Source organism: Mustela putorius, unplaced genomic scaffold, assembly GCF_011764305.1.
Source record: "Mustela putorius furo isolate JIRA1106 unplaced genomic scaffold, ASM1176430v1.1 tig00000253_pilon_pilon_pilon, whole genome shotgun sequence".
NCBI classification, from domain to species: Eukaryota; Metazoa; Chordata; class Mammalia; order Carnivora; family Mustelidae; genus Mustela; species Mustela putorius.
In genome coordinates this window covers 4,767,333-4,834,523 of record NW_025421329.1, presented here as the reverse complement: position 1 = coordinate 4,834,523, position 67,191 = coordinate 4,767,333, and the positions used below count along the sequence as shown (strand labels likewise).

At 44.3% G+C, this 67,191-nt stretch overlaps 2 protein-coding genes across 3 annotated transcripts; both read right to left on the bottom strand.

Moving 5' to 3' along the window:
• Positions 1-21,892: 21,892 nt before the first annotated feature.
• Positions 21,893-55,835, bottom strand: KAT14 (lysine acetyltransferase 14). The gene is made up of 10 exons (XM_004754173.3): positions 55,577-55,835; positions 53,156-53,274; positions 48,653-48,774; positions 41,930-42,111; positions 39,852-40,268; positions 39,147-39,715; positions 28,865-29,001; positions 27,829-28,004; positions 26,068-26,258; positions 21,893-22,573 (listed from the first exon to the last, which is right to left on the bottom strand). The coding sequence occupies exons 1-10, from the start codon at positions 55,833-55,835 to the stop codon at positions 22,400-22,402; spliced, it is 2,346 nt and encodes a 781-aa protein (XP_004754230.1). The 3' UTR covers positions 21,893-22,399.
• Positions 55,836-56,135: 300 nt separating this feature from the next.
• LOC101670818 (protein PET117 homolog, mitochondrial) lies at positions 56,136-59,564 on the bottom strand. Of its 2 annotated transcripts, none has more exons than XM_004754172.3 (2): positions 59,353-59,564; positions 56,136-56,292 (listed from the first exon to the last, which is right to left on the bottom strand). In XM_004754172.3, exons 1-2 carry the CDS (start codon positions 59,446-59,448, stop codon positions 56,143-56,145), a joined length of 246 nt encoding a protein of 81 aa, XP_004754229.1. In that variant the 5' UTR covers positions 59,449-59,564; the 3' UTR covers positions 56,136-56,142. The 2 variants fall into 2 exon arrangements, with proteins under 2 accessions (XP_004754229.1, XP_044934378.1); XM_045078443.1 differs by lacking the exon at positions 59,353-59,564 and adding an exon at positions 57,131-57,552.
• Between the last annotated feature and the right edge of the window lie 7,627 nt (positions 59,565-67,191).

Genomic DNA, 67,191 nt, shown 5'->3' with positions numbered 1-67,191 from the left:
AGGAGGCACGCGAGAATCAGAAAGTCACCACCACTGGAGGGCCTCCCAGCTTGCAAGCCCAGCCAATGGGCCTCAACTCTTTCCCCTGGTTGTTGTTGTTGTTGTTGTTGGATTTGCTTGTTCTCAACCCTGACACTGTTCAAATGCTGTCTAGAGAGAATAACAAAGTAATGAAAGCAAACTTCGGAAATTTTCTCTGCAAGTGGTTCTTGGATATTTTGGCTCTGGCATCCAGTCAAGAAAAACATATGATCCAAGAAGCATCATCCACAGCCAGGACCTGTCAACATAGAGGTTTTCTTATTTTGCAAACAGGGATGAAGAAGATAGAGACTGGTATAGTCCCAGTCCTTAGGCTCCTCAGCCTGCAGTTCTGCCTCCAGGCACAGTAAAGTTGTCAGAAGCATCAGACAAGGGCACTGCCAGGCATACTTCCCATGGGGGCCAGCAGAAAAGCCAGCGAGTGTTCAAAAAACCAAAACAAAACAATGAAAAAACATGAAGACTGAGGTTTGAGAACCCTCTCAACCCTCCCAGATGACGTGAGAATACTACTCACTTTCTGGGTTCTTGAAACTAATTTTTTGTTTGTTTGTTTGTTGTCTGTTTTTTGTTCTGTTAGCTGATAGGAGGCTGCATTAATAGATTAGGATCCTAGGATCATTCCAAGTATACTATGGACTTGAACCTGGAGTTTTTGGGATAGATCTTATTTTCCCAGTCAATGAGAGAGCTTGCTACAAAGGAAGTATTGTTTTAATTTGAGTATAAACGGAGTCTAAGAGAACTTCTGTATTTCGTTGTATCTCTAGTCTTTTATGCCTTCATTTCTGGAACACTGGAAGCTAGATGAGAAAAATGTACTGAAATCAGAACACCTGGGTGGCTTAGTTGGTTAAGCATTTGACTCTTGATTTCAGCTCAGGTCATGATCTCAAGGTCATGGGATTGAGCCCCATATTGGGCTCCTCACTCAGCATGGAGCCTGCTTGAGATTCTCTCTCTCTCTCTCTCTGTGTCCCTCTCCCTACTCACACTCTCCCCTTCTCTAAATAAATAAATAAAATCTTAATTTAAAAATGTACTGAAAGCATTAAACAGCTGTTATGAATTGCCTTCTATCCCTTCTGTAAAAGACATATATTGCAGTCCTCACTTCTGGTACCTCAGTGACCTTGTTTGGAAATAAAGTCTTTGTAGATTTAATCAAATTAAGATAAGGTCACAGATGTTCTTATTAAAAGGGGAAACTTTAAAAATTGACATATAATGTATTATTTGTCCCAGGGGTACAGGTCTGTGAATCATCAGGCTTACACATTTCACAGCACTCATCATAGCACATACCCTCCTCAACATCCATAACCCAGACACCCTATCCCTATCTCCCAACTCACCAGCAACCCTGTTTGTTTTATGAGATTAAGAGTCTCTTATAGTTTGTCTTCTTCCCGATCCCATCTTGTTTCATTTTTTCTCTCCCTACTCCCCACAATCTTCTGCCCTGGCTCTCAAATTTTTCATATCAGAGAGATCATATGATAATTGTCTTTCTCTGATTGACTTATTTCGCTCAGCATAATACCCTCTAGTTCCATCCATGTCATTGCAAATGGCAAGATTTTGTTTCTTTTGATGGCTGCATAGTATTCCACTGTGTGTGTGCATGTGTGTGGGTGTGTGTGTATGTGTATCACATCTTTATCCATTCACTTGTTGATGGACATCTAGGTTCTTTCCATGGTTTGGCTATTGTGGACATTGCTGCTAAAAACATTCGGGTGCACATGCCCCTTCGGATCACTACATTTGTATCTTTAGGGTAAATAACCAGTAGTGTAACAGCTGGGTCACAGGGTATCTCTATTTTCAACGTTTTAAGGAACCTCCATATTGTTTTCCAGAGTGGCTGTACCAGCTTGCATTCAACAACAGTGTGAGAGAGCTCCCAAAAGGGGAAATTTGAACACACAGATTGGATATAGTTGGGTATTGCTTTTATATTTAGTTTGACAATCTCTGCCTTTTGATTGTAGTATTTGGTTCATTTATATTTAATGTAATTATTAATAGAGCTGGATTTTGATCTACCATTTTGCTACTTGTTCTTTATTTGTCTTGTCTAGTTTTTGTTCCTTGGTTTCTCTTTTCTTACACTCTTTTGTTTTAACAATATATTTTATTCAAATTGCAATTTAGAATCTCAGATTTTCTAGGCAATTACTCAAGCCAGTAAGCCTCAAAGTTAGGGTTGTGAACTCTGATTTTTGTAGTAGCATGTTTTCTTTACTATCCATGATAATGTTTATGAAGTCAGTATCAGTCTGGATTATATTCAAGTCTCAAACAAGGAAGTAAAGTCTTTAGAAGTTATTCATTTGGGAGTTGACAGTAATTTATGAGTTGTTACTGTATAGAAATATTTCCATATGACCCATATAAAGGAGAAGTTACATAGCTTATGATAAAAAACTGAGTTTAGAGAACCAGCTTAGAGAAGATTGCAGGCAAGAAAAATTCAGCAAGATCAGCAATTATCAGAGCACCTGGTTGGCTCAGTGGGTTAAGCCTCAGCCTTTGGCTCAGGTCATGATCTCAGAGTCCCCCAGTTTGGGCTCTCTGCTCAACAGGGAACCTGCTTCCCCCTCTCCCTGCCTGCCTCTCTGCCTGCTTGTGATCTCTCTCTCTCTCTCTCTGTCAAATAAATAAATAAAATCTTTAAAAAAAAAAAAAAAGAACAACAGTTATAATTTAGCCTGTTGGCACTATATTTTGGGTTTTTTTTTTTGTGCTCTTCAAAATCAGATGGCATGTCTGTGATACATCTGGTTTTGGAAATGACTAGCAAAAACCCTTGCTGATATTTCTTTGACCTACTTGACTTATATGAAATAAACAAAACTTTGCGGCTATATCTCCCTTGATTTTCCCTCTTACCTGGTAGGTAAGGCATTGGCAAAAAGCCCATAAGTGTCTAGCAATCACTAATTGATTGATATTTCTAGTTGTAGTTTCACTGGACAAAAAGTCAGAATATGCAAAGATTAATTAATGCAACTTGCTGATTGGGTAAGCATGGGAAAGAAGGAGGACAATTAACATTTACTGAATCCTGACTATGTTCCTAGCAAGGTGCTGTGAGTGTTTAAGATGAAAATAGATCAATGGACCTTCACAGGGAGGTTGGGCATATCAGATGGAGAAATGCACATGAAAGCTCCTTGAAAACTATCAATGGGGTAAATGCTGTCTTCTGTTGAGCTGCCTGGGAAAGAGCCTGGGCCGGGGAATCAGGTGCACGGGATAGACTAAGGGAGTGGGCTCAGGAGACAGAGAGGAAGATAAGTTCTGTGTCTTCATTTCCTCATTTGCATTTTGGGGATAAGTATTGGAAATTATTCATTGATTCAATAATTGTTTTTGAGCACACTATACACGAGGCACAGTTCTAGGAGGTGTGAATAATACAAACCAAAGAAACCAAGTCCCCCTCATGGGTGACATTCTTGTAGATTCCATTACTCCATTACTTCCTGGTTCTTTCCACCCCTCCTGGGAGTATACTGATTAAAGTGCCTTTTTCCAAGGCATTTGCCCTGGAGTGAGGGAGACATAGAGCCTGGACTGGCATCTTCTTCTGAGCAACTCTGAGTCCTTGCTTGATCCATGTCACCTTCATGGCTTCCCAGGGAGCCAGGAAGAGGGTAAGTATTATTTCCATTTTGCAAGAAGGGGAATGGTCATCCCATGACCACCCCACCATCATCCCTGAGACCCAGTGGCATAAAGATACTAAAAGTTATGCCTCCTGTGTTCTAGACTGCTTCCTTTAGTCTTCCTGCAACCAGCATTTGAAGTGAAGATGTAATAGATTTAATATGAAGATGGGCTCATCAAAATCCTTCTGTGACACCTCTGATTCCTGAGGATGAATTCCTGAGGACACTGCTTCCATTCAGCCTCATCGCTGCCAATGGGGCCAGTCCAAGGTTAAGTTATTAACTTGGGATATATAAAACCTCTGCTTCTTCATGGTTCTTGACATTGAGAAAACTGTTTATCAGTATAAATCCCTGGGTTTGGGAGTGTTTTGTTACACAGCAGAATTGTGGTGATAGCTGACTAATAGTGGGGACTGTTCATTAGTATAATTGGGCAGACTTGGTCAAAGACCATGACTATTTTAAAGTTCTTGATGCATTTTGCCAATTTGCTTTCCAGAAAGATTGTCACAATAGATGCTCCTGCCCTCGCAGTGCCCTTTGACTGGATTTTTCCTATAAAAACACTAAGGTCTTCTATCCTTTTCCCCCTGCATGCTCCCATCAAGTATGTTTTGCCTTCTTACCATTTTGTTTTGTTTTGTTTTTCAGTTGGCAATAGGACCCAGGAAACAGGGCAAATTCATTCATGAGTGTGTGAAGGCAGTGGACTGTTAAGTGATCTTATGAACTGTGGGCGGCTGTGTTGCCAGGAATAACATCACAGCCATTCTCTGCAAGGCTCTGGGCGATGCCCCAGTAAACCCTGCTGGCCTGCTAACACCAGCCCCAGATTTATATAATAAATTGCATCTCATTATCTTCTCTCTGGCGCCTTCCTGAGTAATCTCCAATGCAAGCTCGGTGGAAAGCACTAGAAGAAATGGCAGGCTTGCCAGAGCTCAGCCCTGAGGCCGACACTTAATAACCTACTTCAAACAGGACTGTTTTGTGACTGTGCCCCTTGTGGCGGGGAGGGAGCCTGCCGTCTCTCTCTGTGTGGGCCTTTCATTCCCAGAGGGCGTGTCTGCTCTCTCCTCCCCTGTTCCCACACAGAGAGATTACAAGTTCAAACCCACCCCACCTCCCCAAATGAAAGGCCCCCAGAGGCTCAGCTCTTGAGGACCAGGATGAAGGCCAAGGAAACCCTTGGAAGTCAAAGGGCTTTCACACACAGAGAATACCGAGAGCATGTGAACATGCCACCACATCCACAGAAACCATCCATCCCCGCACCACCCCACCCCACCAAAGCAGTTTGTTTGCATTAAAGGTACAGCCTGGCCTTGTTGGTTGAGGGTTTAGAAAACCAAGAGCAAGGGTCAGGAAATTTCTGGACAAGGCCATATAGTAAATGTTTTAGGCTTTGTGGGCCATATTTTCTCTGCTGCAACCCCTCAACTCTGTCATTGCAGATGGGAAAGGAGCCATAAACAATACACAAACCAATGGGTGTGGCTGTATGCTAATAAAACTTTATTTACAAAATCCTGTGGTGCAAAGGTCTAGTTTGCCGAGCTGTGACTCAGAACACAGTGGTGAAAAAAGAGGCAGAGCCCTGCCTTTAGACATATTTTCATGTTTTCATTTAACAAACATTGCAATAGCCTCATTATGTTCCAGACATTTGGAAGAGTTTTATAAATATTGATGCACATAACGATCACCATAATTCTATAAGGCAAGTGCTATTGGTCTCCCTGGTTGGGTACAGAGAGGTTAGGTAACTGGCCAAGGTCACACAGAGGTAAGTGAATATCAGGTTTGAATGCAGGCAGCCTGTGTTCTTCCCCTTCACCACGTGCTGTGGAGAGGCAGGCTGGCCTTCATGGAAGGAACATCCACTGGGCACCTTGCTTGGTCTTAGCCTGAAGGGAAGGGAACAGGCCAGTTGTGATTAAGGCTTAGTCCTACCCTCAAGAAGCTCCAGTCCTTCAAATTTACAAGTATGAACATAAGAAAGCATGGGATTCAGGAGGACTCCATTTCTATGACAGTTGGGAACCAGCAAAACTCACCTATGGGACAAAGGTGAGAAAAGAGGTGACCCTGGAGCTTGCCGAGTCAGAGAGGCACAAGTGACCTTCCTACGGCGCTCTTCACCTAGGTGTCTGGTATTCCTAGGTTAAAAAACAACAACAACAGAAAAAACCAACGAGCTGACTCAGTAAAATACATACATTTAAAAGTAAAATTTAAAAGAGACATGGAGGGGCCCCTGGGCGGCTCAGTTGGTTGAACAGCTGGCTCTTGATTTTGGCATAGGTCATGAGTTGGGCTCCATGCTCGGTAGGAAGTCTGCTAGAGATTTTTTCTCTCCCTCTCTGTCCTTCCCTCTCCTCGCTCACACACTCTCTCCCTCTCTCTCAAAAATCAACCAATCAATCAACTTTTTTTTAAAAAAAAGAAGATGACCTGGAAAATGATCATCCCAAGCCTAGGGACTGAAAAATACCTTCAAAAATTGGCTGGGCCCTCCCTCCTCCAAAGGAAGGCAGGCTCTGCACTCACTCTCCCCAGCTCAAAGGACCAAAGTTGCTCATGTCTCCTTGATTGCAAAGGCTGACCTCAGACCCCAGGCACTCAGCCGGAGCTTCCACGAAAGGCCACCTGGAGGCTCTGATCTCTTTATTTCCTGCCCTCAGCTTCAGTGGTACCCAAGTGGAGATGAGGTTGTGCCATCTGGAGCCCGCCACTTGCTGTACTTGCCAGTCATCCAATCATATGCACATGGGGTTCCCTGACCATCTACGGAGTCACCCATCCACATGCCCACTGGTACGTCACCTCCAAATTCTGTCCCTCCTGCAAGAAGCTCAGGGTCTTTGGAGATGATTTTCTTCTTGAGGATGACTGCTCTGTTGGGAGTTTTTGGAGAGAATGACATCCTTGAGGGCTGTCTTCACAGTCAGGGAGCCCTCCGAGGCTTGGAGAAATGGGAAGGAGGTTGAATACATGGACTCTGGTGTCTGACTGCCTAGGTTCACATCCCCTACTCTCTGGCTTCCCGAGCTTGGGCAATTTTAAGACACCTCTTTGTTTCTCACTCCTCTGACCTGCAAAAGCCAGTGAGATAAATTGCCAAAATTCCCATGAACCTCTACACTCCCCGTATCCACACCCTTCTCAGTGCGACTTCACAGCTCTTCCCTCCCGGAGGTGGAGCCCGTTTTCCCACCCCTCGAATCTGTGACTTGCTTCAGACAACAGAATGTGGCAGATCGATGTTGTGCCCATTCTGAGCTAGACCTAACAAGCCTTGGCACCCCCTTATTTCTCCCCCTCTTCATCCCCACCTGTCTTCTCCCTCAGTCCTGCCCCCATCATGTAAACAAGCCCAGGCTAGCCTGTTGGAGGATGGAGTGCCCCTCCCCCACATCAAAACTCTCCATTGCTGCAGCCACCCACTGCCCCCCAACTCCTGGAAGCGAAGCCTCCTAGCTGACCTGTGGCTGATGCATGATGGAGCCCAGGCAAAACTGGGAGGACTGCCCAACTGAAAGGCTTCACTCACACCATCACAAGCCAATGATCAGTGGTTGTTTTAAACGGCTATGTTTTGGGGTGGTTTTATGCAGAACTATTGCAGCAGTAGGAAAGCGATGTAACAGGATTCTACACCTCTCAGACCTCACAGAATTGTGGAGGGGATGAAACGATGTGGTTTGAGTTCAGTGACTGGCCCAAGGCCACAGTTCGTGAATGTCAACTGTTAGTGTCACGGTGGGGCATTGTGTCCCACGTGGAGAGCAAACCGACAATCTCTGCCAAAGTCACTGTGCTGGAAGTGGACTCCACCCGAGCATCCAACAGGCCACTTGTCACCATATGTGGCCCCACCTACAGAAGCCTGGGCTCTGCCTACAATGCCTAGGCAAGAGTTTTTACAGTTATATAACCAACAGGCACCCGTGGACTAGCTGGGAAAGGATGTGTGAGGTTTGTGGGACTCCCTGCCAGGCAGATACGGGGCACCTGCCACGAGCCAGCAGACAGGTTGCGAGAGTCTCTTCGTGCTCCGCTTCCTTGAGGACATTCTGGCCCTCCTCTGGAAAAGGCTGGGATTGCATGCAGCGGGACCAGAGCAGATGGCCCCTGGAGACTGGCCTTCCTCCCACTGCTGAACAGCTTTGTGCCTTAGTGCATCACAAAGAACTTGTGGTGCTGACTCTAATTCCAGTTTCAGAAGTGAGTCACAGCCTCGGCACCCATGCGGTGCGTTATATGCACAAGGCTGCTTTTTGCTTCCTTGTGTGTAGTAGCAAAAAACTGGAAACTGTTGGAGTAGCCCTCGTTAGGGAGGTGGGCCAAGAACCTGTGATAGTCGTACACCTGCAGAATATTATGCAGCTGTGTTTAAACCTGGGTCTTTTGACCTGGAGGGAATCTCTATGATGTATTGTTAAGCAAGAAAATCCAGTTGCATGATAATTAATGCACAGAGAATGATCCCATTTGTATAAAACAACAAAATCCCATGTATGAATACATATTAGTATAAGTTTGTGTGTGGTATGGAGAAGATATGGAAGGATATGCACCTTGAGGAGTGGGGGTGGGAGAAGCTTATTAGCTTATCCTTTCTTCTCATTTTATTTTTGCTAAATGATTCGTATGTATTCCCAGCTCCATTCCTCACTTTCTCCCTCTCTTTCTCTCTCTTACTTGAGATCTCTACACACACACAGACATACGCATCAACACACACACAGTTTCTTCCTGAACCATTAGAGAGTAAGTTACATATGTCATGGAAATTTACCCCTAAATAAGTAGTGCAATGTGTATTTGTGCTCCTAAGAATAGGACCACAGTGCAGTCATCAGCTTCAGAAATTTAACATTGATACTAAAGTATGTTCTCCGATCCCAAGAGAAGTAAAGAAATCAATAACAGAAAGATATATGGAAATCTTCCACAAGATATGGAAATTAAATGACTCACTTCTAAATAACCCATGGTCAAAGAGGAAGCCGTGGAGAAATGAGAATATATTCTGAATATAACAACATTAAAGAATAATATTTCCAGGGGCGCCTGGGTGGCTCAGTGGGTTAAAGCCTCTGCCTTTGGCTCAGGTCATGATCCCAGGGTCCTGGGATCGAGCCCCGCATCAGGCTCTCTGCTCAGCAGGGATCCTGCTTCCTCCTCTCTCTCTGCCTGCCTCTCTGCCTACTTGTGATCTCTGTCAAATAAATACATAAAATCTTAAAAAAAAAAAAAGAATAATACTTCCATCTAAGCCACAGATTCACATTTCTTTTATAGACTCTTTATAATTCACGTTCTTTACCATGTGAATTTCTTTTTTTTTTTTTTTTCGAGAGAAAGAGAGAAAGATTGCATGTGTGTGAAGAGGGGAAGGACAAAGGGAGGGGGAGAGAGGGGATATTAAGCAGGTTCCATGCCCAGTGCAGAGCCCAACATGGCATTCCATCTCATGACCCTGAGATCGTGACCTGAGCTGAAACCAAGAATTGGATGCTTTAACTCAATGAGTCACTCAGGTGCCCCTGTCGTGTGGCTTTATACACCCACCCACTGGAATGGGTGGAGGTTACTTCCCTTCCCTGCCAATATTGGGCTGGGACATGTAACCTATTTCAGCCAACGGAAAAGGGCCAGAGTGAGAATGTACTGGTTCTTGACCAAGGCGTTGTGTTTCTCCAGTGCCTTCTTCGTCTTCCATTACCATGAGAAGAGCTTGCCTCTGGTACTTGACGCAGTGTTGCCTTGGGAACCAGAAGGAACACAGGTGGGGCAAACCCAAGCCTAACCCAGCTGCATACGCAGATCTGGAGTGGCCCAGCAAACCCCTAGCAACCCACAGATAAACACTTACAGGGGCACCTGGGTGGCTCAGTCCATTAAGCATCTGCCTTCAATTCAGTTCATGATCCCAGAGTCCTGGGATTGAGTCCTGGGATTGAGTCCTGGGATTGAGTCCTGCATTCGGCTCTCTGCTCAGCAGGGAGTCTGTCTATCCCTCCCCCTTCGCTGCTCCCCACTGTTTCTGCTGTGTTTTTCTGTCAAATAAATAAATTGAATATTTAGAGCAAACGAAAGAAAGACTTACTGCTGTAGACCACTGAGGTTTTTGCATTTGTTTGTTATATAGCAATGACTGATGGATATAAATGACTAGTGGTTATAAAACAATTTAGGGATTGTTATGAGACCTTTATTTATATTGTCATTGTACATGCATCAGTCCTTTTTCACAGACGAGGAAACTGAGCTTAAGTTACTTGCATAATGTCACCTACCTAGGTAATAAGCTAATAAGTTGTGTGACCATGGGACATATTGCCTCTAGACTTCTGCTAGAATAATAATAATTGGTGGTGGTGGTTGTTTGAGCCACCTTGAGTTGGGGTTCTCTTCCTTGCGGTCCAAAGCATCCCGCCTGATTACCTGTAGAGTCTTCCCCCACCCGCCCCTCCCTCCCTCCTGACATTATCTTCAACAGCCCCAGGAAATCCCTGACGACCTTGGGGAGAGCACTTTGCTTTCCCCAAACATTAGTTTACACCTTCCCACGTGCAGACTTTTGAAGCCTAAAAGCCAATGAGGCTGGTTTCCAGTCTAAAGACGGGCAGAGAGGGTGAAGAGCAGGGGTGTTGTCTCGGGAGGTGCAGAGGATGTGAGGGGAGGTACACAGATTTCCATCCTTGGCTAGACCCTCTAGCCTGGGGTTTTCCACCTTGGCTATCCATTAGAATATACCAGACCTGGGGAGCTTTTACCAATCCCTATGCCCTGGCCATGTCCCAGACATGCTACATCAAGGGCTCTGTGAATGGGATCCAGGCCCTGGGGTTTGTGGGGCAAGGCTGGGGTACATGTAGTACCATCCCCACTTTAATTGGGGATTCCTCCGCTCCCCTGAGGGCAACCAGCATTACTGGGTGCCCACCAGCTACAGGCAGCATGCCAGATACTCCACATGGTATCACAGGTGTTCGCCACAACTAAGGACATGTTGAAATAGAGATACTGATAACAAATAGAGAAACAGACAGAGAAACTGAGGCACAGTGGGCAAGTGGCAGGTGCAGGAGTCAACCCCAAACAGTTTGGAAGCCAAACTCTTTTTTTTTTAAATAATGTGCTTATTTTTTTCTTTCTTTTTTTTTTTAAAGTAGGCTCCCCACCCAATGTGAAGCTTGAACTCAGGACCCTGAGATCAAGAGTCTCATGCTGCACCGACTGAGCCCGCCAGATGCCCCGGAGACCAAGCTTTTTACAGCCACACCATGTACCTCTGTGATTCAGAGGACCTGAGAATTAGGACAGAAGACAGAAATTTCCACAAGGTTCAAAATAGGGTGGGCAAAAAGAGCAGCCCACTGTGGCGGACCGGGAGGAGCCCAGAGAAGGAAGCCGGGGTCCAGAAATGGCCAGGATTTCAAAGCCTATTGGGAGCAGAGGGACAGGAGAATCCGGCTAAGCAGCCCAGTTTTTCCTGACAGTCTTTGCTCCCAGCTGAGAATTTGGAAAAAAAGTCCCAAGGCCTGGCCATGCATTGTTTTGGTCCCTCCCTGCTCCTGCCCTCCCTCCTCTCAGCACCTCCCTCTTTAATATGAAAGAACTTTTCAAGGGACCCTCCCCAGAAATTCCTCAGATGGGACCAGCCCGGTTAGACTCAGAAAAATCACTACTTCAACTGCAGAAAGAATGGACATAAATAAATAAGGAGAAGCACCAAGATTCCTCTATTGCCTCAAAATTGACAGAGGCCACCACGAGTTTATAAAAGAAGTGCTACTAGGAAACAAACAATGGAAAATGTTCAAGCACACTAATAATTTAAGTGATAAATTATTGCCTATTTGAAATTAGCCAACAATGTTTTGAGTGATAATACCCAAACCTGGTATCTTGGGGACAAGAGTGACATCTTAGTACGTTAAGAACCGTATTGATGAGGAGAAAGTGACAATAAAATGTTCACATCCTTTGACCTAAGAATTCCACTTCTGCAAATCTATACGGAAGTTAAATACAATCCATGGCAAAAATCCTTAAGCACAGATATGTCCCTGCAGTGTTATTGGCAAAAGCAGACATCTTAATGAGGATCAACAGTATCCCTAGGAAAATAGAGCCACTGAAAATTGGTCATGAAAAGCATTTAGCAATTGGAAAAAATGATGAGGTTATAAACATTAAGTGACACTCTCAGGGCACGAAACTTCATCTGTATCATGATGACCTTGTGCTCAAAAAAGAAATAGACCTCCCCAAAATGAAGGCAATTGTAGAACGCAAAACTGTGTTTTCCTTTCTTTCTTTTTTAAAAAGCTTTATTCATTTATTTGACAGAGAGATAGAGAGTAAAAGTAGGCAGAGCAGCAGGCAGAGGGAGAAGCAGGCTCTCCACTGAGCAGGGAGCCCAATGTGGGGCTCGATCCCAGGATCATGACCTGAGCTGAAAGAAGACACTTAACTGACTGAGCCACACAGATGCCCTTGTTTTTTCCTTTCTTTCAAATATGTTCTCTATTGTGTTTATAATAATTTACATACAAAACTATCCAGTTAAAAAAAAAAAAGAAGTCTAACCACGTGGTGGCAGCATGGAAGGTAGATGGGAGTAGTGAGACATGCAGAAGGCTCACACAGCAACTTGGGCAAGAGATGCCTAGAGAAGGTGACAGAAAGTGGGGAGGGGGGAGGAGGGTAGGTCAGAGTGGAGAGACCTCTAGAAAGCTGGATGGCAGAATTTTGCCCTGATGGACCAGGAGGAAATAGGATCCGGTAACCTGAGGCTCAAGGTTTTAGTTTGAACAATGCACTGAGTAGCAGTGCATTTCCCTCCTTGGTGGGGGGGGGGGGCGGGTGGATACAACAAGGGTAGCAGACTGCGAGCAAAGGGACCTGGGGTTTCTTCTTACTTCTGCTCCCCCCTTCTTTCTCCTCTCCTTTTAAAAAAAAGTAACAGTTTTATTGTGCTGTAATTTACATACGGTAACACTGACCCATTATAAACGTAGGAGTCAGTGATTTTGCAGCCTACTTACTAAGTTGTGTGACCACCACCGGAATCCCATTCTAGGCCATTTTCCAAAAGAAATATTGTACTCATTTACAGCTACTTCCCATTCCTACCTCCACACTGAATAGCCCCTAACTTTTCTGTCTCTAGAGATTTGCCTTTTCTGGATATTTCATGTAAAAGGAATCATGCAATAATTATTCTTTTGTGTGTGGCTTCTTTCAGTGAATGTGATGTTTTGAAATGCTTTCACGCAGGCTGTTTCATCCATGTCGGAACATTTGTCAGTGCTTTGCTCCTTTTTATTGTTGGGTATTTTCCATTGCCTGTGCATGCCGTATTTGTACACCGTATTTGTTTATCCATTTCTGGACAAATGGACACTGGAGCTGTTTCCATTTGGGGGTTATTTTGAATAATGCTGCAATTAATATTCATGTACAAGTCTTTGTGTGAGCATGTTTTCATTTCTCCGGAGAAGATTGCTGAGTCATATGGCAATTCCACGTTTAACATTTTGAAAAACTGCCAAACTGTCTTCCAACGTGACTGCACCATTTTATATTCTCACCAGCAGTGTATGAGGGCTCTAATTTCTGCACAGCCTTGCCAACACGGATTATGTCTCTTTGATTAAAGCCACACTAGTATCATTTGAATTTCCCTAATAAGTAATGGTGCTGAGCATCTTTTCATGTGCTTATTGGCCATTTGTATATAGTCTTCAGAGAACTGCCTCTTTAAATCATTTGCCCATTTTATTATTTTTTTTTTAAAGATTTTATTTATTTATTTGGCAGACAGAGATCCCAAGTAGGCAGAGAGGCAGGCAGGGCGGGGTGGGGGGGGGGAGCAGATACCCCACTGAGCAGAGAGACTGATGTGGGGCTCAATCTCAGGGCCCTGGGATCATGAGCTGAGCCAAAGGCAGAGGCTTTAACCCACTGAGCCATCCAGGTGCCCCCCCATTTTAATTTTTTTTTTTTTTAAGAATTTATTTGTGAGAGAGAGAGAGAGAGAGAACTCCAGAGGGGGAAAGGGGCAGAGGGAGACTCCCTGCTGAGTGGGGAGCCCAACGTTGATCCCAGGACCCTGGGATCAGGACCTGAACTGAAGGCAGACACTTTACCAACCGAGGCACGAAGGCGCCCCCATTTGCCCATTTTTAAATTGGATTGTCTTTTTTCAAATGGATTTGAGTTTTTTAGAGTAGTTCTAGTTTCACACTGATTTAACCAGAAAGTACAGAGATTTCCCATATAAGTCTGCCCCCATCTACACACAGACTCCCCCCATTATCAACGTCCTGTATCACAGTGCTTTGTCTATTACAGGATGACCTATACTGACACATCATTTTCATCCAAAGTCTATAGTTTGCATTAGGGTTAAGTTTCCATGTTGTGCATTCCATGCGTTTGGACAAAATATATAATGAATTTTATCTTTATACTACCATTAATACTATTTTCTCTATCCTAAAAATCCTCTGCGCTTTGTTTATTAATTCCTCCTTCCCCCACTAACCCCCAAGAGCCACTGATCCATTTACTGTCTCCACAGTTTTATCTTTTCCAGAATTTCATATAGTTGGAATTGTACAGTATCTACTCTTTTCAGATTGGCTTATTTCATTTATTAATATGTCTTTATGTTCCCTCCATGTCTTTTCATGCTTGATGACTCATGTCTTTTTAGTGCTGAAAAAAATTCCATTATCTGGATGGACCACAGTATTTTCTCCATTTACCTACTGAAGGACATCATGGTTACTACCAAGGTTTGGCAGTTATGAATAAATGTTAGTGTGGATACAAATTTTCACTTCACTTGGGTAAATATGAAGGAGTATGATGCTGGATTATATGGTTAAGACTATGTCTACTTTTCGGGTACCTAGGTGGCTCAGTCGGTTAGGCATCTGTCTTCAGCTCAGGTCATGATCTCTGGGACTCTAGGATTGAGCCTGCTTCCTGCTCAGTGGGGAGTCTGCTTCTCCCTCTCCCTCTGCCACTCCTGCTCCTTGTGCATTGTCTCTCCAACATATAAATAAAATCTTAAAAATTAAAAAAAAGACTATGTCTAGTTTTGTAATCTAGAAGCTGCCAAACTGTCTTCCAAAGTGGCTGTAACCGTTTTGCACACTCACCAGTAGCGAGAGCTCCTGTTGTTCCACATCCTCACCAAAATTGCGTGTTGTTAGTATTCTGGATTTGAGTCTTTTCAATAGCTGTGTATTTGTATTTCATTGTTGCTTTAATTTGCATTTCCTTGATGTCATGATGTGGAGCATCTTTTCATGTTTATCTGTTCTTCGTGTATCTTATTTGGTACAGTGTCCGATCTTTCACCAATTTTATTATTTTTTTTAAAAGATTTTATTTATTTGAGAGAGAGTGCACATTCACATGAATGGGGGGAGGGGCAGGAGAGGAGAAGTAGGCTCCCCCTGAGCAGGGAGCCTGACGAGGTGGGGCTCTATCCCACGACCCTGGGATCATGACCTAAGCCAAAGGCAGACCCTTAACCAACTGAGCCACCCAGATGCCCCAATTTTAAATCAGATTGTTCATTTTCTTATTGTTGAGTTTTAGGTGTTCCCTGTATATCTTGGATAACAGTCCTTTATCAGATGTGTGCTTTGCTAAGATTTCCTCTCAGTCTGTTGCTTTTCTTTCAGTCTCTTGACACTGTCTTTCATAGGGTGGAAGTTTTAATTTTAATAAAGTCCAGCTTATCAAATCTTTCTTTCATGGATAGTGCCTTTGGTACTGTATCTCAAAAGTCATCACATACCCAAAGCCATCTAGGTTTTCTCCTATGTTATCTTCTAGGAGTCTTATAGTTTATATAAATGGAATATAAATTCCATTTGTATTACATTAAATTATAGTTTATATAAATGGAATATAAATTATATAATGGAATATCAATTCCATTATTTAACTTTGATCAAATATAGTTTTACATTTAGATCTATGATCTATTTTGAGTGAACTGAGTGAATACATTTTGAGTGTAGGATTTATATCTAGATTCAATTTTTTTGCATGTGGATATCTAGCTGTTTCATTACCATTTGTTGAAAACACTATGTTCTCTACACTGTATTGTTTTTGCTTATCTGTCAAAGATCAGCTTGTCTGGGCTCACTATTCTGTTCCATTTATCTATTTGTCTGTTCTTTCACCACTACCACATTGCCTTGACTACTGTAGCTTTACAGTGGGTCTTGAAATTGAGTAGTGTTAGTCCTCTAACTTTGCTATGATTTTTTAATTTATTTACTTGTCAGAGAGAGAGAGAGAGCACAAGCACAGGGAATGGCAGGCAGAGAGAAAAATAGGCTCCTGGCTGAGCAAGGAGCCCAATGCTGCACTCGATCCCAGGACCCTGGGATCATGACCTGAGCCAAAGGCCAGATGTTTCACGGACTGAGCCACCCAGGCATCCATAACTTTGTTCTTTTCCTTCAATATTGTGTTGGCTATTCTAAGTTTTTTGACACAAACTAAGCTTTTATTGAAGTCTTGTTCATGTTTCCCAAGTGAAAATACAGGGTGGGGAGGCACCAGAAATGGCCTCTCCCCTAGCTCTTTACATTCACTTTGTTCCCTAACACTACATTTCAATAGTGTCAAAATTCCATTTTATCATTTTGATCAAGTTGTTTCCTTTTTTTTTTTAAGATTTATTTATTTGACAGAAAGAGACAGTGATAGAGGGAACACAAGCAATGGAAGCTGGAGAGGGAGAAGCAGGCTCCCTGCTGAGCAGGGAGCCCCACCTGGGTCTCATTCCACAACACTGCATGACCTGAGTAGAAGGTAGACACCCAACGACTGAGCCACCCAGTCACCCCAAGTGGTTTCCGTTTTTAAAGACAGACTGGTTAAAAACAAACAGCTCCTAAAGACTGCAAACCACAGGCAACACAGGCTATTCCCTCTGCGGCTGCTGCCATGCCCCCAGGGCTGTCAGAAGATAATGGTGCGTGGCCCGCTACACAACAGGTTCTGAGGGTGTTCTGTTGTGATGGGAAGGCAGAGGTGGCCCTTCTCGCTGCCTCCTGTCATGGAGCACGAACCAAAGGACATCTGCACGGCACGCAGGGTACCAGGGAGGGATGAGGCGCATCTACCTGGGGCTTAGTGAAGAAAATGATCTTTATACGAGGAAGAGAAAGACAGTGATATGGCACTAAATATTGAATTTGTATACCATTTTCCCCCAAAAAGTCTTCAAATGTTTCCCAGAGGAAGTTGGTCTGGCTTCCATAACCATAATTTATTTCTTTTTTTTTTTTTTAAGTATCAGACACTAGGTTTAAAAATTTTATATGCAATTCTTGATTACTGTGTTCACTAATTCTCTTCTAGTTCTTGACAGTCACCCATGAGAGAAGTAGTTGATGAACGCAGGTGATGGGGTACCTGGGTGGCTCAGTGGGTTAAGCCTTTGCCTTCAGCTCAGGTCATGATCCCAGGGTTCTGGCATCAAGCCCGCATCAGGCTCTCTGCTCGGCAGGGAACCTGATTCACCCTCTCTCTCTGCCTGCCTGTCTGCCTACTTGTGATCTCTCTCTGTCAAATAAGTAAACAAAATCTTAAAAAAAAAAAAAGAAAGAAAGAAAGCAGGTGATATTTAACCTTCTCTTTTTTTAATTCAAAAAAAAAAAGTAAAGATTTTATTCATTGGAAAGAAAGGGAAAGTGGGAGAGAGTAGAGTGGGGTGAAGGGCAGAGGAGGAAGCAGGCTTCCCGTAGAGCAGAGAGCCCGAGGTGGGGCTCAATCCCAGGACCCAGAGATCATGACCTGAGCCCAAGGCAGACACTTAACCCACTGAGCCACTCAGGTGTCCCTTAATTCAAGAATTTCTAACAATTGAAACAATAGCCTAGCAGCCCATTATGTTTTTCTCCTGGACACACATAATGTTGATAATTGTGAAAATATGAACACAATCTGAATCCAAAAGAATATTTTTCAAGCAAAGTCTGTTAGTGCTGAAGCTCCAGGGAGGTCTGCCCACACCCAGTTCAGAGGCCACAGCAGCCGTGGATGGACAGATGGATTGACACGTAAGGCTGGAACGGAAGGCTCCTTGGGCCTCCAGCAGCCTCGCTAACCTCCCCAGCCCAGCCCTGCCCACAGCTCTGTCCTCACCTGGGCTCACATGGCCATGGGTCTGCAGCTCAGAGGACCCACAGGGGAGGGGCCGGCCCCTGCTCTCCAAGAGCCCAGGGCAAGCTGCATGAAGGAGCTGATGGTTGGGTTTCCAGGGATCTTGTGAGCCATTATTAGATGTTGAATTACATAAAATTACATGAATCACATTCAAAATCAAGGTGCTAAATTCTCAAAACTCACCACAGGCTGATTTTACTATGTGACAGTTAGCTCTGCTCTCAAGGTGGTTTCCATCCATTGTATCTGTATGACGGCAACACTATGTGCCAGTGTCGCCTACGTGCAGAACTTCCCAGGTGTGGATTCAGTGATGTCACATTGGTAGCTTCAGATCCGCCATGGTGAGAACGTCAACACCAGGGAAATCAGCAAATCAGCCCTTGACATACGGTTCCAGTCTCCCTGACCCTCGCCCCAGCTGTGGTCAAACATTTATCAGCACACGTCTGGCTGCATGACACCCGAGACAAACACCTAGAGGCTCCAGCTGCCCTGAGGGCTGAGGGCATTCCTTTGGAACCATGCCTGGACCAGTGGCCTTCATGACACTGATGCATGCTAGAACGTCACCCACAGGAAGGAACCATTTAGTGAAGCTAGCGGGGGAGGCTGAGCTGCCCTCTGCATCAGTGGGCTTGCCCAAAGCTGAATGTACCATGCATAACAACTATGGGCCCCTTCCAGCTCTTACCTGAGCAACCTTCAGTCTTCTCCTTTAGCATCAAACCCAAATCTGTTACAGTCTCTGGTTACTCTGGTAGGATTCCCCTAGCCTAGTGGAACCTGTCTGTGTTAAGTATTGCAAGCTTCGGAGAGGTAGGAGCTGCCTTTACTCATCCAGGCAGAGAGAAGGGATCTGCGCTCATGTAGACTCCAAGAAGTGAGAAAATTTTAATTTGTGATAAATAGAAAGAGTCTGTGCATGTGAGATCTGGAAAATGGAAAAAAAGAAAAAGAGAGAGCCACTACTGATGTCTCTCCTCTCCCCGCATCAAGCCCAGACACACTCAATGACACTACTTCTCACTCAGCCAAGCCTCAGTGGGTACCATCTCTACGCCAGGTAGTTCTAGGCCCTGGGAATAGTGGTGAGCCAAGCACACGCTGATCCCTCCTGGAACTCCCACCTAACCTCCCCATCCCAGGGTGGGGTCAGAGTGGGGAGAGCTGTGGCCTGATGCCAGGCTGCCTGGCTTGGAGTTCAGGTCCTCCGTTAGTGATATTCTGGGCCTTGTTGTGCCCTATTACAGCAAACCTGCCATCAACCCTCTCACAAGGGAGCGAGCTGTGGTAGGGTATTGTCGGAGTGAACTTAGCCTGTTTCCGGAGTGCAGTTCCTGCTGATGAATGCACAAGTATGAGGTAAGTGGGTACCAATGTAGTCTTAAAACCATCCCACAGCCCTCCCCAGTACTGAGATACATTTTTTTTTTTTAATCCCAATCTCCTGCTAGTAGATACTAGAAGCACATTCTTTTTTTTTTTTTTTTTTTTTTTTTTTAAAGATTTTATTTATTTATTTGACAGAGAGAAATCACAAGTAGATGGAGAGGCAGGCAGAGAGAGAGAGAGGGAAGCAGGCTCCCTGCTGAGCAGAGAGCCCAATGCGGGACTCGATCCCAGGACCCTGAGATCATGACCTGAGCCGAAGGCAGCGGCTTAACCCACTGAGCCACCCAGGCGCCCTAGAAGCACATTCTTAACCAAAAAGTGTGCCGTGCCACCCAGCCCTTGTGGAGCAGACCCAGGATGCTTCCCCCTAGTGCTTTAGTGGGGACACTGAGCCCATTCACAGGAGATGCTTTTAGAGACGGTCCCAAGGAAGTGTGGCTTTTAGGTGATGTGCATTTCGCATAAAGCACGTTAACTAAATTTTAGAAAATTTGAAATTACGATTCTGGTCTCAAACATCCTCCCGCAAAGAGCTCAACGTCCCTAGAAGACTCTGGGTAAATAGGGACATGGTTAATTCTGGTCTCACTCCCACCTGCATGGGGGCCCTGAATAGGCCACCTCCCAGGGGCAGGGAGGTCTGGCTACTGGTCAAGGACAATCCAGACTCCTCAGGAACACACAGCTGAAGATGGGGCTCCTCAGCTTTTTTAAAATGCACACCTGCTTTTGTAAAACAAAAAAACAAGCCCTCCTCCTTCCTTGGGAATTCTGAAGTTTCAAAATAAATTATAACTTTGAGATTTGATTTGAGCAGACTCTTCCACACCTCAGCCACTGCCCTAGGCACTGGGAACTGCCCTAGTGATCTGGGATCACTTCCAGAGGGTGGTTGAAGGTTTCTATGGTGTCAGCCTGGGGGAAGGCCAAAGGCAGATCAAAACCAGCAGCTGCTTGTTCTGCTGGGGTCACCAGGCCCATCTCTGGAGGCAGCCTAAGCCCGACGCCGGAGCAGGACTGCAGTAGGGCAGGGCACATCTACACGAACAGACTGACACCTGTGTGACCCCCAGTTGGGACACTGACCCAAACCAACTGCTGTGAAGGCACTTTTGAGACAACCGTAAGTGTAACCACATACTGACTACTAGCTAATTCTGAAAATGGGTTCACCTTGTGAGTGGTAATGGGCATTAAGGTTATGTAAGAAAATATCCCTATTTTTTAGAAATATCTACCAAAGTAGGTATGAAATTATATGATATCTGGGATTCCCTTAAAATATTTAGCAAAGGACAGATGAATCAAATGTGGTGAAAATCTTGAATATCACTGAATCTGAGTGGTGTGGGGGGGTTGCTGCATCATAATTTAAAAACGTGGGAGGGGCGCCCGGGTGGCTCACTCATTGAGCATCTGCCTTCAGCTCAGGTCATGATCCCAAGGCCCTGGGATGGAGCCCCACACTGGGCTCCCTGCACGGTGGGTACCTGCTTCTCCCTCTCCTTCTGCTCCTGCTTATGTTCTCTCTCTCGCTGTATCTCTCTGTCAAAATAAATAAATAAATAAAATCTTAAAAAAGAAATTGTGGAGTGCACAGCTGGCTGTGTCAACTCTTGATCTCAGGGTTGAAGTTCGAGCCCCATATGGGGCATAGAGTTCACGTAAAAATAAAGTCCTTCAAGAAATAAAAACTAAAAATGCAAAACAAAGAGTCGGTTAAGGCAATTACAGAATTCCTCAGCTCCCTGAAGTTACGGAGATGGTTGCTTCCGCCACATTTTGCAGCAAATGCTTGCTGTTCACATATAACAACCACAAGCTGGTTTCTGAGTTTGGAAAACGTCCCTTTCTTCATGTTACCTGTTGGGTCATAATCCCCAAATCTTTAAAAGGTAGAGAATCCTCAGGAAGAAAGGCAGGAGGGAGAGGAAAAGAGGAGGGAGGGAGGGAATGCTGCTCCGGCCCTCACAGGGTGGCATGGAGCCTGAGCTGCTCTCCAAGGACAACCAGGTGGCGCTCACACAGATGAGCAGTGAGGTCCTCCTGAGTGAAGGGATGTGGGCTGGCGCTAAGCGTGGCCCCTAGAACAGGCTCCTGACAGATCTCGGAGGCGAGATTTTAAATGTGCACGCAGTTTTCTAGAGAGTGTTCAGTTTTCTTTGGATTCTCACAGGGATCCGTGTCCCTACAAGTTAAGAACCAATGCTCTTCATTCAAGAGAGTCTGAAAGCAAATTGGTTAGAATGAAGTTCTGGCCATAGACTGTCACAAGGAAAGATTTTTTATCTGAGAACATCTGATACTTTTGGAAAAGCTCCTGCTGGATCCAAAACAGCCCGCCTGACAGTCCATCTCTAACACCCGCCCCCCCAACCCAACAGCCTGGCTCTGCAGACAACACAGGCTCTGTCCCCAGCTGGCTCTGCTTCCCCAACCCACACCTCCAGCCAGCAGCACAGTCTCGCTGCCACCCCAAACCAGCCGAACAGGCACGGGGAGAAAGGGTCCCCTAGCGGGAGATGCTAACGGCAGAGCAGGTGACACGCATGGACACAAACACTCTGTTTATTTCGACCGTGGCCAAAGTCAGGGAGAGACGGCAGAAGCTCAGTGCACTAGACGTTCTCCCGGGCTCAAGGGTTCAATGATAGCTCACTGATGGCCGGGACAGTGCTGGCCTCCCTCTGAGGGCTGGATCTCCCGCCATCCCTGATGGGCTACTGCCCCGTGAGCACGGCCTCAATCATTCACCCTTTACAGTAGGAGAACATCAGTTTAGACTCCTTTATTCTCGCAAGCTGCCGCGTGGAGGGACAGCAGCGGCATCATTCAGTTATGGCGGAGTCCCGAGATGGGGGCTGAGGCCTCAGCAGGTGCACAGGACAGCGCTTTGGCTGAAGGGCTGCTGGCTCCTCAGTCCCACTGCCCACCGCCTGTCTAGCCTCCGGTGGAACGTCTGGGATGAGGGCCCATGGGGACAAGAGCACATGCCAGCGGGCCCAGGTGAGGACCCACCTCGAGCAGCACACGTGTCTCTGTGGAGCGCCGCGTTCACCTCAGCGCCGGAGCCTCAGGAAGAAAGCGTGTTTACACTCTGTACTCTCCAGGGGGTAATACTTATCGTAGAAATCTAAGACATATTCTTCAGTCTTGAAGCCAAACTTCTGGTAGAGCAGCATAGCAGGGTTGCTTGCTGAGACGTGAAGGGTCACATCCTTGCCCATGCAGGTCTGCCAAAGGGGTGGAAAAGTACCCAATGAGAATCAAAGAGCCTGAGGGAAGTGAGTAGGTGAGGGAAGTCTGTGAAGTAGAGGTAGGTAGTTACGGCAACCGGGGACAGCAGGGCGGGTGACCGCTGGGAGCCCCGGTCACTCTCCGAGGCCGAGGCCCACACTCACAGAAACGCTCGAGACTGAGGAAATGGATGGCGTGCTGGGTGTTTTTGCTCTCCGAAGCAAAGGGCCCAGGGACAGTCTACTCTTAACTGGATTACTCTGTTTATACTTCAGTTACACTTCCAAATATCACACACATCAATACCTGGCCCTCTGACAATCTTGAAGAAGTAGAGAACAAGATGAGCAGTTCTGCTTTTTAAAACTAGATGTTATCTTGCGCTCAAACTTGTAACAATGCCCTTCCTACACCCACTAGAAAAGATGCTAAGTTATGAGGCAAGATACGAAGTATTGGGACTTTTGTCTAGTTAAGAGACCTAAGGACCCAGTACAAACCTGAATCCCACAGGCCCCCTGCCATCCCTCCCAAACTGACAGAACTGCTCGCGGTTTCTGTATTCAACACTGCCCTAATCATAGGGGGAATGAGTGACCCTCATCCTATCAATCCGAGGCAAATTCTTAAGATTCTTAATCAGAACCAAAGTCCTATAAACTAAGACCGCACGTTCTAATGAGGAAGGCACCGAAATACTGAGGTTGGCAGGGTCCTGAGATTTTATAACCCCCGTTTCCTCCCAGGCCTAGATTTAAGAGCCCTCTCAGGTAGACAGCTCTCCTCTTTCCTTTGCTTCACTCACATTCTGGGCCCACAGCACTGCTGCGAGGGCAGGAAATTAATTTTGTAGCGTGACACTTGTGTACCTGCGCCTGATCCAACCACGGCACCGTTGGGCACTACTGCCCAGCTGAGTAGCTCTGTCTGGGCCTGGGGTTTATGGGTTGGCCAAGGGCGGGGCCCTGCTCACAAGGGTAAACACTACTGCCCCCACCCGCTGAGCGCTAAGTACTGACCCTGCACCACGCCTTCTAGAGGCACACACATGGAAGTGTCACCCCTGAGCTGCCTGCAGACCCTAAGGCTGCCCGCAGGCCCCTGCTGGTGGGGGAAAGGCGAGGCTCTGAGGCCTGGAGAATAGGGTGTGGTACAACTGAGTCTCCTCACAGCACCACACAAGGGAGCACATACTAACTGCCAAGTGAGGAGAGAGGAAACCAACTTCTAGAAAACGCTTCTAAGTTCCAGCTGGCATCTGGGAAGTGTTAAGCACATTTCATGAAAAGCTGGGCAAACAGGGTGCTTGGGTGGCTCAGTCAGTTAAGTGTCTGCCTTTGGTTCAGGTCATGATCCCGGGGTGCAGGAATCGAGTCCTATGTTGGGAATCCTTCCTCAGTGGGGAGTCTGCTTCTCTCTCTCTCTCCCTCCACCCCTCCCCACTGCCCGTGCTCTCTCTCGCTTCTGGTCTCTCTCTCTCTCAAATAAAATCTTTAAAAATAATAATAAAAAATAAAAATAAAATAATAAAAACTGGAAAATGACATTTTATCTTCTCCTTCCTCTATTTATTTTTTTTTAAAGATTTTATTTATTTATTTGACAGAGATCGCAAGTAGGCAGAGAGGCAGGCAAAGAGAGAGGGAAGCAGGCTCCCTGCTGAGCAGAAAGTCCCGTGTGGGACTCGATTCCAGGACCCTGAGATCATGACCTGAGCCGAAGACAGAGGCTTAATCCACTGAGCCACTCAGGTGCCCCTCTCCTTCCTCTATTTAGAAGGATTCTTGGGGCGCCTGGGTGGCTCAGTGGGTTAAAGCCTCTGCCTTCGGCTCAGGTCATGATCCCAGTGTCCTGGGATCGAGCCCCACATCGGGCTGTCTGCTCCGCAGAGAGCCTGCTTCCTCCTCTCTCTCTCTCTGCCTGCCTCTCTGCCTACTTGTGATCTCTGTCAGTCAAATAAATAAATAAAATCTTTAAAAAAAAAAAAAAAGATGGAAAAAAAAAATAAAAGGATTCTTGCTTGTGGACATTGGGAGGGTATGTGCTATGATGAGTGCTGTGAAATGTGTAGGCCTGATGATTCACAGACCTGTACCCCTGGGGCTAATAATATACTATATGTTAATAAAAATAATAATAAAAAATAATAAAAAAATTTTTAAAAAAAGAATCTTGTCCATGTAACACACAATCCTCCTTGCCAAATGGTTTCTTTCTTTCTTTCCCTTTTTTTAAAAAAAATATTTATTTATTTATTTATTTGACAGAAAAAGAGAGAGAAAGCACACTGTGGGAAAGGGAGAAGCAGACTCCCCGCTGAGCAGGGAGCCCAATGACTTTGAGATCATGACCTGAGACCCCCAGGTGCCCCAGCCAAATGGTTCTGAAATAAAAGTTTACCAGAAAGATTCTGAGAGGGGAATTCCTTACATGTTTTTCTGATGTTAATATATAAGTATATGGTATATTTTCTTCAACAGTGGTACAGAGATATCAAAAGATGAATTATAACTCAGTACTAAAATCAAGTCTTAAAAACTTATACAGCTTGTACAGTGACAGTAAAGTGAAGAATAATCAGCAATAAGAGAATATATGGTCTTGGTTGAGACAGTTTTGCTAAAATGTTTAAAAATACTTAAAAACTTTTGCAGTTGCACAGGTGGGATTATCCTCGGTGAAAGAAGTCAGACAAAAACAGGCACCGTATGATCTCATTTAGCTCTCAGAATCTAAAAAGCAAACAATAAAAGCTGAACTCACAGATACAGACAACAGACTGGTAGCTGCCAGCAGCGGGGTCGGGGGCGGGTGAACCGGCTGCAGGGGCGTCCAAAGGAATAGACTTGTAGGTTATAAAACAAGGCAGTCCTGGGGATGTCCCGGAATGCACGGACACTAGCGTTTACGATACTGCACTGCATAAATGAAAGTTGCTAAGAGAAGTGATCTTAAGGGTTCTCATCCCAAGAAAACAAATGTTTGTAGCTACGTAACTCCGTGTGGTGCTAGTGTTGTTTCACAACATATACAAGTATGGAATCATCACACTGTACAGCTGAGACGAGGATGCTTTGTATGTCAGTTATACCTCACTAAGAAAAAAAACCCTGAAGACCACAGTTCCACTTCCACTCCTCAGAGTCACGTGGTGGGTCCCTAAGAGCAGCAGCAGTTACCAATATAATATGGTAATATGGGTCCTAAGAGGGCTTTGGGCTCTCATGTCTGGAATTACCTCATTTTATTTACTATACATGTTTACAACTAGTTTCTTTGAAGCCTAGGCTTGAACAGCGATCTTATTCTAGAGGGGGAAGATTTTTATCTGTGTGTGGTAAGAACCTCAGGAGGGATGTTTTCTCACTGGGTTTCTGAGACCACCCATTCTGTTCGGCTGTGCTAGGAAGGCTCAGCCCAGCACTGTCCCTCCATCCCTCTTCCACGTATTCCTGAAGGAGCCCAAAGGCCAGCTGGTAGCACAGCTTACCTGAATCAGATGGTAAATCATGAATGTTGCAATCCCTGCTCTTCTCCATTCAGGGTGGACAAACAGAAATGAAATGTAAGCTTCATTGTACTTCACGTCGGGAACCATGAAGCCAAAGGCAATGATGACTTTTTTATAAAGGACAACAACACTGAAGTCTGGATACTGCAGGCACTCAGACAGGTCAATGCCTAAAGAAAAGAGATAATTGGAGATTCAAACTGGATACCTTCTGGAATTAAGACCAAGCTGTTCAGTCTGACTTACAACTACACCTGCACGCTAAAAAAAACCAAAAATCAAAAAACAAAACTGAAGACAGATATATTAGCATAGACATCATACATTCAAATCATAAAAATAAAAGTGAAACTAACATGCTAAGTGAAGGAATGCAGTCAGAAAAGACCACATATTCTGATTCCATGTATGTCTTTTTTCTAAGTACATGTTTGACAAGAAGGAAGAAAGGGTCGGTAGTAGAGAATGCACAGGCTAAAACTGGACATACCTGCCTTTGAACTTAGCCTCCTCTGCAGTGTGTGTCAGCTGACACCTCCTAGATGTGGGCCTCAGCGTCTGCACACCCAGACCTCACAGGGTGGGAGCAAAGACCCGAGCGCCCATACTGTTGTGTGTACAGTTTACAAGCTCTTTTGTACAAAGGTTACATTTTATAGTGAACGGGATAAACAAATAATGATTGCATTTATAAGGTATGGAGGCACCCAGAGTAAGGTCAGGAAGTAGGAGATGCTCCTGGAATGTTCCTTTTGGCCCCCATACCACTCCTAAAAGATGAACACAACTCTGCCACCACACGTGCACTGTTACATGATTATCAGACAACAAAGATGACACAGCTCTAATCCCAATGAAATCTTATCTAACATCTGTAATATTTCCTTTGCGTTTCAAAGTAGTGCGGTAAGACAGATCCACAAAGAACATGTTTATATTTAGCAATGAAAATGTGCTCACTCCTCTACTTGGTGGCTCTGGTCTGCAGAGAGACAATATATTCAGGCTGATAAAATAACAAATCATATTGGGTTTACTCTTATTTTTAAAGTCTCCAATTGGAGGATACATGGGTGGCTCAGTTGGTTAAGCAGCTGCCTTAGGCTCAGGTCATGATCCCAGCGTCCTGGGAACGAGTCTCACATTGGGCTCCTTGCTTGGCAGGGAGCCTGCTTCTCCCTCTGCCTATGCCTGCCACTCTATCTGCCTGTTCTCTCTCTCTCTCTGACAGATAAATAAATAAAATCTTAATAAATAAATAAATAAATAAATAAAGTCTGCAATTGGGATACTTGGTTTTTTAAAAATGCCTTTTGGCTTTATTAACACTCTCCCGAAGGAATAGCTAAATAAACAAAATTACAGAATTATTAGGCAAAAAATCAAAAGTGTCCCAACACGCCCAAGGTACCAGTCAGTGTATCACTGATACCAGGTAGATATTACCTGGTATTTAGACATATGTAGAAGCAAAACAGGATAAATCTTTTATTCTGGAAGTGGAGAGAGACAAGGAAGAGAAACATACAAAAATACTGTTTATTACTTTAACTGCTGGCTTCTTCTTGATCTTAGGAAGAAAGAGGTATTCATATTTTACTATTCCTATCTTAGCAGAGACAAACTAAATGAAATCATGAGTAAAGGTTTTAGAGTCGCATGACATACACTAATTTAAAAATATCACTAAAGTGAACCAAACAGAAAACAGATCTGCCTAGTTTGCGAGGGGGAACATACCAGGCCAGAAAAACTCCTGACACATGGAGTTTATCGTTGGGATGTGATTTGGCCGGACATAACAGTAATCAAGAGGTGCCTCGGCTTCTGGCGTCCAGTGAGGGTCGCTCCTGTGCAGGTGGGAACGAATCTGTGACAGGAGCTGCAGTTTGGGTGGCTTTGTTTCATAATCACGCCTCCGGGACCGCAGAAAAAAACAAAAGTCGAGTCAAGAAAAATATACAATGTCATTCCTAGCCAAGTGATTCACATAAACTCCTTACTTGGCCTGAAATTCTAAGTAAACTTGTGTTACTTTCTGTGGTAGATACCTTGCCAACTTGAAAGCCTGATACTTTCTGGTATGAAATTTAAAATTCGCCTCTGCACCTGATAGGAACCCTACTTGTGCTAGCGAGCCTTCATGAACAGAGGGAGGGACCAAACAGCAGCCTGACTCAAGCCAGCGCTCTGGCCCAGGCCCGAGTCCAGCGAGGGAGGGCCCAGCACTGCCCGGGCCGTGGGGGCAGTCTCACTCACCGCCTCCACAGGCCGGGCGCAGACGGCAGTGCTGGGCAAGGAGGATCACGTGACTCTGCCTCGAGTATGGGGCACAAACACACCTTCTCAAGACAGAACCGGGGCCTCGCTAGTCAGCTCAGCTTCCACAGCACTGCTAGACAACGAGACTCATCATCACCCCCAGACTAAGCCCAACTGAGACAACTCTCTCATTTTTTTCATTTAACAGACTACCAAATATATACCATTTTAAAACTGAAAAGAAACACAATGAGTATAATACTCATAAAGAAATCTAATGGAGTTAACTTACTATTCTTGCTTTTTACATTTCTTTCAAAGGACTATCCTTTCTGCCAAAAACTACAATCAAAACAAGCTAAGGATAAGACTGGACGTGGAGCACAGACTCAGTCCGTGTTGATGCCTGTTCCCAGGGGAGGGTGTGGACTCACTGCTGTGGAGGACCAGGGTGTAGAAGCCACCAACGCCATTCCTCATAACATGCTCAACATCACAGCTCTTGCCCATGTACCTGATGTATGGCTTCAGGATCCGAGAGGTGTAAGGGCTGACAATACTCTGGTCCACGGCCATATCTTCAGAGCCCACCAAACGATACAGAAACCTAGTGGTCTGGTGCCGAAACCCTTTCCTGGATGGCAAGGCAGTCTACGAGAAAGAAATGCTGGTTATGCAGAAATAAAGTCACTCAAATGATGGGTTTAATTTCACAGATTAGTACATAGGACTTTTTTATGTGTCGGAAAATAGGTCTTTCTTATTGCTTATTCAGAATGTTCGATGTGCAATACAAACCTCATAGGTACCTCTGCATAAGATCAGATACGAAAAGCCGATCCTGGTTACAATAGTTTAAACTTGAGATAATTTAATCAATTTTAAAGTTACTTAAAAATTTTCAGCCACTGGAGTGAGTGGAAAGCAGGACTGAGCTCTGGATTTACAGTTTCTGTCAGTTGCATTCTGCCCTCTTGACACCTCCAGTCCAGTTGTCAGATGGTAACCCACTCACGTGGGTCACGGTGCAGGAGTCGGCTGGTATCCGCAGAGCAGCATCAACCCTGTGTGTTGGTTTAGTAAAATAGGCCTCTGCTCCACTGAGTACACCTGACAGGAGCAGGACTGACATAGACCTTCGTCCTTACGCCAAATCACGACAGTGGGGAGGCCCACTGTGCTCCTCAGGTGGGTGTCCGAGAGGAACAGGTGGGATTCACCCTGGGAGCCCAAAGAGAGATGTCTGTTTCCCAGAGCGCTGCTCCAGGGCCCCCAGTCATGTAGGAACAGAATGTGTGCAATTAGGGTTTTACAGCAAAGAGCCCAGATGGAAGATTCAAAGGCACATTTATAAAGTGGTTTGCCAAGGGCTGGATGAAGTTTAGAAAACTGACTTGCTTTTGGAGAGTCCGTTTGCTCTTTAGCTTAGAAAATAACTTTGTTGAAAGGAGAGAAAGAATTCCTTCTCTTATAATTTGCTCTCATTACTTTCCCCAAATGGACACCAAAACTTTCAGGGGCGCCTGGGTGGCTCAGTGGATTAAAGCCTCTGCCTTCGGCTCAGGTCATGATCCCAGGGTCCTGGGATTGAGCCCTGCATCGGGCTCTGCTCAGCAGGGAGCCTGCTTCCCCCTCTCTCTCTGCCTGCCTCTATGCCTACCTGTGATCTCTGACTGTCAAATAAATAAATAAAATAAAATAAAATAAAAAAACAAAGCTTTTAAAGGATGACTCTGAAATTCTTTCAGGACTTTCAAAAAAGTTTCAGAGGGAGATTCAGAGCTATGGCATATAGTTTCCAAAGACAGCCTCAACACTTCCTCCTGCACCCATGGGGACATTTGGCTCCTCCTATCAAGCAGCAGAGTCCATTCCCTCCCCTTGAACCTGGGTGGGCCTTGGAACAGGCCTTGACCAATGACAAAGTATCAGAAGTAACATTTTGGTATCTTGAGCCCAGGCCTTAAGAGGACCGGCAGCTTCCACTCTCTCTCCCAGTCCAGCTTCCACGGTGTCCAGGCTGGACCCTGGAATGTCTAGAGGCCCCATGGAGATGGGCTCTGGAGGAAGGGAAGCCCATCCTGGTCGTTCTAATCCTGACCAAGGTCCCTACTGAAGGCAGCCACAGGGCTGACCTCAGCCTTTAGCACGTGGGGTAGAATCACCATCCAGCTGAGCCTAGCCAACCCACAGAATCAGAAGAAGGACGGAATACTGCTTTAAGCCTCTTAAGTTTTGGAGTGATTTGTAACGCACCAATAGACCACGGAGACAGCAGCCACTGAACCACTGGCCCATGATGGACGATCTGGCTCATGTGTCGAGGTGAGTTGTGTGGAACTCCACAGGTGTCATCCAGTATCCTGACTTCTTTCCACCTAGCCCACCTGCGACATCTGCCTGGATCACTGCCACCACTTCCCACGGGTCTCCCCACTGCCACTCTCACCCCTTATCACCCGTTCTCTACATGGAGTCAGATGCTTCTTTTAAAATCAAATACATTCCCTTCCCTTGTCAAAACTCCTATGTGACTACCCTTACAATTTAAAGTCCTTGCCTTTCACTGCAGGATCTACCTGTTACCTCTGTGGCCTCATCTCCCACCTACTTCCTCCGCCATCACTAGGCTCCAGCTCCAGACACCAGACTATCTGCTGCCTTGGGGCCTGCACCTGGGGCTTCTCCCTGAACCTTCTACAAGCCAGGTCCTCCTTGTGGAGAAGATGGGATTAAGTGCTACCTCCACTGAGAAGAGGTCCTCACCCTGTCCCAAGTGGTACTGCGGCCTTCTGCTCTCCCACCCACTGCAGCACCCACCTTGCAGGAAATGATCCGTGATGGATCACCGCTCCATCAGGCGGGCACCATCTGCCCTAATTCACCGCAGCGTCTCCAGCTAGAGGAGTACTTAGCACACATGAAGTACTCAACATTTGCTGAATGACAAAATAGTGTGGGGGGGGGGCGCTGGGGAGCATCCCAAACTCAGGTAAGTTTGGGAAATATTAAGTGAGTTTCTTCAAACTTACAGTTCTAAACAAAATGGAGCACCAGGTGGGCTGCTGGGTCCCTTCCCCAAACCCATCCTGAAAGATGCCACAAGAGTGTGAAGGAAGATGGAACACAAAGGCTTTGAGAAACCTCAGGAGAAACCAAAGGAGGCCAGGTACAGGTGAGGCAGCATAGGGCAGCCTACAGCAGAGAAAGGCTTTCCACCACAGATGGGGCTGGAGGTGCTTCTTGATCAGGCCACTTCCTCTTGCAAGCTCTGCTCTGAGTAGATCTCAAGCCAGTCAACTTTGCCTGCAAGTGCTGGTTGGAGGGGTCACGGCAGGACACCCGGAGTGCTGGAGACTTCTAACTTGCCAAGAGGATAACACGCTAGGTACCAGACTTTTGCCCCTCCCAAGGGTGTATACACCAGCAAAGGCACCTGGTTAGAACAAGACAATATTCATTCACAAGGAAAAAAAGACCCAAGATATGTCGTCAACAAGGAGTGCAAAAGAAAACAAAGTAAACAAAGTACACAGAAAAAGACAGAATAATTTACTAGACAGCCAAGCGTTTTCAAAAAGCAAATAGTCATCAGAGAAAAGCAGACCAAAATGACAATGAGATACCATTTGACACCCACTAAGACAGCTATAATTAAAAAAGGTAAGTACTGGTAAGGATGTGTGGACAAGTCAGGGTCTGAACAAACGGAGAATCAGCAACTCTTCGTAGATCCCTCAGAGAACTGAAATCACAGAGCGAACTACTCCCCCACAAACTGAAAAGACCAACAGGTGGATACAGAGAAGAGTAGAGTAGAAGAGCAGAGTAGAAACCTCCAGGGACAAACCGACAAATTACTGGAGGCACAGTGTGGATGAAGGGGAGAGAAAAAAACTACGGGGGGGGGGGGCACATTTTTGTGACTTTTACCTCCAGGAGCTCTACCAGGTTCTCATGGTAAGGATCAAAGAAAAATCCCCTCAGGCTTCCAGCAGGGAAAAGGCAGCTGTTTTGAAAATACGTCAGAGTCCTTTGTTCTTCTTAACAAGGTCTGCTCTCAAGAGAAACTATTTTACCAGAACCTAACCCATTGGTTGTGTGTGGTTTTTTAAATTAATTAATTATTTATTTGTCAGAGAGAGAGAGAGAGAGAGCGCACGAGCGTGTGCACAAGCGAGGGGAGTGGCAAGTAGAGGGAGAAGCAGGCTCCCCGCTGAACAAGAAGCCCCATGTGGGGCTTGATCCCAGAACCCTGGGATCATGACCTGGGCCGAAGGCAGACACCTTCCGGACCAGGTGTCCTGACCCATTGGGTTTCACCAGAACCGAACCAACCTGTGGAAAGGGAATTAGCCATCTCCAGCTCCCTCCTGCCATTCCACGCCACCTAACTGGGGAGGCAAATCTGAGAAGCACTGTGATAGTCACAGCCCAGGAACACATGTTCACTGAGAACTAATCATAGGTCCATAGAACGCTTCTCACTCTACATCTCACTGCTATACCACTACAGGCCTATTTTCCACAGTTTTTTTAATCTATGATATCCTATTTGGCTTTCAACAAAAAATTAAAAGCATGTTAAAAAGCAAAAGACATTGTCTGAAGAGACAGAGTGAGCATCGGAACTAGACTCAGACAAGGCAGAGATGTCGGAATTATTAGACTAGGAATTTAAGACGACTATGATTAACATGTTAAGGGCTCTACTGGACAGAGTAGACAACACCCAAGAACAGAGGGGCAATTTAACCAGGGAGATGGAAATGCTAAGAAAGAATCAAGAAGAAATGCTAGGGATCAAAAACATAATAGAAATATAGAACTATCTTTGGTGGGCTCATTAGTAGACTGGATACGGTTGAAGAAAGGACCTCCGAGCTTGAGAATATGTCAAGAGGAACTTCCAAAACTGAAAACCAAAGAGGAAAAAAAGACAAAAAAAAAAACAAAAAACAACCAGAACAGAACAGAATATCCAAAGCTGTGTTACAACCACAAAAGGTGTAAAATACACATAACAGGGATACCAGAACGAGAAGAGAGAAAGGAACAGAAGAAATATTTAAAGCAGTAATGACAGAGAACTTCGCCAAATTAATGAGACACCACACCAAAACCACAAATCTGGGAGGCTCAGAGAACCAAGGCAGGATGAATGTCAAGATGAAACCGATGAAAAGCATCAAGTTGCACACAAGTCAAAGTGGTTGCCCGGAGGCTTCAGGGAAGCTCAATTTTAAAGTCCCCTTGCTTCTCTCTTGCACAACCGCTCCCGCCTTCTCAGCCTTTTGTTTCAGGAAGCCAGTACTATCCTGAAGACTAGCCGGAGAGGCTGGCGGCACAGACACAATTCCCATCGAAACCAGCTAGATCCTGTGTTTCCCTGTAAAATCCCCCAGCCCTTTCCTCAGCCTGCTGCAGCCTCCTGAACTGGGCAAAGTCATAAGGCTATTGTTCCTCTGTAGCCCAAACTCTTTGTGTGGTACTTGGCTCTGAAGCACAGAGGTTAGTGGTTTTTGACAACAAATAAGCATATAAGATGCCTGTGACTGCTGTGACTGAAGGAGATGCTCTAACAAGATAAATGAATGAGATCAAAAAACACTTTTGAAATGCACAAATAGAATTTAAAAATGGTAAGGAAGATACAATTCTGAAAGCTTCCAGGGTGCGGGAGGAAGAAAGACCACCTACAAAGAAACACGAACAAGCCAACAGTGAGACTCACAGCAGCAACACTGTATGCAAGATAATGGAGTGATAATTTCAAAATGTTGAAGGAAAAAATAAAACAATTTTATATCCAGCTATGCTATCATTTGAATGCAAGAGTGAAAGGAAAATAATCTCAGACATACAGGTATTCAAAATTAATCTCACAAAGACCAAGTTTTTTAGAACTGTTAAAAAGTAGACTAACAAAAAATTAATCTAGGGAGAAACGATGGGAAATAAGCGTAAACAATTTAGTAAGGTTTACTGTTACCTAAATAATACAAAAGAAAAAAGGTAAGAGCATGCAAAAATATTCTGTTTGGAAGAAAGACTACATGATAATATTAAAAAATTAACAGAAAAATAAACATATGTCATAAGTTAGAACTTACAAAAAGTAACTTTCTTTATAACTAAGAATCATCATCATATACACTATTTTCTCTGACCACAACATAATCTGATTGGAAATTAAATCAACTACTACAAGAGACCTTAAAAATGCCTACATATCTAAAAATAAAAAACAACAAAAAGCACTAAATAACTCGGGTTACAGAGGAAATAACGAGAAAAAATACAAACTGCTAAGTACTGATAAATACGTCATTCCAAAAGTCCTAAGTCATAGCTAGCATAGTATTACAGGGACATTTATAGCTATGGCTGTATTTAACAAGAAAGAGTATGGATTGAGCCAATGCACTGATAGCTGCTCCCCTGTGTAACTGCATTAAAATGATACTGAAATTCCAGGTTAGGATGGGGGATTAATCACACAATTTTATCCCTTCCCCAAACCCACTAAAACTATAGAATAAGACTTTAGAAAAAAAGAGAAGGATACAAAAATAGGAAGATCAGGGGAAGAAACATCTGGGAAGCAGATGGACAAATACTAACTGCTTCTAAGCCAAAATTCCAAGCTGGCTTTGGGGAAGGTGAGAAGCAGGCCAATCTGTACTGCAGCATCCTCTTAAAACCCGGGGGCAGCACCAGACTCCTCTGGAGTTGGGGAAGAAACGAGGCAGTAGAAAAAGAGGCAGGCAAAAGCTGTGGGCAGTCTGAGCCCCAAGCCCTTAGCCCCTGCTGCCAGGTGCCTGCCTCCCCGTGGACGTCTGGACGTCCCATCCCTAGAGAAGGTGTGACCAGCACTCTGGATGGTCTGCTTCCATGGCACGGAGGAGGGGTCCCACAGGTTGAAGGCTAGGGTCCCCCTTTCCCTAGGTGGTAACCAGGGTTCTAAGACTGGAAGACTGACTGGCCCAGGGGGAAAGACCCCAAGGAAGAGACGGTGGGGGGGGTCCACATCAAAGGATCCTCCTCTGTAATGGGTCTGGACACAGAGATCCAGGTTGAGCCTCGTTCTCCCTCAGAAAGGGAGAGCACTGCCACCAGGACTGCTCAGGTGTCTCTCGGTGTCCCAGCGCTGGCTGGGGACTCTGGCTTAAGTTCAAGGCCTTCTGATCATGTAACGTCTCCAATTTAATTTCGCAGGCAGCTCTCCTCCTAAAGCCACTAAGGACGCGCTCCATGACAGCACGGGGGTAAACCTACAGAAAGGTGAAGCTGAGGCACAGGACACTGAAGGCTCAGCGCTGAGGAAGGGCCAGTGCGTCTCCAGGAAGGGAGGTCCCGGGACCACTAATGAGTGACAAGGGTCACTCGAGGGCAGGCACACTGAGGCCATCGTCTTAAGTCACCACTACAGTGCATCATCTTTTATTTAGTTTTGTCTTTTTATTTTTTTCATCGTAAGTGCCCCCCTTAATCCCCAATCCCTACTTCCCCCTTCCCCCGGAGCAACCAGCAGTTGTTCTCTATAATTAAGAGTCTGTTTCTAGATTAATCTTTTTTCCCCTTCATTTGATCTTAATTCCACGAATGAGTGAAACCGTACGCTATTTGTCTTTCTCTGACTCATTGTGCTTAGCATTGTGCTCTCTAGCTCCATCCACATCGTTGCAAATGGCAAGATGTCATTCTTTTTTTTTTTTAACAGCTGAGTAATATTCCTGTGTGTGTGTGCACGCGCGCGCGCGTATTTATAAACTTATATGTGTGTGTGTGTGTATATATATATATATATATATATATAAAACCCATGTTCTTTACCCACTCATCTATCAGTGGACACCTGGGTTGGTTCTATAGCTTGGCTATTGTAAGTAATGTTGCAATAAACAAAGGGGTGCATGTATCCCTCTGAGCTTATGTATTTGTATTTTTTGGATAAATACCCAGCAGTGCGATTACAGGATCATAGGGTACACTGGACCATCTACTAAACTCAGTGAGCTGTAGACCAGAATCTCATCAGTGCTCAGCTGGGTTTCACCACATACTCTCAGACTCCTCCACTCCTTCCCTGCCCACTCCCTGGATCAGAAGACTCTGACCTCCTACAAGCTGGAGGGAAGCACATCAGTCTGGAGGCAGGAAACAGGGCCTCCGTGCCCCTGCCCAGACGTCTAGGACTGCCTAATGACCCTGAACACTGACTTCTTAAGAAAGGGGTCACAAGTGCTGGAGCCAGAACATGACCATGTGAATTTCCTGGGGCTGCCATAGCTATGGCCCACAAACCTGGTGGCTTAAATAACAAACTTACTCTTCCACAGTTCTAGAGAACAGAAGTCAGAAAGCATGGGGTCACCAGGGCCATGTGCTCTCTGACTATTCCAAGGAAGAATCCACTCCATGCTTTCTCTTACCTCCTGGTAATGCCAGCAATCCTCAGTGTCCCTTAGCTTATAGGAACATTGCTCTGCCCTGACCATCACATGGGCCTTCTGATCATGTAAAGTCTCCAATTTTATTTCGCAGGCAGCTCTCCTCCTGAAGCCACTAAGAACATGCTCCATGAGAGCACAGGGCTAAACTGCAGGTCTCCCTGAATCTGTCTCTGTGTCTCTTCCCTCCTTCTCATAAGGACACCAGTCATATTGGATTAAGTGCCCACCCTGCTCCAGTGCGACCTCGACCTCGTCTTAACTAATAACATCTGCAAATGCCCTATTTCCAAACAAGGTCACACTCACCAGTACCAGGAGCAAAAATGTCAATATATCCTTGTGGGGGAGGAAGGGGGGGGTGGGGGGTAGGGGAGCACAATTGCCTTTACAGCACTGACCCAGAGAGACTGCTCAGCTTACCCTTCCTGGAAGCCTCCCTCTAAGAATGGCAAAGTCCTTACAAAGCTAGATGGGTGCCTCCTACTTAGCCTTTTTTTAAAAACTAAAGGTGACATAAAAAAAAAACTCAAGAGTAGAGCCCTTGGTGGTGGGGGGTGGGGAGAGTAGGCAGTACACAGAACCTCCAATGTGCTTGTAATGTTCTGTTTCTTAACCCAAGGGATACATGCAAAAGCACTTATTTTAGTAGTCTATAAACTATACTGATGTGTTTTATATATTCTTTAGTTATAGGATATATTTCACAACTTAAAAAATTAAGTATAGAGATTAAAAAGACAAACCCACAAGAACAAAGACATGATGAGTAGATGACTACAACAAAATCATCTGATAAGTGGCAAATGGCTAAGAACAGAGAGCAGAGCCTAAGGCAGCAATGCAGACAGACCAGGAGAGGCACGATTTACATGCAGAGCCTCAGGGAAGTTGATGGGTCCTGTTAACATTGAGAGTGACAAGAGGACTATGGACTGAGGGTCTCTTTACTTAAAAGGCTAAAGCCTCCAATTATACCCCCACTGCCCACATCCAGAAACGATTTTTCCCTCCATGGGTAGAAGGCTAGACTGTCTGGAAAGGCTTGGGCAGACATGGGAGCTGGCGGTATGGTCAACAGTGGGACTGAAAATGGGAAGCCTCAGGGAAGCAGGCTCCGGGTGCTCCCTATTCACCCTTAGGTACAGGCAGGCAAGTTACTACCTCCCAGGAAAGAAAGAAAATAGGAAAAAAGAAAGGCAAGAGATCCATCTAGGGTAGGGGTTGTTGGCAAACTATACCCCACAGGCCAAATCTGGCCTGTTGCAGTAAATAACGTTGTCACTGGGACACAGCCACACCCAAGCATTTTATCTTGGTCTCAGAAACAGCACAGTAGAGTAGCTGCAACTCAGACTGTGTGGTCTGCGAAGCCAGAACCATCTACTGTCTGCCCCTTAACAGAAAGCCTGCCAACCCCTGGTCTAAAAGGTCCAAGATCCAAATAATAGGTGTGTTCTAAAGAGACAGAAGAGAGAAAATAGAAGACAGGAAATGAAGAAGATGTTCCAGAATTCCAGGAGAGTTTCAAACTGCAAAGGCCCACACACCACATGGCCAACACAATGGGAGAAAAGGCCCCACACATGGTACATCACAGAATAAGATCAGAACACTGGCACCATCAGCCCACTAGTTTCCAAAGAAGACAGAAAAATGTGCAAATTATCCAAACAGGCAATCACCGACAGAGAAACAACTAGGAAACGTGAAAAATGTTTAAACTCACCTGTAAACGAAGACATGTAAATAAAAAATAAGATTTCACTTCACAGCCATCAGATTAGCAAAAGTAGTTAAAGGCTGCTTAGGAGCAAGAGCTAGCAAAGATTCAGGAAAATAAGACCTCTCATTCGTGCTGTGGAAGGGTGTATTCTTGAAGTTCTCATTCCCAGGAATGCACACACACCTGGACTCCTCTGGACGTTCTTGAGCAGCACTGATACGCATTGATCTATGCCTGCATGTATCTCCTACCTACAGAGATGTTTACGTGTCCTCGGAGCCTGCTCAGCACATGGTCTGGCACATTCTATGTCCTCCACAAAAGTGTCACTCAGGGCAATGACACAAACCATGTGCAAACTCGGTCCCCGCCAGGGACTAGGAGAGACAAAATGTCAAGGCTGTCTTGAATGCCCCAAAGGAAACAAACCAACCTAGATGTATTAATGGGTATTCATAATGAATAGTTTCAAAACATAAAGCCCAGCCATTTTTGTATCTTTCTCCCTTGCTGTTTCCTGTCTCCTCCCAGATCACTTGGGAGTTTAAGTCCCAGCACAGCTGTGCCCACTCGTGGTGCTGCCTGCCCCACCTCCATGGCCGCCCCGAGAGGCTCACCTGGTATCGGTCAAGGATTCGAAAGTCTGGACAGGTTGTTCTGTATGTGGCTTGTCCAGCTGGAAGCCTCGAAACTCCTCCTTCTTTGGCTCCATAAATGCCGTCAACTAACAGAAGAGCAGCATTAACAACTTGATCCAAGTCAAAAAGTGGTAATCCTCGATCTCTTCTCGCTTGCCTGACGATCAGCTTCCGCTTCAGTCTGCGAGCTTCCGGTGTCATGGCTACAGCACTGGGACAAGCTTCTAGCCGCTTCAGGAGCAGCTTCTCCTCATAGATGCTCACAGGGGTGTACTTGGGCCCTTTAGGTTTCCTGTCCTTCTCCAATTGAGGTTTCCTCTTCTCTCGAGTCCTGGTTTGCAAAGACGTGTTGGAATCTGTGTCTTCACTGTCAATGTCCATCCTGTCGGGCTTCTCCTCCTCACTCTCTACCTCCTGCTTTATCTGTTCTGGCGCTCGGACCTTCTTTCTGCCCCCGACTACAGCCCCGGATGCTGCTGCCCCAGCGGGAGGTGGAACGTACTCCATCCCTGGGTCTATGACCCCATCGCCTTCCATCTCATCATCATCTGTGCAGAGTGCAAGACAGTGTGATCAAGACTGAGGAAAGAAGAAGTGCAGGGCACACGGCCCACCAGGTGAACACGCATGCATTATATCAGGGCCCACACATAAAACCAAAGATGCAAGAAAGGCAAGTCTTACCATGAAACAAGGCTTGTGGTGGCATCACATCTGGAATCAGATCTGCTTCTGAAAGCAAGCTGGGTGTGGCCGAGTGAGAGGCAGGGGTCCCAGGGGCAGAGAAATCCAGAGATGGAGAAGGAGATGGACTGGTCAAAGGGGTGCGGTCAGAGGAGCTCAAGGATGAGAAGTCAATCACTTCTCCTTTTTCTAGAATCACATCTGGCCTGCGGCCACGGCTTATGAACTTCACCGGAGTTGAAGAAGTACTCCTGTCAAGAAAGCTGGCCGCTTCCTTCTGGGCTCTCCTAATGTCCTTTGCTTCCTGAGTACGGGACCTTTTCTCTTTTAATTCCATGGCAGATTCCACGGGATTCCGACTTGCCCGTTTTCGAAGGCCCTCAACAGTAATGATGGGATCTAAAGTTGGTTTTGAGGCTGCCGGGAAAGAATAAATACCTAAATTTTCCAGAACAAATATCTCAACTTTAATTTGTTTTACTAATTTGTTATTGTGAACTTAACTACCATGTTCAAAATAGAGAAATGTTCAATGAATGACCTAAACTAAGACTTAGAGCTTTCTTAAGAAAAAAGGGATTATAATGCAAATTTAATTAATTAAAAGTTATCTTTTCCTTATTGAAACTGATAAACATTAAGTTTGGTAATGCTCTGCAAGAATGTGGGGAATGGGTATTTTCATGCCCTTCTAGTAAGGCATATATTTTATTACAACTTTTTGGAGGGTAATTTGACAACACCAGTTAAAATTCTGAATAAATAATGCTCTTCGATATAGCAACCTGTTTCCAGGAATCTATCACAAATAATTTACAGACAAATCTGTACAACTGTAGCATTGTTTAAAATAACAACAACAAAGAGGTAGAAGTAACCAGAACATCCATCAACAGGGGAATGGCCTCTTATACATCACCATATTAAGGCTGCTCAATGGGATACAATGAAAAAAAAAGAAAAGAAAAGGAAAAGAAGGTAGATCTACATGTACTGCTATGGAAAAATGTCCAAGGTATCCTCGTAAGGGGAAGAAGGAACAGAGAATGGGTATTACAGGAAGAGTTTATTTTTCAATAAAAATGCTTAAATATGCAGAAATAACTTCTAAAAGTATTCACAAGAGATAGCAGTAGTTACTCTGGGGAGTGAAAAAGGTGTAGGTGTCGGGGAGAGGGACACTACCACGCTTTCTACTTTTCAATACTATTTTTTTTCTCAATTATATTTTTAAAAATTTAAAACTCACTAAAACTTTTTAGATATACAAAAACCAGATCAATGTTGGCTGTAAGGGGTTCATTTTTTTTTTTTTAAGTGGGAGAATGATCTCATAGTTAGACTACAAAAGAGTCCTTATCTCCTAAAGATAACATACTGAGATTTTTTAAAAAGATTTTATTTATGAGAGAGAGAGAGAGAGATCACGATTAGAAGCAGGGGCAGAGGGAGAAGCAGCGTCCCCAATGAGCAGGGAGTCTGCTTCGGGACTCCATCCCAGGACCCTGGATCCTGACCTGAGCCAAGGCAGACACTTAATCAACTGAGCCACCCAGGCGCCCAACATACTGACATGTTTAGAATTAAATGATACCTGGGATTTCCTTGTAAATAATCCAAGGGGTGGGATGGGTGGAGGGTTGGGGGGAAGTACCAAGGGCTCTAAATAAAATGAGACTGCTAGCAATTAACTGCTCAAGCGAGGTTAAAGGTACACAGGGGTTCATTACATTACTCTACTCACCTTGGTAGATGTTTAAAAATTTCTATATTAAAAAGGTCTAAAACAAAATGAGATTGGAACTAGAGAACTTTTTGGATACCAAAGGAAATTTACAGAACTCATAACTTGAGTGCTCACCTTGGAAGCACAAATACAACTGGTCACTAGCTTAAATGATAAAATATTTTTAATATGGTATTTATTTCTAGCAGACACAAAATGTGTCATAATGAAATTGCGAGAGTCACTCCAGAGAGGCCGACGGGCTCTGCCTGGTACAAGCAGGATGTCTCGTAAGCTCACACTTGGCTTCAGCCGGGGCAACATCCTGCACTGACTGCTCTCTCAGGAGTACCTTTCACTTTTAGGGTCGAGGCAGACAGCTTCTCTCCTTCAGGCTTCATTGTTGGGGGCTTGTTGTGAACAAGCTTCCACCATCCTGGTTCTCCGAACTCTTGAGCACCGGAACGGAAGAACATCGGGCTTCCCACGCTGAGGCAACCCGCTACTGTGCTCCACCAAGTCGAAGTCTTTTTCCTGGAAAAGTCCAAGGATTTAAAAATTACTGGCTTTTCAGTGCTCTCATTATGTAGAAAATACACTCTGTATACTCTAGGACTCAAAGCCTGTGATACCCTAGGGAACCTCCAATCTTTGAACGAAAAGAGCCTAACAGTCAAGCGAGAAGCTCTGGGGGCACCTGGGTGGCTCAGTCAGTTGCCTCTGGTTTCAGCTCAGGTCATGATCTTAGGGTCATGAGACTGTGCCCCACATGTGCTCTGTGCTCACCAGGGAATATACTTGAGATTCTCTCTCTCCCTCTTTCTTTGCCTCTCTCCCCACTCATGTGTACTCTCCCTCTCTCAAAATAAATATATATTTAAAAAAAATAAAAAAAAGGAGAGGCTCTGAAGCCTGCCTGGCTTCAAGTCCTGGTTCTACCACCTTCTGGCTGCCTCAGTTTCTCCTTCTTTAAAATCAGAGTAACAGAAGTTAGCTCAGAAGGTTGCTGTGGGGATTAAATGAAATAATTCAAACAAAGCTCAAAATAAAACACTTATCCCAATTATCATGATTATGGAGTTCCACAGGCTAATTGAAATGAAAGTTGTCTTTATATGTGAATTAAATACAGCTTTCAAGAAAGCAAGCAAGAGAGGGGAGCCTGGGTGGTTCAGTGGGTTAAGTCTCTGCCTTTGGCTCAGGTCGTGATCTCAGGGTCCTGGGGTCAAGACCCACATCGGGCTCTCTGCTCAGTTGGGAGCGTGCTTGTGATCTCTCTGTCAAATATAAATAAAAATCTTTAAAAAAAAAAAAAAAAGAAAAAAAAAAGCAAGCAAGCAAGAGAATCATTAGCCCTAGTGAACAGTTCACTTTACCCCAGGAGTCAGATGCAACGCTCAGGCAGCTCGTTTGCCTATACATAATAGAGTGGAATAAAACTATACATTATGTTCCACAAATACAGTTGAACACTGGGGGAAATAACCAGTTTTGGGGAAAAAAAAAGAAAATATGCAACAAAAACTTGAAATGATACGTAAAACGTCAACTATTCAGATTCCTGTTGAAAATGTTTTTAAAGGCAACTGTTGTATTTCCACCTTGAAATCACAATTACCTGAAATCCTGAAACACGGTCTCTCATTAGAAGACCAGCCTTAACAGGTGGAAAATATTCTTAGGAGGCAAAAAGAAAAAAAGGATTCTTAGGGACAAAGATGTGCTAGAAAAGAAAGAAAAACTACAAACATATGCTTTAATAGGCACGAGCACTCTGAGATGGGGACAATGATACCTTACCTTCCGCCCCAGTGTTTTGTTCCCAGAGCACCTCTCCTACATTCATACCTTTTCCCAATCTTTCCAAGCCCCACTGTTGCCCAAAGGATAGTGTGGGCGTTGGGGGGGGGGCTGTCTCACACAGTAGGCATGCTAGTCTAGCTGATGGTGCCTCTTTCCCCAAGTCCCTGAGGCACAGCTTACTTTCCTTCCAGCTTTATTCTTTCTGTTGCTCTGACCCAGTAACTCCTACTCTCCTACCCTCAAGATTTGCTTACTCTTATTTCTGCTTGCTCAAACCTGCTTCTGAATCCCTGAAGGGAATTTTACATTTCAGCTACTGAACTTTTCAGCTCCAGAATTTCTTCTTGGTTTCTTTTCAGTTTTTTTTTTTTAGTTTTTTTTTAAAGTTTTTATTTATTTGACAGAGAGAGAGATCACAAGTAGGCAGAGAGGCAGGCAGAGAGAAGCGGGCGGGGGGTGGGGGGGGGGGAGAAGCAGGCTCCCTGCTGAGCAGAAAGCCTGATGTGGGGCTTGATCCCAGAACACTGAGATCATGACCTGAGCTGAAGGCCGAGGCCCAACCCACTGAGCCACCCAGGTGCCCCTCTTTTCAGGTTTTTAATCTCTCTGTTGATATTTCTGTTTTGTTTAGACATCATTTGCTTGACTTTCTCCACATCACTTCTTGGGGCATCTTCACCACAGTTGTTTAGGTCTTTGTCTGAGGATGCCTGGGTGGCTCAGCTGGCTGAGCGTCTGCCTTTGGCTCGGGTCATGACTCCGGGGGTCCTGGGATCGAGCCCCGCATCAGGCTCCTTGTTCAGCGGGCAGCCTGCTTCTCCCTCTCTCTCTACCTGCCCCTCCCCCTGCTTGTGCTCTGTCAAATATATCAATAAAATCTTTTTTAAAAAAAAGTTTTTTTCTGGTAGATCCACTGATAAGTCATTTTCAGGGACAGTTTCTGTTGGTTTGTTTTTTATCCTTTGAATGGGCCATACTTTCCTGTTTCTTTGTATTCTTTATACATTTTTGTTGAAAATTAGATATTTGAATTTAAAAATATAGTAACTCTGGAAATCAGACCATTTTCCTTCCCTGCAGTTTAAGCGTTTTTGTTTTCCTGATTGTTGTAAGGTATTTCTGTATCAAAGATCCGCCTGAGGTATAAATTTTAAGTTCTTCTTGGGTCATTCCCCTGGACATGCCCAATGACTTTCTGATTTCCTCTGTGTATGTGGTTACTTTTGACTGTCTTACTCTTCCATGTCTGGCTCCGAAAGGGGGGCAAAGAGAAAAATGAAGGTGGGGAGGAAAGTGCCAGCGTTTTAAGTCCCCTTGAAGTCACTGCAGCCAGAGGGAAAAGGGCTGACAACCATTCAGGGGAGGTGCAACCCACCTCTTCATATTCATTTCTGTGATCAGAAGCAGCAATCAGTGATCCAAGCAGATTCCTGGTATTTGGAGGACAAGGTCCTTTTTGTCTACCCTGACTCCCACAAGCTGTGTATGAGCTGCTTTGGGAACAAGTGCATTGCTTGCCGCCACAGGGCTGAACGGTGTGGAATGGGGAAAAGTAACTGTGCTAAGAGCCGAAATCCACCACAATCCATGTAATTTACCTTCCAAGCCTCCCCCTGGAAGTTTCAAGACTTCAGTATAGATCGAAGATCCAAAAATAATTACATCAGACAGATTCTGCCATTTCAACTGTTTCAGGGAAAGACTTCTGGTGCTTCCTACCCTGCTATCTTCCTGGAATCCTTGCCATATCATTTAAAAATTTTTAAATAATATGAATGTGTTTTATCATATTTCATCAAATGTAAGATTCATTGACTTTAAGATATACCACTTTATGCACAACAAAACAAGAAATCTAGCTATCAGTTATGACACACTATCCCTTGTAAGATTGTATCCAGCTTGTATCCAGCTATCAGAGATGTGAATATAAGAATGTGTGCATTGTAAAAACCAACTAAATATGGTAATAGAGGAAAGTATTCAAAGTATTCTTCACTAATCAAAGATCTCCTATATACTGAACACCTGAAATTAATAAAACACTGTTATGTTGAACTACACTGGAATAAGAAAAAAAAAGTTGGGGACGGATGCCTGGGTAGCTCAGTCATTAAGCATCTGCCTTTGGCTCAGGTCATGATCCCAGGGTCCTGGGATCAAGCTCCGCATCAGGTTCCCTGCTCAGTGGGGAGTCTGCTTCTTCCTCTCCCACCTACCCTACTTGCGTTCTCTCTCTCGCTGTCTCTCTCTCTCTGTCAAATAAATAAATCTAAAAACAAAAGTTACATCTCCTAGAAAAATTCAAGGCTGGGATTATAAAAGCAGATTAAATGATCACACATACAAATGCAATTAAACTGCAGTAATTAATTAAAGCTTTTGTACACATTTAAACTTGTTTCCACAACATGTACATAAAGTCTTTTGAATAAACCTTTACATATTTCAACTTCAGTAAAACATTAAAGGCATATAAAAGCAAACATCCGAAAGAAAATGTATTCATAAAAGCAAACATCTGAAAGAAAATGTATTCAAATCTTGTACTTCATTACACAGTATACTATACTGTATGGTAAGTGAGAAATACTTATCATTAAGAATTTAAAGAATGTTGGGGCGCTTGGGTGGCTCAGTGAGTCAAGCCTCTACCTTTGGCTCAGGTCATGATCCCAGGGTCCTGGTGTGGAGCCCCGTGTCGGGCTCTCTGCTTGGCAGGGATCCTGCTCCCCCCCCCACACACACCTTCTGCCTGCCTCTCTGCCTACCTGTGATCTCTGTCTGTTAAATAAATAAATAAAATCTTAAAAAAAAAAAAAAGAATTTAAAGAATGTTCTATGGATAGCAGAATGAAAATCTTCAGTAGCTATGAAAAAGCTCTAACTGTGCATGTCCTCTGCAGGCGGCTTCCCTGGGGCATAGTGATTCTGCCTAGGTTCACAGAGATGTGTGAGTATATATGCGTTGACTGACTCTGGCAAGGGGTTTCAGGTGGCTTTTCCAATAACTGATGCTGACAGCAGAGTCCCCAGAGCAAAGGACAGCACTGAGGCAGGAAACTGAGTGACAAGGAATCACAGAGGGATTTTTTTGAGAGAGGAAGTGTGCACACGTGAGCTCGCAGGCCCAAGCAGGCAGGGGACCGGCAGAGATAGAATCCACTCCCAGGCTGGGGCAGGCACGGCTCAGTCTCACGACCCTGAGATCACAACTTGAGCCAAACACAAGAATCAGAAGCTTCACCAAGTGAGCCATCCAGGCGCCCCACAGAGTAATTTTTAATGTTCCTTCAATCCTTCTGATGAGATCAAGGAGAAGGGTTGTTGCTTTAAATTCTCCCTAACAACCGCTGGTACCCTTTTTAATCAAGACAGAGGGTCTCGATTGCCTTTACAGGCCTTGGGATCCAGCTACAATTTAATAGCACTGTTTTATTTTTAGCACACCTATTTTTATAGTGTCATTCTATGTTTGGCAAATGATATGGGTCTTCTACTTACGATGGTGGTTTGAAGTTTCTTTTTAGAATGAATGTCTTTATTAAAAAAAAAAAAGTGTCTGAATTTAAATAAGTAAATGGTAATTCAAGTGATACACTAACACAGCCAAAACCCACTAGTTTAATGGCTAAACTGCACAGAAACTGGAGAGTAATTAATGCCTTTCAGTAAAGTATTAAAAAGGAAGAAAGCCTTGGCTGATTCCTCTCAGAACATGCTCTGCAAATGAACAAATGAAACAACTGAAGAACTTATGTTAAAATGTGGTAAAATCCTTAAAAACAGGCAATTTAAATCCAATTTCTTCAAGAAGACAATCTACCAAGCAGAATGGCACTTAGATAAGGAAAACATTCCAAGATCTAATTTTATCAGTTTTCTCCCTTTCTTGCGCCTTATAAATGGGGTGTATTAAGTTCCATAAATAGTGCTAAATCATTAAACTAAGACAACAGATTTCCTTTCTTAAAGAAAAGAACCAGTTATACTGTCAATTCTTTTCTTAGAAGCACTAAATAACTCAAGAACAAAAATAACTCCTTTTGTAAAACCGAACTGAATCTCTTCTATTTTCTCTGCACAGCGAGCATTCAGAAAGCCGCCACTCCTCTCGCCTGTCCGCCCTGAGCTCCCAGTGATGCTGGCAGAGCTGTGACCTCTCTGCGCCGGACGAAACAGAGGCCACAGTGCCTTCAGAGTGAAGGCAGGTACAGACTCCCTGTTCTGATTGTGATCAGAGCCTGTGGCACATCTACTCTGACCCAATTAGGCAAGATTTATGAACCTCACACGGGATGTCAGAGGGCAACTAACAATCAGCATCTCACACGATTTGCCAGTGCAGCTGCAAACTCATTAATCCCTAATAGCAATAAAAATCTTGTTGATCTCAGTATCTGTGCACTGGATTACTGAAGCAGCCACCAAGGAGGCGTGCTCAGCCGGAAAGTCAGTGCACTATCACAGAGAAGAATGAATGAGCAAGCCTTATGTGTATTAATGCGCCTAGACTTTGCTAAGCGCTGCAACACCAAAACGTTATCAACAGGTTCTATCTGCTAGTTAATAAAAACAAATACGGCACTGCTAGGAGTCCATTCATGAAGAGCAATTTAAAGAGGTACAGTCCATCACTGTCATTTTCTTCCTCTGACCTTCCGTAAGATACTGATTTCAAAAGGACATGATGACCCTATATCCCCACATTAGAGTTACTCATCCAACTATGAAACAGCCTCATGCAACCCAATGTTCTATGTTTTAACTTTCTAAGAATCTCTTCAAATCTCTTCATGCTCAGTAGAAACTAAAAGTTTCCTCTAAAGTAGGAGGAGAAAAGTCTGGAAACCTATACCTGTTTTTAAAGATATTATTCATGAGAGAGAGAGAGAGAGACAGAGAGAGCACAAGTGGAAGGAAGAGGCAGAGACAGAAGGAGAAGCAGACTCCCCACTGTGCAAGGAGCCTGCCATGGGGCTCAGTCCTAAAACCCTGGGATCATGACCTGAGCCAAAGACAGACGCTTCACTGACTGAGCCACCCAGGCACTCCTAGAAACCTATACTTCTAATAGTATATGCTTCCACTTTGGTTTTTGGTAAAAAAATTTTTTAACTTAAAAAAGTAACAACATCTTCTGGAATTAAAACATTCTTTGTAACTGCCACAAGTACGAATTCCTAAAGGGCTTCGTTAGGCTGTCTCAAACCTTGTGTACCTTGCACTTTTCTTCTTCATTCAAGTGTAAGTTTTTTAAAAATCATATTACCTATTCCCTAGTAAAAAGGTCCAATGTTTCTCAATAAAGGCGCAGATATCTTCTTTCCATCGGAAATAACCTTGCCGTCCACTTCCTTCTAGAGACAAGTTGTACATTGCCAGCATGACAACCTGGAACACAAATCCAACAAGGGCTGGGAGAAAAGCATCATTAGGGATGCTAATCTTCCAAGGGAAATGGTCATTGTTTTATACCTGTGTAGGAATGGGTGGGGAACAGAGGGTGCAAAAGAAAGGATAATACCTTGGAATAGTCTCAGTAGAGAATTTTATTTCCTGTTTTGCTTCCAACACTAGTGCTTCCAGCACTAACCCACTACAGTATGTGCAGTTGTTCCTGACACACTGCATATGCAGGGCTGAGGTGTGGCTGAACTGGTCAGGATAAGAAACAGCCATCCTAAGCAACTAAGCAACCTGTCGTTGCTACTCCCCTCCGCAACCCTGTTCCCTGCATCTCTCCATCCTACACGAAATGCTAAGCAACTAAGCAATCTGGCTGTGGTTACTACTCCCCGCCCCACCCCATCCCTGCATCTCTCCATCTTACACAATGAGGCACTAGATAGGTGATAACCTCTGGCCGTGAGCCCTCCAGGTACCTACTACAGCCCCCATTTTCTCACTGCTGGGGCTGACCTTTATTAAATATTTTGAAAGTTACCCCTGCCTATATATTTTTCTAAGCTCTTTACAGAGCAGAAACAGAAGACTCTCAGAATTTCAAAGCTGAAAATAATGTTAGTCACCATCTACTCAGTGTTTAGCCATTTTCATACATAGAAATCTTTCTTCGGATGACATTAGCATTAGACAGAGAGGCCCGAGCCAAGAGGTCTGGCTGCTCAGCCCGCTCTGAGGCTCCAAGACACCCCCAGAGCTCCATGTGAAAACTCCTCATCTGGTCCAGCCTTGCTTGTTTACAGGTAATGAATTCATGGTCCCAAATTGGGAAGTGTTTTCCAGAAATATAAGTAACACATGTTCACTGTAAAAGATTTCAATAATAGAAGAGCAAAGAGGGAGTAAAAAGCACTCTGAATTAAATCTACCATCAAGAAACAATCACTTCTGAGACATTCAATCACCATGCCTTTAGGCATTTCTTCTTACATTTACACGCAATTTTGAATTATGTAATTTCATATAAATCGATAAAATGATACCAGCTATTCAAAACTATGTTTTCGGGGCACCTGGGTGGCTCAGAGGGTTAAGCCTCTGCCTTCAGCTCAGGTCATGATCTCAGGGTCCCGGGCTTGCATCCCACACGGGCTCTCTGCTCAGCAGGGAGCCTGCTTCCGCCTCTCTCTCTACCTGCCTCTCTGCCTGCTTATGATCTCTGTCAAATAAATAAATGAAATCTTATAAATAAATAAATAAAACAAAACTAGGTTTTCAACCTAATAGAAACAATGATTGATTTGGGGCCACTGAAACTGAAAAGGGGACAGAGAATCCATGAAAAGACACTAATTTGATTCTTCTTTCCAGAAAGCGCACCCTGAAAGTGTAAGGGGGCTACTGAACTACAATTCAGGCTCCCTACCACCTGTGCACACAGCTTGAGACCCCCAATGGTCCAGAGGATAATCTGACTTCAAGGGCCTGGTAATGCTGAACACTTCTAATAATGCTTACGTTTCCCATTAATTGAGCTCCCCCCTCCTTAGACTCCTGCAACTTACAGACAGCCCACCAAACAATTAACCTCATCTACAGAGTTTTCACGTTCTTCCACACATTTTTGAAACAGGTCCCCATCAGCCAACAAACATCTTTAAAACAGTTACTGTCCACTGGGATTTACTATTTAATGGATATGGAATTTCAGCATGGCAAGATAAAAATGTTCTGGAGATGGACAGTGGTGATGGTTGCAAAACAATGTGAATGTACCTAAGGCCGCTGAATGATATGCTAAAAAAACAGATAAAATGGTAAACTTTCATGTTATATATATTTTACCACAATTTTAAGAACTTATTGTTCAAGAAATACTTTAATGAGAGACTGAAATGAGCTGCTTCTGCCTACTCCCAAAGCGCTCAGACACATTGATTCACTGTTAATCTCAGCTGTAGAGACATTGTCTGCTACTCTATTTCTGGTATTTGGGGGGGGGGGCATACGTGTGAAATATTTCATGACTTTAGAAAGTTAAAATTCATATATTTACTGGAAAATAACTTTTTCTATAACCACTTAGTATTTATCGCACAAACTTCAAACTCAATATATGAAGGAGATGGTTTTCCTCCTCTCCTGGAATCTGAAATCCTAAGTAAAGGAATCCCAGGTCAGTGTTCGGCTCTCCCACTACCAGCCCAAGCCCATCAGTGACAGTGTGTCCCCAGGGCAGAGATCCAGGCTGGCAGAGCCACAGCAGGCACTTCGCCAGCATGTGCTGGGAAACACCCAGAAAAATAAGGAGAATAGGTCATGGTACATTCTCTACCTGCCACAGAAGAGTAAATGTCCAGGATGAGAATGTAACAAGTCCCCTACCCTTCCCAAACACATGATTGAGCTTCTCCTGCATTTCCAACTGTGGTTCACAAATCACCGAGGAGAGGACACAAGAAAGGGCTTGGAAAAAAGGTCAGGAGACCAGACTCCTTCACTAATGGCATTTTGCGATTAAACAAGCATTTCTACTTATTACTTGGATGAATCAACAAAGTTAAGATGTAAAAAGATAGTAAAGCTACATTCCAATATACTGGTTGGTGATATCGATCAATAGAATCTATCCAAAACCATCTGATTCCCTTTCAGCTCTTTCTTAAGAGTCTGGGTTTTTTATGTACGACTGGAAATACTGGTCAGTAGTTTACCAAGACCAGATCTACCAAGTGTCTGACCTACCACTTCATCATACCAGGGTATTATCTCCTATCAGTCTGTCTTCTGGCAGTGCAAACATGATTTTCAAGTGATGTTAGTATAATTAAATGTGCAAACTGAACCAATATTCTATCTTCTAAGCAATATACCCAAAAGCCGGTTGTTCTTTTCAAAAGAACCTCGACAGGGGCACCTGTGTAGCTCAATGGGTTAAGCCTCTGCCTTGGGCTCATGTCATAATCTCAGGGTCCTGGGATGGAGCCCCACATCAGGTTCTCTGCTGAGCAGGGAATCCACTTCCCCCTCTCTCTCTGCCTGCCTCTCTGCCTACTTGTGATCTCTCTCTGTCAAATAAATAAGTAAAAAAATAACCTCCATAAAACACTCGTATTCTTGCAAATAAACTATACATATTTACTATTCTTGCTCTTTACGGCTTTTTGAGAAGCTACTTGCAGATCAAATGCAAATCTGCCATGGGTATATGCATCAGAGTAATCTACTAATATTAATCTGACCTTGTCTAGACATAACATCCCATGCACATGCTGAGAAAAACATAATTATAATATTTATGAGGCTATGGCCTCAGTACAAACTTCCCTTCGTTTTCCACTTGCATATTTTCAGCCAAGTCAAAAAAGGCTCCGTAAGTTCACCACTGACAGATTTCATTAGCACATCTCCTAGGGAAGCACTGACGATTAAAATAACTGTCGAAGCTGCTAAAGCAGCTGCAGTTTATAAGGAATACCTAGTGGCTAAGACCATTTCCTCTACACTCTTTCTCATTACCCTGTGTATTTCCTTCCTAACAAAAAAAATGCTATGGGTAATTAACTCATTTATTTGTCTGCTTACTGTCTAAAGTGAATACCTAGAATGCTAGCTACCCAGCTGTCTCATTCAGCACCACAGTCTCCAGGCCTGCAACAGCACCGGGTTTGTCTGAGCCACTCAGTAAGTATACTCCATTCATTTTTAGACCTTACTGTTAACACTGGCACCCTGTTCTAGACATATTAATAACAAAACCAAAAAAATTAATGCACGCTGGAGATCAGGAAAAAGCTACTATTCAGGCTACTGTTGGCTTGGATTACAGTGCTGGTACTAAAGATGGTTAAAAGGTGGTCCTAGGTATTCACTGAATAAAAAATATTCAAGTATGTCTGTGTTCAAATATAGAAAAACTGCATTTATGTTGGTTTATGTAATGAGCCACATTATATCTCCCAACGATTTGTGGCAGAATCTTCACATTCTTAAAAATGTAAATATGGCCATCTTTACATTTTTTTTAAATGGTTTTATTGTTCTAAACATGGCTACCAGAAAAATGTGAACCTCACTTTCAATTCCATTAAAATTAGAGTTTGGTAGTACATATAAATGAAATTCTGCGTGTATCAGAGGTTTTCAAGAATCTCAAACTTAATTCACTAAGTTAGCGTTGAGTACTTTTACAAAGAACTCCTTTCTCCATATATTTGGAATATGATTTTCATTGTGAAATAAAAAGTGACCCTCAAAATAGCTCAAAACTCCATGTCTCGAAGTAAGATCCTCATTCTCTGAATATTCATTCCAACAAATTCTTTGGGGGATCATCCTCCTGAATTCAAGGAGGACAGCTTTTACTCACTTGCTGCCACGTAAGCTTCAGCCTTTCATACTGCTCCTTGCCATCTTCTGAGCAGTCAGAACACGTGAACCTAAAAAAATTATCACCCTTAAGGTAACTGAGCTGTTCCCTCAGCTGACCTAGGAGAAAAACAAAAAGGCACATCACAGGTTTATCTACAGCAATGTTTATCAGTTTATCAACCAGATTTTCCATGCTTTCCATGTTTTTCCTTTTTCAGCCAACCCATGATAGCAGGATGGGAATAGGGAAGGTAGAAAAGATTTTTGTTTTCTAACATAATATATGCCTGTTAAGATCTGTGGTTCCCTAACTTTTACAAGATACTGGAAAAGCAAGTTTTTATTGCTGTCACTGGATTTTCCAACTGTTGATATTCCTGACTCCTACGGGTCACTTTGCTTTTTTTTTTTTTTTTTTAAGATTTTATTATTTGACAGAGACACAGTGAGAGGGAACACAAGCAGGGCAAGTGGGAGAGGGAGCAGCAGGCTTCCCGGGGAGCAGAGAGCCCAATGCAGGGCTGGATCCCAGGACTCTGGGATCATGACCTGAGCCAAAGACAGATGCTTAACACTAAACCACCCAGGCACCCCTCTTTACATATTCTTCCAAGAAACATCTGAGTTCCCACTGCATGCCAGGTACTGGCGTAAGAACTGGAATACAGTACCCAAGACAGTCTGCTCTTAGCATTTGATGAATTTTGAGGGCCACAGATGAGGAAATGTCATCACAACAGCACAGTGGTCCTCCATCCTCATGGCGCATCAGAACCACTCAGGGAGTGGTTTTGGGTTCTTAAAAATATGCCTGGGCCTATCTCACACAGAATGAGTCGATTTCTGAAAATGGGTGTGGGTCTCTGCCTTTTTCAATGTTCCTCAGGTGATGCTGATGCTCTGGGAGACAGGACAACCACTGGAATGGAATGTGCTGTGTACCATAGGGCAATGTGAGGGCACAGAAAAGGGAGGCCCAACCTCTAATAGGAAGATGGGAGGCCTAGAAGAGTGGGGTCTCCAGGGGGCTTGAAGAAGGACTAGAATTGGCCAGGGGAAGAGGGGTGCCTGGGGGCTAAAGAGACACACATTCGAGAGGAAATTAAAATGTGCCAAGACCTTAGGATAAGAAAGAATTGTTTGTGGAGAATTAAAAGCTCACCCTAACTGCAAATTTCTGGTTGTGTGGGGACAGGACACTGACAAGAGAAGTTGAAGCTAGCAGGGTCTATCGTGAAAGACTGTTTAAAATAGATTCTGGGGACACCTGGGTGGCTCAGTTGGTTAAGTGGCTGTCTTCGGCTCAGGTCATGATCCCAGTGTCCTGGGATGAAGCCCCAAATCAGGCTCCTTGCTCCGCAGGGAGCTGCTTCTCTCTCTGTCTCTGTCTGCCACTCTGTCTGCATGTGCTCGCTCTCACTCTCTGACAAATAAATAAATAAAATCTTAAAAAAAAAAAAAAACATCCTGAGGACAAGGGGAATGCCATTGAGATTTTCAGGCAGGTGTGTGACTCAATAAGCAGACACTGCTCAAAAGCAACATTAGCTAATGCATAGAAAGTTCTAGATTTTTTCCTATGAAATGAAATGAAAATGTTAACTTATTAATAGTAACAATTATTCTGAATAGTAAGTCCATCTTAAACACATTTCCACATACCAGAAAATGATTCCTTTCACATATATATATACACATATACATACACATACACACACATAGAAATTTCTCTTAGTTATAAACACAAAGAATTCCTCTGGTACATATGTCTTTACTAGTCTCTGCCTAATGCGAAAATCCTGTTTTGGTAAGACTCATGATGGCTGGCAAAGCATGCTCCTTGAAAGCCAGGAAGCTGGCAGATGCAAAGATTAAGTTAAAAGCGTGAGGTATCAGGAGAGCATGTGTGTGTGTATCTCTTGCCAGCAGATCTAGGAGGCCAGCAAGTGGAAAACAAGAATGGTCCCAGAAAAAGAGCATAAAATACTTTTAATCTGCTAATTCTCACTTACTTCAACATTCAACAGCAGTTTTCCATGGGAGTTAAATATTACCAGAGTAACTTGAACTTTAATTCTATACTTACTGGGCCCATTATTTGGCCCCAAATCTGTGACATGATCTTGTTAGAACAATGTGGCTAATTCTTTAAATAACGCAGAATTTCCAATTTTCTGATTTTTATTGGATTGCCATCAAGAACATTAATTTAACAATGTGAAAGGTTGACAGTAATTTTTATTAATACAAATGTGTCTATGCTTTATTGAAATCTGTCATTAACCAACTAAACTAATAATAAATATAATAATTATCTTTTTATTTAGGTCCATTTTACATTTCATGTTTTGTTCACAGATTAGAAAAACAAACCTCTACACAGGAAAGGACAAATGAAAGGAATTGAGAAGCTCCTTACTGGCTGGTATCCATTTTTGGCACTTGTCACAGAAGTAGGACAGCTGCTCCTCCATCCACGACACATCTCCTTCATCACTGTTGAGGGAATCCCCACTCTGATCATGAGATAAGTCCACTGATGCCTGGTCCTCCGATTCCACGATCAAGAGAGTCTCCCCCTCCACCTCTCCCTCCTCCAGCCCTTCTGAGGTAGATGTTCTCGTGGCTTCATCATCGTGCCGGCTTATCAAACTACCCAGGTGGATGTTACTATCCATCCCTTCCTCTCACAGGTTCCAAAGTCCTTTTCACTAAAAATCCTAAACTCTGGACACAAAGCTTACAGGGGCTTCTACCAGGACCACAAAGACAGAAATTCTTCAGAAGAGTGTCTGCCTGCTTCTTGACTCAGACGGGACTTTCAAAGCAGTAATTTAGAACATATGATCCACTGTCCTTTTCTTTGGCCAAGCTGGAAAGGACAGTGACCAAAAAAAGGCTAAAGTCCTCACTAAGCTATCTTCCATCCACACACGCACACTCACACTTGACACTGTCCCATCAATACTTGACAACCATTTTGGGTCATGTTTTTTGAGATCCTTTTGCCAATAACATCTTCTCTCTTTCTGCTTCAAGTTGCTCAGTCAAAATAATCTGTTCTCCCAAAAGACGAATGTTTTCTTTTTTCCGATTTTGTCTCTCAATGTCTCTGATCACTCCATCATGAAGCCTCTAAAAATGTAAGAAACAGATTTCAGTAACACCTTGGACAGGTGGTTTCCATCCTCATGCCATTCAATCTGAGTAACAGTGCTACTAAAATATACTGAAAACTTTGAGACTCCAAATATGCAATTACTATTTCAACTTTCTCCATAAATGTAAAATGTAATAAACCATCAGATTAATTTGGTGGTGTACTCTATCAGTGTTATTACTAAAATGACATCTTACCATATTTTAAGAAATTCCTGAACATTTAGTATAGAGACTTAATGGGAAATAACATTAATTTAAAAAGAAAAAACTGCTCCTGTGTTGAACTTTAAGTTTGATATTCAATGCTTTAAAAGACTTGGTGAGATTTACTATAGTAACTCTATGAACTACTTTCCTGTTGGCAATTATCCTCGCTCATTAATAAACATCGAAGAAAGAAAAAAAAGGTTACTGAAATTTAAATAGTCAGGATGCAAGAAAGAGCCTGATTTTTTCTTATGTGTAAAGGGAAGTAAAAATTATACAGAATTACTAGCCAATTACAGAACTGAGAGAGATGGGAAAAATACAGAGGAAAAAATAAAGGCCCATCAGTGGTAATTATTTTGATAAGCAGTAAAGATAGGTATAAAATTCCAGAACACGGACCTAGCACCTAAGGTGAGACTTTTTAAAGCAAAAATCCAGTCATTACTAATAATTACCATTTTATAGTGTTTAGGTCACAAAACAATTTTTAATAGGGGTCTTGTGAGGTAGAGGCCTCTCTTGTGAGGGGCCCAGGCCTGAGGTTTTTGGGTTTTTTGTTTTAAATTATCAAGTCTATTTTAAAAACTCACAAAGTACCTACTTGCTGGACCTCCTCCAGGCCTAGAGTTTCATTCCCTCTTACAGTGGAGTTGAGGAATTTAGGGGTCTTGGAATAGACAACACAATTGAAAACCAACTTTTTGGAACACTGCTCCTTGGCCAGATCTCCAAGGACATTTGACACCTCCCTCTCCAGTTGCCCCGTCCCGTGCTCCTTAAACCATGACATATTCACCCACACGCCCTCCCTGCCTCCCAAGGCGCACACCATGGGCTGGAAACATTCTTCCCAAACCTGCCTCTGAGACCCCACCCTTCCTTTCTCAGACTTCAGAGTATGGCTTAGGAGCTTGCTCTCCTGCCACCATTTGTTACCTTCCTCCAACTACAAGTTTCAGTATTTGCTGATTGCCTGTGATTTCCACTTGAACTACCTTCCTAACCACCAACACCTCTTCACCATTACTCACGTAGCATTACTCTTTTTGTTGGTTTCCTGTAAGGATGAGTGTCAGTAGCTGGTATGGGGTAGACAGTCAAAAAATGAGAGAAAACTACAGTCATTATGTTATTTCTTGCTTCCTTGAAACTTCCAGCACACCCACCCTGTCAATGCTTTATTTTGCTCCTTCCCAGGCTGGAAAGAAAGTCCATGGTGACTGGATGTAAAATAAACACATGTTATTCTGGCCAATCTTTGCCTCACCCAACTTCCAAATACCTAGATCTTTCTGCTCTTCCCCTCTCTAGCACAGTGATACTCCAGCCCCCCTGCATGTTAGAATTCCCTGGGTAGCTTTTAAAAGATACCTAAACCAGATCCCTCATCTCCAAGAGATTCTGATTTAAGAGGTCTGGAGTAGGTTACATTGTAAAAACTTCTAAGGAACATGAGATGTGTAGCTAGTTCAGAACCAAGTTCTTACCCACCCTACTCCATACTCCTTGAAAATCCCTGCCCTCAGTGACCTCCAAGCTAATTAGGACACACTGCCCTCTACTTCATCTCAAATTTCTTTTGATCTCATTTCCTTTCACTTCTTAGAAGAGAAACTCTCCTGCCTCTGTTCCAAAAGCTACCTCCCTGAGAAGCCATACTTTTCCCCAATCTCTAACTTCTTTCATGCCCTGCCATGGTTCATGTCAATACCCCCTCCCTCAAATTCTTACACCATCACACCTTTCTCTGATTTCCAGACTGTGAACGAGGACCAAGACCTCATCTGCTTCACCTCTGTATATCAAGCACACAGCTCAGCCCAATGCAAGAAAGACTGCTTACTAGTTCACCCAGTTCATTCCTTCCATCCTTAGCAAACTAGGCTCAACTCTAACACACGTGCTGACCTAGTTGCCTGTTGTCACATTCAATATTCAGCACTGCTGTGCATCAGTTACAGACTCAGGAACGCCTATCCTTCCTTATCTTTGGTTCCCAAAATGCCTAGTGTGGAGCCTGACACTAGGTCCTTAAACATGGTGAGATCAGTCATTAAAAATGCACCAACTAGAGCAAGGAAAATAGGAACTCAGAAACACAGAATGGACGGCTAATCTACCCATCAGTAAGTCACAGTTACTTCCAGAAACAAAAGTACCGTAAAAAAGAAAATAGTTCCCGGAATCTGGTTTCCATAACTGCTCCGTTAAAGACAAAAGACCAAAAATAAAATAAAATAAAATAAAATAAAAAGCATCCACCAAATTACCTTAGCCAAAGACACGGAAAGTGAATGCCGGGAAGCCTCCTTAACCCTGGGATCAAAACCTCACTAGCACTGAAACACATCAGGATTGAGCCTCATCCTTGGGCCTGGGTTTGGGGACAAGCCAACAACTTGGTGAGTGCACCCCACGTAAACCCCTTCCCGACTCAAGTTTGCAGCGGCCCAGGTGAGACGCTGAAAAAGTCCGTGTCACGCAGGCTGGTGGTGATTTGGGAACAGGAACGCCGACCACGCCGGGGGCGAGTCTTAGAGAGATCCAGGCGGCTGCGGCGCCGAGGCGTCGGGGACGCCCGGGGTCGCCTGGTGCCTCCCGGTGCACGCGGCCTCGGGGACTGCGGCGCCCAGGACCCGGCGGGCGGCAGCCGGGGCGCAATCGCGAGAGCGCGGGGGAGCCGGGTCGCGCCGCCGAGGAGCCCACGAAACAGGGAAAGACGAGGAGCAGCAGAGAACCACGCGGAGACAGATCGGGGGCCAGAGGTCGCCGTCGTCGCGGCCACCGCGCGGGCCCCGGAAGAGGCGGTCACGTGACACCGACCTGCCGGTCCTGCAGCTGCTTCAGATGCACGCCGGCCACGGTGGCTGCCGTCAGCACCACCGAGAGGCCTAGCACCGCCTTCGAGCTCCTCGACATCCCCGCGCCGGCCACTGCGGCCTCCTCCTACCCGCCAGGGGCCGGGGCCGTCGCCGAACGATTTTCTGCGGGTGCGGGTCAGGCTCGACTGCTCGAGCGCAGAGCCCCGGCTGCCGGGTGCGCCGCCCGCCGCGCTAGGCGCGAGCAATCGAGAGTCGAGCGGCGTTCTCGGCTTCGGGGAAAGCGTTTCTGCGGGTGAGGTCCTGGGACAGGAGTGCTTCTTCCCAATCCTCCCGACCCTGGCACACACGCGCGCGCGCGCACACACACACACATACACACACAGACAGACACACCTGGGACAGGAGTGCCTCTTCCCAATCCTTCCGACCCTGGCGCGCGCGCACACGCACACACGCACACACACACACACCCCTGTCCCCTCTGAGAGCGATGGTGACCCGGGTCATTTGCTCCATACCAACTTCACCAAACTCAGCCTCATTGCCCCTTTGGCGGGGCAGATGCCGCCAGAAGATGGAGTTCTTGCTTGAAGATTCATAATTAAAGATGGAGCTCTTGCTTGAAAATTCATAATTAAATGTAGACATCTTGGTGCTGTGTGCTGGCGGGTCAGGCTCTGAGTTTCCTTAAAACAGAAAGCCTTCTGGCTAAAGAACGTGCTAACTTAGCAGCGACGCCTTGTTGCCTCCAGATAAGAAAAGCACTGGTCTGGGGCGCCTGGGTGGCGCAGTGGGTTAAGCCGCTGCCTTCGGCTCAGGTCAGATCTCAGGGTCCTGGGATCGAGTCCCACATAGGGCTCTCTGCTCAGCAGGGAGCCTGCTTCCCTCTCTCTCTCTCTGCCTGCCTCTCCATCTACTTGTGATCTCTGTCTGTCAAATAAATAAATAATCCTTAAAAAAAAAAATCCTGGTGTTAACAGTGTCAGATGAAAAAGTGGATTATCTGTTTAAGTATTTATGATCCTCAGCAGGGCATTTTGTGTAATTACTGCCACATAAATGACTGAAATGTGAGAGAATGACTATAGACTCCTATATCCAATAATCACAAGAAAAGAGACAGGGAGACAGTTGACAAGTGGCAGTTGTTATGTACCGCATATTTGTGTCCTCCTGAAACTCTTATGTTGAAATCCTAATCCCTTAGTGGGGTGGTATAGGAGATGGGGCCTTTGGGAGGTAGTTAGGTTTAGATAAGGTCATGAGGGTAGACCCCCCTCCCCCCAGGATGGATTAGTGTCCTGATAAGAAGAGCAAGAGACTAGAGCTCTTGCTAGGACATAGCAAGAAGACGCCATCTCCAGACCAGGAAGGACCCTCACTGGAACCCAGCCAGGGCTGGCACCCTGATCTCAGAGTTCCCAGGCTCTATAACTGACACATTTCTCTTGTTTAAGCCATGCAGTCTTTGGTTTTTTTGTTATAGCAGCCCAAGCTAAGACAGCAATGAACTGTTCCCCAAAGTTAAGCATGGGTGTGGATTCCTGCTCCAGAGTCAGTATCATCAATAGTGAAGATTCAAGACCCAGTTCTCTCTCAGAACCTTCCAGCAACTCTCCTCCAGGAGACAGATGCTGACTGATCTTGAATTCTTCACTGTCTTTTTCTCAGTGGTAAATCATCACTTATGCCAGCTAAAAGTCCTAGCTAACCATGGAAAAGTCCCACCTAACCATTGTAGAATCTCAGTAAGAGGTGCTCCTGAAATAATCACAAGAGGTAAGTAGAGGCAGAGCTCCTACTACAAGGTAGAAGGCATAAAATTGAGACCCACCCATCCACGGGAGAGTTAAAAAATCACTTCATGGGGCACCTGGGTGGCTCAGTGGGTTAAAGCCTCTGCCTTCTGCTCAGGTCATGATCCCAGGGACCTGGGATCAAGCCCCACATCGGGCTCTCTGCTCAGCAGGAAGCCTGCTTCCTCCTCTCTCTCTTCTGGCCTGTCTGCCTACATGTGATCTCTATCTGTCAAATAAATAAACAAAATCTTTAATTAAAAAATAAATAAATAAAATCACTTCATAATACTGGCACTTAGCACGTTAACAAGCTGCATGCATTTCAAAGCTTTTTATCCCTTGACTATCCTCTCTCTGTGTCCTCCACCCCCAGCTCCCACTATTCTACTCTCTGCTTCTGTGACTTTGACTTTCTTAGGTTCCACGTATAAGTGAGATCATACCATATTTGTCTTTCTGTCTCTGGCTTATTTCACTTAGCATGATACCCTTCAGGTTCATCCATGTTGTTGCAAATGGATTTCCTTCTTTTCCATGGTAGAATAATATCCGTGTTTGTGTGTGTGGTGTGTGTGACATATTCTTTATCCATTTATCTGCCAATGGACAACTTACAGTGTTTCCATATCTTGGCTAACATAGGAATATAGATAGCTCCTCAAAATTCTGATTTTATTTCCTTTGGATTTATACACAGAAGTACAGTTGCTGAATCACATGGTAGTTCTATTTTTAATTTCTTGAGGAATCTGCATACCGTTTTTCATAGTGGCTGTACCAATTTATATTCCTACCTACTTTACCCCATATCCCCACCAACACTTCTTACTTCTTGTCTTTTTGATGACCACCATTCTGACAGGTGTGAGGTGATACTTCTCTGTGGTTATAATTTGTGTTTTCCTGATTTTCCTGACAGTGATGTCAAGCACCTTTTCATCTACCTATTGACCATTTCAGTTATAAGATGAATGAGTTCTGGGGTTTTAATATACAGCATGATGACTACAGTGAACCATACTGTGTTGTATACTTGGAATTTGCTAAGAGAGTAGATCTTAATTGTTCTCATCACTCCCAAAAGGGAAGCAATTCGAAGTGATGGATGGGTCCATGAGCCTGACTGTAGTCGTTATTTCACAATGTGCAGGTGTATCAGATCACCACATTGAACACAATTGTAAATATAAACAATTTTTACTTGTAAATTATGCCTCAATAAAGTTAGGAAGACAAGAAATTGTAAGAAAATTTTTAAAGCAGGGTGCTTGAGTGGCTCAGTGGGTTAAAGCCTCTGCCTTCGGCTCAGGTCATGATCCCAGGGTCCTGGGATCGAGCCCCACATCGGGCTCTTTGCTCCGCAGGGAGCCTGCTTCCTCCCCTCTCTCTCTCTGCCTACTTGTGATCTGTCAAATAAATAAAATCTTTTAATAAATAAATAAATAAATGAATAAAAGAAAAATATTTCATGAAAAAAAATGTTTTAAAGCACCAAGAAGAAAAAATACAGTATACATATACACATATACACACGAAAAGAAAAGACAAGAAGTACTGATATGTGTTACAACATGGATGAACCTGGAAACCTTGAAAACAGTATGCTAAGTGCAAGAGGCACAAAAGACTGGGTGTTCTATGATTCCATTTATATAAAGTGTCTGGAATAGGCAAATCCATAGACACAGAAAGTAGATTACTGTTTGCCAAGGGCTGGGGGTTTGGGGGATGGGGAGTGACTGCAAATGAGTTTCTTTTTGGGGATAATTAAAATGTTCTAGAATCAGATCGTGTGGATGGGTGCACAACTCTTGACTCTGCTAAAACTTACTGAATTGGACACCTTAAAGGGTAAATTTTATGGTATATTAATAGTTTCACTGGAGCTATTAAAAGAAGGTGAAAAAAGGCTGTTGGTATGTATCAACTCCTTTCTTCTTCACAATGACCCTACAAAACAGGTGCTGTTGGAGTCCCCATTTTACAGATGAGGAAACTGAGGCACAGAGTGCTATATAACTTGCCCAGAGTCCCAAGCCAGAAAGTTACAGAGGAACCTAATTGGTTTTTAATTTTGTTTTCAAAGACATAAAAGATTAATTTTGCCTGGTTTATTTATTTATTTATTTAAATTTATTTATTTGACAGACAGAGATCACAAGCAGGCAGAGAGGCAGGCAGAGTGAGGAGGAAGCAGGCTCCCTGCTGAGCAGAGAGCCCCAGGGGCTCGATCCCAGCACCCTGGGATCATGACCTGAGCCAACGGCAGAGGCTTAACCCATTGAGCCACATAGGCGCCCCAATTTTACAGGGTTTAAAGTTTAAAACAGAGAACTTGTATCTTCTGTCAATAGATACAAGGAGAATGCGTGTATCTAGAATCTTCCAATCCTATATTTTAGCAACTTAAAAAGTGGGAGGGGAGAGCTAAGCAAGAGAGAAAGAGAGGAAAGAGGGAGGAAGACAGGACTCCCCTGCCCATGGGAGAAGGGAGAGAGAGAGAGAGAGAAAGAGAACAGAAAAACCGCCAGGAACCTGCCATAGGTTCTGGGAGAATAGCATTCACCTCCCTCCGATGTCCACCAGAAAATGGACTTCCAAGAGATGTGCTCCATTTACGTGGCCCCTTGGAATTCTGGTTTTGGGTCTTTCATTCCTTTCTTTGCTAGGAGAGCCTTGCAGCACCCAGCAGAATAGTGTTCTCGGAAGATGGTCTCTGTGAGCTAGGCACTGCAGGAACAAAGAGGTGGGAAGCAGGAATTCTGGCTCCACTCTGGGAACAATCCCTTACCTTTGGGGCCTCAATTTCCTCCTCTGTACTATGGGTACAATGATATGTCCGCTACCTCCTTGGAATTAGTATCACACCTGCACCAAAAGCCAGGCAGGTGGTGATAATGCAAGTTGGAGCATCCCAGCCAGGGAGTCTTAGGGGGCCCTGGGGAGAGGGGGAGAGGGAGGGCTCCTGTCACTACTGCTGCTGGGAGTGGCCCTCAATCCTTGCTTCACATATTTAGGAAATGTCTCTTCGTTTGCAGCTCAGTGGGCCTTCTGGTGACATCTCAGTGGGGGTCAGCAGTGAGGACCTTGCTCAAATTCTGGAGGAGTTTCATTGTTTCCAAATACTTAGTAGGACAGAGTTCTTTTGGATTCAAAATCAAATCACATTATCAGAAAAAAAAAGTCAACATTATCATTGTTAATAGAAGAAAAGAGCTAAGTAGAGACTTTAAATATAATTTTGGGGGCACCTGAGTTGCTCAGTGGGTTAAAGCCTCTGCCTTCGGCTCAGGTCATGATCCCAGGGTCGTGGGATCGAGCCCCACATTGGGCTCTCTGCTTAGCAGGGAGCCTGCTTCCTCCTCTCTCACTCTCTTCCTGCCTCTCTGCCTACTTGTGATCTGTCAAATAAATAAATAAATAAAATCTTTAAAAAAATATATATATATAATTTCGACTGCTTGGGGCCCCTGGGTGGCTCAGTCTGTTAAGCATCTGCCTTCAGTTCAGGTCATGATCCCAGAGTCCTGAGATCCAGCCCTGCATGGGGCTTCCAGCTCAGTGGAAAGCCTGCTTCTCCCTTTCCCTTGGCCCCTCCCCCAGCTTGTGCGCGCGCGCACGCGCTCGTGCGCGCTCTCTCTCTCTAATAAATTAAAAAAATTTTAAATTACAAATCTTAAAAAATCTTTTTTAAAAAGTCTTGATCAGGATTTCTGTACAGACACTTTATTATTATTTTTTATTTTTCTTAAGTTTATTTTTTTAGTAATCTCTATATCCAACGTGGCTTGAACTCAAAAACCCGAGATAAAGGGCCATACCTTCTTCTGACTGAGCCAGCCAGGCACCCCTCCGTGCAGCTTTAAACATAAAACTTGGTATAAAAAAGACACAGAGAAACAAGCTGTAGTTTTTCATTAAAAAAAAAAAATCATGGAGTTGTTATCAGGAGATTTTATATGGATTCAATATTTGAATCTGCCCCAATACTTTGCTTTTGTTTTTCTTTTCATAATAATAGAGTATCGTAGATTTATTTTATCTTTTTTTTTTAAAGAATATATATAAAGACAATGTAAATACTGATCATCCATGACGCTGCGTCCCAGAATCTCATGCTCTACAAACTGAGCGAGCCAGGAGCCCTTCCATGAAGCTCCCTCCAGCTGATCCCAGCGAGCTATACAAATATCCCGTCGTTATGTTTATCAGGATGATACAAAGATTTGGAAACATGGTGAGTTTAACACAATTTGTTTTGTGGACCAGAACTTCTGAACCTCTCATCTCTCCGCCTCTCTTCAAGCGTCCTGGTATCCTGAGATCATACGAACTCCCACCCCTCTCAATTTTGGACTGATGTGCAAATGACCACTGTTCTCCGCTGCTGTCCCCATAGAAGGACAGTGGTGCTCTATTCACAACTGCTGTCGCTTCAGTGTTGGTTTTGATGGGAGCTGGAAATGCAGCCATTGGTGACATTAAAACAGGAAGACTCAGAAGCCTGTTTGCTCAAACTCAGGTGTACGGGAAACCTGTGGGCTTTAGATGGCTAGCTACCCCATCCTCGCTGAGCTGTTTTCAACCCTTGAAGTCCCTTTTGAAATTGCTTGCTTGCAGGATCATTCTTCTATGTCAAATCCCTGGGAGACACAACGACTGCCATCAGCCTGAGCTTAATTTGTAAGACAAAGATATAAATCTGACCTTCTGAGAAAGCTCTAAGATTCTGCATTCCTAGGGGAGGAAGCCCCGACTGCCCTCTGCCCTCCCCTCCAGCCTTTTACAAGGAGGAGGAGACATCAAAAAGAAGTACAGTTGGAAATCAGGGGTTTGGAGAAGAACCAAGAAATGAAAACTAAGTCGGGGGAGTACAATCATCTCCCTCCGTTTGAACAATGTGGTCACACAATGCTTGTTCCACCTTAGCTCATACAAGGGCAGGATTTGGGAAAGAAAAAAACAATGTCTTCACTACCCAGTGTATAATTTGGCTTGTGTTTTGTGGGCTTGAATCAGGGCCAGGTCTTTGCAGCTATTATGGGAAAGCTGGGTTTCCAAGTCACTTCTGTTTTAGCGAATATTAATCATCAGTACTCTGGTGGGAGATATTAATAGGAAGGCATAGGTTTAAAGTAGGATAAATGGTGGGCACGAATGTAGCAGGTATGGGCAGACGCCTAGAGCAATGGATGAGAAGGTTGTATGGGGCATGTCTCCTATAGAAAGAGGAGGCAGCGAGGGGGCTGGATTTGTTTAGGAAGAAGGTGGAGGGTGTCAACTGGATTGGCACCAGTGTCTGACCTTTGCAAAAATGTGCCAATCTCAACACCAAATGATTCCAGAAATATCACATCACATGATACCCTCTAAAGCACCCTTATGACTATTTAAAAAGCTCTGCTCCGGTAGGGCCCTGTAGTGGGCTTTAACAGACAGGGAATACAATAGGGCCCCATCTTCTTCGGGTTTAACTTCTAAAGTCAGCCCTCAACTTGTCAAGCAAAAATCACAGTCGAGACTGCCCTTGAAAATCACTTAGGAAGACTACATGTTGGAGACCATAGACTTCATTTCGGTAAGTCCGACACAGTTTTTTGTCTGGCCCTGAAACTGATTGCTGTGAATTCAGTGGAGGATTTATTTAATTTATTGGGAATTCTGTGTAGCAGAGTTGTCTCTTCTCTCTCATTTAGTAATGTATGCAAGCATTCATTTATATCCACGAGGACTCACACGTACTTATTTTGTACTTTGGTTTATAACACAGCATTACTTTAACTTGCAGGTCAAATTGTTAAAGCTTTGACCATGGGGAGCCCTTCCAGCTGCCTTCTGTACCCTTTGACATATCCCCACCAATGTGGGTTTTTCTTTTTTTCATACTTGCTTACTTTCTGGCATGCAAGTTAGCATCATTTGTTGAACCTTTGTTGTGAACATGACCCCCTTGTTAAAAATTATTGACCATATACATGAGGGTTTACTTCTGGGCTTTCTATTCTGTCCCGTTGTTCTGCATGTCTGTCCTTAAATGCCAG

What these genes read in the sequence shown, in the direction of transcription:
- LOC101670818 (XM_045078443.1), bottom strand. Translation starts at nt 57,361, where the DNA reads ATGGTGTGCGCCTTGGGAGGCAGGGAGGGCGTGTGGGTGAATATGTCA. An exon ending in GCCTGGAGGAGGTCCAGCAA is followed by an intron (nt 56,293 to 57,130) that starts GTAGGTACTTTG and finishes TTACATTTTTAG; the next exon opens with AGGCTTCATGATGGAGTGAT.
- KAT14 (XM_004754173.3), bottom strand. Translation starts at nt 55,835, where the DNA reads ATGGATAGTAACATCCACCTGGGTAGTTTGATAAGCCGGCACGATGAT. An exon ending in CCAAAAATGGATACCAGCCA is followed by an intron (nt 53,275 to 55,576) that starts GTAAGGAGCTTC and finishes TTTTTCTCCTAG; the next exon opens with GTCAGCTGAGGGAACAGCTC. An exon ending in TGAAGCTTACGTGGCAGCAA is followed by an intron (nt 48,775 to 53,155) that starts GTGAGTAAAAGC and finishes TTTGTGTTCCAG; the next exon opens with GTTGTCATGCTGGCAATGTA.